Source organism: Myotis yumanensis, unplaced genomic scaffold, assembly GCF_028538775.1.
Source record: "Myotis yumanensis isolate MYYU_CA2020_CCGP unplaced genomic scaffold, mMyoYum1.0.hap1 SCAF_6, whole genome shotgun sequence".
Classification (NCBI taxonomy): domain Eukaryota; kingdom Metazoa; phylum Chordata; class Mammalia; order Chiroptera; family Vespertilionidae; genus Myotis; species Myotis yumanensis.
Window position 1 is genome coordinate 86,272,472 of NW_027223757.1, and position 65,139 is coordinate 86,337,610.

Below are 65,139 nucleotides of genomic sequence, written 5' to 3' on the forward strand. Positions count from 1 at the left end.
CAGTGCCCTCAGACAGAACTTCCTGGGGAGATGGAAATGTCCTGCATCATCCAGTCCAACACAGCAGCCACCCGCCACGGGAGGCCGTGAGCATCTGGCGAGTGGCCAGTGCGACCGAGAACCTGAATCTTTCTCAGGGGGTTTTAATAGACTCTAATGTAAATAGGTACGTGGTTAATGGCTAACCTATCAGATGACGCAGCTCTGGGTGACTGAGGTGAACTTTCACAAAAGCCCGCCCTCTCCGAGGGCGCAGATTTCTGTGTTGTGGTTGTGGATGTCAAAACTGCATGTTTGTCCATTGTCAAAAATACAATATTCAAAACATGATTGTGCTTCAGATTGGGAAGGACGCTTTAAAAACATCCCAGAACATAAGTCATAAAGGGAACATGGATGGGCTTACCTACATTGTCTAACGCTGGCTTCCCAAATATCAGAAACAGAGCTTTCTCCTAGCAACAGGTTGTGTTGGGAAGCCAGCGTTCGACAGTCCTATTTTGAATATTGTCCTTTAGCCAATGTGCAGAGATATTCTCATGCATTATCTGGTCAGCTGGCAAAGCTTTCAGTTCCTGTTATAAACTTAGATTCTCAACGCCGATGAAAACTTTTTAGAGCACACGGTACTTTTACACCTGGGTAGTTTGACTTCCCATTTATTTAAAGCAGGTTTTCCTCTTAAAGAGAGAATCACACTTCTGATTTTTAAATATTCCTTTCTCAAAGAAAGGGCCCATGCCCGGCCAGTGTGGCTCAGTGGTCAACCTATGAACCTGGATGTCACCGTTTGATTCCTGGTCAGGGCACATGCACGGTTTGCGAGCTTGTTCCCCGGTAGGAGGCGTGCAGGAGGCAGCCGATCAATGATTCTCTCTCATCATTGATGTTTCTCTCTCTCTCCCTTTTCCTTCCTCTCTGAAATCAATAAAAATATATTTTAAAAAAAGAAGAAAAAAAAGAAAGAAAGAAAGGGCTCAGTTATTTTGGTGCCTCAGTCCTTTTGCCTTTTTTCTGGAGTCTCCTCTGCTGCCGCCTTGTCCTTGGGCCTCGGCAAGGGCAAGTTCGACCCATAGGGATGGATGAGGGAGCTGGGGTGGCTGGGAGCTGCTCCGCAGTGGGCAAAGCCTGGAGGTGTGTTGAAGGCAGAATTCAAATGCTCACCTCAGCTATGGCATCTCTGTGAGACCCCGGACAAGGCCCCGGTCTTCAATGCAGCTCAGCCTCCACAAGGAGAAACGCTAGAGCTGGAGATGCACTCTGGGCCCCCTCCCCCTCAGACCAAGGAGCATGTGCAGACAGCGCTGCCGGGTGTAGGGTTGACAAGGCAGGGCTCACACCCTATAGGGCTGACAAGGCGGGGCTCACACCCTATAGGGCTGACAAGGCGGGGCTCACACCCTATAGGGTTGACAAGGCGGGGCTCACACACTGAATGAGACAGCCGGCCCGGCTCTCACAGTCTATCCGGAGAGGAACAGAGGGTCCACAATAGGGCAGTGGCAAAACAGCACCAGATCAGGGCCTTAGAGTGCAGCCAGGCGCTGTGCACCCATGACGGGGTGGTGGTGGTGGTTGTGCTGGGGAAGTGGAGCGGGGGTGGCTGCACACTCCCGTCCTCTGCACCAGCTTCTAGAGGAGCCCCCTTGTGGCTCCACACCGTGGGACTCACTGGGGAGCGGGCCCTGGAGGCATTTGAGGGGCTGGGGAAGAGACACGCTCCAGCACAGTCTGAGGCAGAACCCCAATGGCAGTCAGGGGTGGAGCCATGTGGGGACTCATTGGGTGGGTACAGATGGTGGGGTCTGGACTCAGGCCAGGGCCTCTGATGGAGCCAAGACATCTGGGTAGGTCAGGGTAGCGGAGCACTCGCCTGAGCTCCATGTCGAGCACACAGGGTCACCGACAGGCAGCAGCTGCAGACCCCTCCCCATTCCCGCTCTAACCCGGCAGCATCCTGGTGCCTAGTGACAGCTTGGGCTCCAGACCTTCTGGTCATTGGCCTCAGAAACTCCAGCTCCCCACCTCCTGTCTCCTGTGGCCACCCTCCTCCCTGGGGCTCCCAGGGCCCAGGTGTAGGGCAGGACCAGGGCAGGGAGGTTCAGGGACAGATGGGGTCCTGAGCAGAGGGGAGTGTCCATTCATTTAGGGAGGTGAAGCAATCCCTCCCGAACAGGATGCTCTGAAGACTGATCACGCGGAAGGAGAGCGAGGTTCCAACCAGCTGGGAAGCCAGCGGCTGAATCCCACACCCGCAGGGATACCCCTGTAGTCTGTGTGCAGCGCAGCAAGTGGGCCTTCGCTAACTAGGCACTTACATGGCTGCAATCAGGTTCTTTTATTGTTTTGTTTTTAATCTTCACCTGAGGTTTTGTTTTCATTGATTTCTAGAGGGAGTAGAAGAGAGAGAGGGGTGGGGGGGAGATAGAGAGAGGGAAACACCGGTTGCCTCTTGCATGCGCAGACCAGGGCTGGGGAACCTGTAACCGAGGTATGGGCCTTTGACTGGGAATCGAACCTGTGACCCTTAGGTAGGCAGGCCGATGCTCCAACCAGTGAGCCAAACTGGCCAGGGCTGCGATCAGTATCCTTTATGCCCAACCAAACTACATTCTTATACAATACTTCCTTTTTTTTGTTGTTAGTTATCGACTATTTACAAACAGGTTTTGTACAAATAGTCTGTCTACATTTTTTAAAATTTTAGAATAGGTTTAGATTTCAGAAAAGTAACGAGGTTATTAAAGGGAGTTTCCAGATACCCAGTTTCCACTCTTAGTAATATCTTACATGAACATGGCATATTGTCACAATCAATCAATCAATCAATCATGACATATACCTCATTCAGATTTCCTTAACTTTTACCTAATGTCCTTTTTCTGTCCCAGAATCCCATCCAGGATACCTGGTGACATTTGGTCGTCATCTCTCTTTAGTCCCCCCTTGGCTATCCCAGTTTCTCAGAATTTTCTATTTATTTATTTATTTATTTATTTATTTATTTATTTATTTTCAGAGAGAGGAAGGGAGAGGGATAGAAACATCAATGATGACAGAGAATCATTGATCGGCTGCCTCCTGCACGCCCCCTACTGGGGATTGAGCCCACAACCCATGCATGTGCCCTGACCAGGAATCGAACCTTGACCCCCTGGTTCCTGGTTTGAGGCTCAGCCACCAAGCCACACCAGCTGGGCGGATTTCCTTATTTTTGATGACTTTGACAGTTCTGAGGAGTACTGGTCAGGTATTTTGTAATGCACCTCATTTGTTTGATGTTTTTTTCTCTTAGGCTTAGGGGCTTGGGGGAGGAAGATCAAAGAGTAAAGTGCCATTCTCACCACATCCTAGCAAGGGTACATGCTATCAACACAATAATCACTGTTGGTCTTACCCTTGATCACCAGGCTGAACTGGTGCCAGGTTTTTCCACTGTAAGCTACTCTTACCCCACTTCCACTCCGTGTTCTTTGGAGGGAAGTCTCTAAGGACAGCCCATACTTAAGGGAGGGGGAGTTACGCTGCCCCTCTTTAAGGGCCGAGTGTCAACATAAATTATTGGGATTCTTTTGCATGGGAGATTTGTCTATTCTCCCCACTTATTTATTCAATCATTTACTTATATTCGTACAAACTCATGGGTATTTACTTCATATTTTGGGTTATAATTCAAAGCCACTTTATTTTGTTGTTCAGGCTGTTCCAATTTGGCCATTTTTTTCCCTCCATACATTTTTACACACACATTATTATTATTATCTTTTAAGAAACGGCTGTGTATTTTTTATTTCTTTAAAATATATTTTATTGATTTTTTTACAGAGAGGAAGGGAGAGGGATAGAGAGTTAGAAACATCCGTGAGAGCGAAACAGCGATCAGCTGCCTCCTGCACATCTCCTACTGGGGATGTGCCCGTAACAAAGCTACATGCCCTTGACTGCAATCGAACCTGGGACCCTTCAGTCCGCAGGCCGACGCTCTATCCACTGAGCCAAACCAGTTAGGGCTACACACACATTATTGAAACAAAAAGATGTTTCCTCTTTTCCCCCACTCACAAATGCCTTTAATCAACACCAATTGATTGAGCACCATTAGGGAGTGAGAACTGAAGATGTGGACATGACGTCGAGCCCCCTTCCCTGCCTCCTCCTCCCACAACCCAACTGACCCACTGCTTCCTGCCCTCCCCTCTGAGAATCCCCATTCAAGGTTCCCTTTCCTCCCTCCCACCTCCCCTGGACCCCACCTTTCCCAGGGACCATCCTTACAGTCCCTGGAATTGAACCCTGCCCTCCCCAACCTCCTAGAGTAAAAGCACATTACTGACCTACCTTGCCTGGGAGGGGGGTCCCTGTCTTACCCTGGGAACCAGAGGGATTCAGGACAGCGGTCAGGCAACAAGGGTCCCCAACTGTTCATAGAAAAGAGGAAGTTTCTCTTGCACCATGGTTTCTTCTTGGACACTCGCAGAGGTTCCACCAGCAACAACGAAGGAGTGTGATAGGTGGACAGTGTGGAGCGGTAAAGATGGGGAGAAGTTAGGCAAAAAGAAGCAACTGAGTCAGAGCTGAGGTCTCCAGGCCAGAGACAGACCCTCAGCTGGTGGCCCCCCGACCCAGGCCTGGCTGCTCCTCCCTCCCCTCACCCACAGAGCCTGCCTCTCCGGCCAACCACTTCCCCAGTCAAGGTGTTGGGCTTTCTCAATTCTCCCATTTCAGAGCCGCTGGGACGCTGGGGCAGAATTAGGTCCAGCGTCTGGTTCCCTCGCCCCCGGGGCCTCCCCTTTCCTTCTGTCCGCCACCTTCAGAAGCAGGTTGGGGGTGGCATGGCCTGGGGAGCCCCATGCCTCCTTCTGCCACCTGTCCTGCTGGTGTTCCTGGCCTCAGGTGAGATGCAGGAAGTAAAGGAGAGAGCGGGGACAGGGAGCAGGGTGGCTCTGTGACCACGGGGCTGGCTTTGGGGACCATTTTCTGGGTGTGGGCATCAGAAGTTGGTCCTTCTCTCCTTCCACACCCTGTGACGGGGGTGGCTGGGTCCAGCCAGGGCCCTGACACGAGGGCTTGTTCTCCAGGTTCCCAGGGACAGCAGGTTGTGTCTGAGGAGCTCCATGCCGTGGCAGGGCAGACACTCTCCGTGCGATGCCAGTACTCTCCCGCGGGAGGACCCTATAGGCAGAAAACCTGGTGTCGGCAGACATCTCCAAATCGCTGTACCAGGTTAGTCACCAGCTCTGAGCCCCGAACAGCAGTAACTCAGGATTCTCGATACACGATCTGGGACGTGCCAGATGCTGGTTTCTTCAACATCAGCATGGCTCAGCTGACTGAGAAGGACTCCGGGTTCTACTGGTGTGGACCCTACAACGCTTCTGAACACACCGTCACTGTTCTCAGAAACATCAGCCTGCTGGTGTCTCCAGGTAAGCTCCGTTCTTGAGGAAATGGCCCCTCCCTCCCAGGGCCTGGGCAAAACACCGCTCCAGATGTCCAAGGGGGTTGAGCCCCCTGTCTCCGGAGAAGCGCTGTCGCCTTTGTTCCTCTCTGCCCATTCCGGCTCCCGCTGGTGGGAACAGATGCTTAGTACTCACTGGCCAGGAGTCTCTCTAGGACTCTCTTTTTCTTACACACACACACCAACACCTCTGGTGTACAGACCTTAGTCACAAGTCACCCCTGGCCTAAGGGACCCGGAGGGATCATCTCTGGGTCGTCTACTTCCTCTCACAGCTTTGGGACCAGACCCCATTCTGTCTTCTGGCCCCGGAAAGTCATTGCCTACTTTCTTTTCTCTCTAGCCCCGACCCCTTCTCCGACGGGGACCACCACCTGGCCCTTGGAAAGGACAGGTAGGTCAAAGGTCTCAGTGGAAGGAGAGGACATGGGTGGCCAGTAGCCTGGGAAGCTCAGACTCAGGGAGGGGGGCACCATGGAGGCCTGCTGCTGGGGGCTGAGCCCCTGGGCCTGGGCTGGTGGGAAGCTGGATTCAGGGCTTAAAACCCAGGGAGGAAAATGTGCCCCATGTGATCTGACCAGGAAGACAGCCGTGGATGGGCGGGGTGTCCCAAGAGGCAAGTCTATCCTAAAAGACCCTGTACCTGCATGTCCCAGCTCCGCCCCTTGCTTACCACCAGCTCAGGGAGAAACTCCTCTCTTGGGGCCAGTGCCAGCCTGGCTTCAGTTGGTTGTAATGACCCCGAGCCCCAGTTACCCCTGGCCTACCGGGCCCTAAGGTGCTGTCTCTTCTATACAACCTTCCAAGGGTTTGGAGGTTAATCCCATGCTGTATTCTGGTCTCCTGAGCAGCCATTGTTGTGTTTTTTTTATGTCCTTCTCAGTTCTGATCACTTCTCCAGAGGGGACCTCTGGTCCATCGCCCCTCGATGGATCTGAACTCAGGTAGGTCAGGAGTCTCACCAGGAGGGAGGGTCCTGAAGGGATGGCCAGGTAGCTCATGCAGCCTCAGAATCATGAAGAGGAAACCCAAGATTCTTCCAAGATGATTGAGGCCCAGGGTGCTGCAGACAAGCCCCAGGGGCTCAGATGCAAAGTTGGGGAGAGAGAAATGGGGAGGACGATACAGGTCATGAACTTTGGAGGAACTATAGAAAGGGTAGCCATGGATTTCTGGAATGAGACCAAATGGAACCAAAACACTGTGGGAGCTGGAGGCTGTGTTGGTGTGTGTTGAATGGTGGGCATGTCTGGGGCAAACTGTGGCTGGAGCCATAGCAAGAAACAGGTGAGAGGCCACTTTTGATTTCTGCTCTTGACTCTTGCAGTCATGCACCTTGAGACTGTCATGGCCTCCCCTTCGTCACAGAAATAGGCTGCAGCAGCCCAGGTCACAGGTGGGCCAGGGGGCCATAAGGCGCAGCGAAAGCAGTGGAGCACTGATGGAAATAGATGGCCAACTGCCCATGGATATTTGCTCCCTAATTCCTTTCTTCTCCAAACTCCAAGCCAGGTGAATTATAATAAGTACTGATAAGAGGCACACCTCAATAAGGAAATAGATCCATCATAAATATATGTACCTACATGTATGGCCATAAAATATACCAAGCCACACTCTCAGAACTGCAAGGAAAAGTAAATAATTGTAGTTGAAGAGTCACATCCCTCTCAAAAGAGTATATAAGATCACTGAAGCAAAAAATAAACAGAACTGAAGTTCTAAACCAGAAGATTAATAAATTTCAGGTATCATACATATTTATATAATACATGCAAATGTTATATTTATTATAACATATATTTATAATCTATACTAATAAAAGGGTAATATGCTAATTAGACCAGACATCTTCTGGATATCCATCTGGACATCCTTCCTGACAAAGCCACAGTGCCAGAGGCAGAGGCAGAGGCAGTTAGGGCCGATCAGGCCGGCAGGGGAGGGCAGTTAGGGGGATCAGGCAGGCAGGCAAAGAGGTTAGCAGCAATCAGGCAGGCAGACAGGTGAGCGGTTAGGAGCCAGCGGTCCCAGATTACGAGAGGTCCAGATTGGAGAGGGTGTGGGCCAGGCTAAGGGACGCCCTTCCCCCAAGCACAGATTTCATGCACTGGGCCTCTAGTATATAATAAACTATATCTTAAAATAAATACTATTTTGAAATATAGAAAATATCTATTTAAATGTTTAAAATGTTTTCAACTTATAAATGTATTATGAGTATTTAATAAAATACATTATTTATAAATATACATGTGTACACACATATACAAAACACTCTGTAAATAAAAACAAATAACATACATTCTTTAATACACAGAGACCATTTACAAAAGTAGACCTTGTATGAGGAAATAAAGAAGCTTAAATAAATTCCAAAGAATTAATATGATACGGAATAAATTCTCCAAACATAATGTAATAAAATTGAGAATGTATAGAACTGAAGCTAAAATAGCATGTTTTGAAACAAAATAATAGTTATTGATATATTATCTACACTAATAAAAGAGAAACATGGTAATTAGCGTACGACCACTACCCTTCCCATTGGCTAATCAGCATATCCTTATGCAAATTAACTGTCAGCCAAGATGGCGGCCGGCAGCCAGGCAGCTGGAAGCGAACATGAGGCTTGCTTGCTCCAGTGACAGAGGAAGCCAAGGTTCCCCGCCTGACTTGCCGGCCTCTGAGCTGGCAGTTTGAAGCATTCTAACAAATATAGAAGGCCGGGATCTCAGAGCTGGAGTTATACATTGTTTCGATTATAGAACGCTCAGCAGCTGAAGCCTCAGAGCTAGAGCCAGAGCTAAAGCTGGCCCAGAATAAAATAAAAAAAAGAGAAAAAAAAAAGGAGCGGTTGGGAGCTTCAGTCAAAAACCGCCAGCCTGAAAGCAACCCTCAGCCCCTCATCCAGACTGGCCAGGCACCCCAGTAGGGACCCCCACCCTGAAGGGTGTGTGACCAGCTGCAAACAGCCCTCAGCCCCTCATCCAGGCTGGCCAGGCACCCCAGTGGGGACCCCCACCCTGATCTAGGACATCCTTCAGGGCAAACCAGCCAGCCCCCAGGCCTCTATCCTATATAGTAAAAGGTACTATGCCTCCCAGCACCGGGATCAGCGGAGCCTCAAGGCCTCCTGGCACCGGATCAGCATGACAGGGGGCAGCGCCCAAACCCCCTGATCACCCTGCGGCTCTGTGTGTGACAGGGTGCGGTGCCCCAACCTCCCTATCCGCCCTGCTCTGTGTGTGACAGGGGAAGGCGCCCCAACCCCCTGATCAGCCCTGCTCTGTGCCTGATAGGGGGGAGCTCCCCAATCCCCTGATCGCCCTGTGGCTCTATGTGTGACAGGGGAAGGTGCCCCAACCTCCTGATCAGCCCTGCTCTGTGTGTGACAGGGGAAGGCACCCCCCACCCCCAGGCCCTGCTCTGTGTGTGACAGGGCGGCGCCCCAACCCCCTGATCGGCCCTGCTTTGTGGGTGATAGAGGGCGGCACCCCAACTCCCCCCCCCCCCCCACAGGCCCTGCTCTGTGTGTGACGGGGTAGAGCCATAACCTCCCCATTGGCCCTGCCCTGAGTGTGACAGTGGCAGTGCCCCAACCCCCTGATCTGCCCTGCTCTGTGTGTGACAGGGGCCGGTGCCCTAACTCCCCTATTGGCCCTACTCTGTGCGTGACAGGGGGAGCTTCCCAACCCCCTGATGGGCCCTGCTCTGTGTGTGACAGGGGGCAGCGCCCAACCCCCTGATTGGCCCTGCTCTGTGTGTGACAGGGGGGAGCTCCCCAACCCCCTGATCGGCCCTGCTCTGTGTGTGACAGGGGGCAGCGCCCAACCCCCTGATTGGCCCTGCTCTGTGCTTGACAGGGTACAGAGCCCCAACCCCCCTGATGGTCCCTGCTCTGTGCGTGACAGGGGGTGGCACCGCAACCTCCCCATTGACCCTGCCTTGAGTGTGACAGGGGGCGGTGCCCCAACCCCCCAATCGGCCCCACCCTGAGCGTGACTGAGGGTGGCATCGTAACCTCCCAATCCGCCCTGCTCTGCGCATGACAGAGGGCGGCGCCCCAACTCCCCAATCAGCCCTGCTTTGAGCCTGACCAGGGGCTGCACCTAGGGATTGGGCCTGCCTTCTGCCACCCAGGAGCAGGCCTAAGCCAGCAGGTCGTTACCTCCTGAGGGGTCCCAGACTGGGAGAGGGCACAGGCCGGGCTGAGGGACCCCCCCCTCCGCCCCCCCCAGTGCACAAATTTTTGTGCACCAGGCCTCTAGTATATAAATAATTAAGTATATAATAATATATCATGATAGTATAAACATTACATATAAAAAATTATGAGGCAGAGCTAATATTTAGAGGGAAAATTAACACCTTTAAATACATTTGTCAGAAACATAAAAGGATATAAATAAATGAGCTAAGCACTTAATTTAAGAAGATGGAAAGTGAGCAACAGAACAAGCCTGAATAAATAGAAGAGAGAGAAATAATAATGGTGAGGGCCTAAAAACAACTAAAGCAGCGGTTCTCAACCTGTGGGTCACGACCCCTTTGGGGGTCGAATGACCTTTTCACAGGGGTCGCCTAAATACATCCTGCATATCAGATATTTACATTACAATGCATAACAGTAGGAACTGTATTAAACGGTTGCAGCATTAGGAAGGTGGAGAACCACTGAAAGGGATTTAAAACGTGGAAATGAAGAAAACTTACAACTTGTTCTTTGAAAAGTTTAATAAGGTAGGCCTACTACTGACAAGATTGATGAACATAAAATATATAAATAAAACATCAAATTGAAGAAAAAGGAGAAAATAGCCACACGTTCTACAAAGATTTTTATTTTTAATTTTTAAAAATATATTTTATTGATTTTTTTACAGAGAGGAAGGGAGAGGGATAGAGAGTTAGAAACATCGATCAGCTGCCTCCTGCACACCCCCTACTGGGGATGTGCCCACAACCAAGATACATGCCCTTGACCAGAATCGAACCTGGGACCCTTGAGTCCGCAGGCCGACGCTCTATCCACTGAGCCAAACTGGTTACGGCTACAAAGATTTTTAACTAAATCAATCCTGAATGAATACTCTTTGAAATCCCAGGAGTGGACAAATTCTAAAACAATAGAAAATGCCGGTCGACCGGGCACTTAGCATATTAGGCATTTATTATATAGGATTACAAGCCAGTAAGTCATGTACATATGCCATGAAGTTTCATTTTACACAGTATCTCTTAAGGAAAATAGTGAGATCATCAACATGCACTTAAATAATAAGTGTGGCATCCAAGTCATATGTTCTGGGTACGTAACAAACATTTCTTCAGATATGTCTCAATATTACAAGAAAAAATTTCCCCAGGACCAGAGGTGCAGTTAAGGGACGCGGCCTGATTGGGCATCACTGTGTCTGACGCACTGACTCATCCTGCTGCCTTCAGACTCTGAGGATGGAGCTTTCTCAGATTTGGGTTCACATTTTCTGGAATTTAACTGATTATTGACATCCAGCAATCACTTTTCCAACTCCTGTTTTTTCCTGGGAATGAAGTTCTTGGGCATCATTATTTCCTTATCATGAGGTTTTCGTGGTCTTTTTCTCAGACACCCAGCAACCTACTCTCCAGTTTTCTCAGCGTCGTGTTCAGGGTCTCAGAGCCTGCCTCTACCTCATCCGGGTTGGAAGGTCTCAGTGAAGGCTCTTTTGATGGTATTATATGAACGACTTTCCCAAGCTTATCTCCAGGGCGTTTGTTTATATCCAGACTTAACTGCCTTTTCTCACCGTAGCTCATAGCTCAGTATCATCTTCATCAGATTTCAGCACCAACACTGGCTATTTTCTCTTTGGCTCGTTGCTTTTCCTTTCATTTCATTTGCTTACACTTTTCCCCTTGGATTTTCTTCTCTGCCTATTAGCCTTTCCCCTTTCAGACGTCTCATTCCGTTTCTTCAGCGTCTGGAAAGGTACTTGGGGCAGAACCTGTACCTGTTGATGAACAGCTCTAAGCTGCTCCTGGAGTTTTGCAAGGTGCTGACCTCATGCATCTTCAGACTTCACACCGCCTCCCCTGCCAGGGGATTTTGTGGTGTCTGTTTTGATGTTACATACAGGCATGCTCTCAACAGGTTCATCTGGGATCTCCGCAAAATTCCTTTCAGAAACCCTCTGGAGCACTCCTGCCATTGTCACTGCTTCAGCGATTCATAAACATTAATCTGGCATCTGCAGCAAATTCACACGCATCTTACATACTTGGTTGTCCATTTTTCTCTTGATAGTTCCAAGAGCCGTTGGATTTTGCACAATGTCATGGTGGTTCTGGAGTCCCAGTGCATGAACATCAAGGGCCAGGCATGTGAAAAGTGCTTCTTTGCAAGCCCTTCTGTAAGATCTCACCGCAGTGCCTTAATGGTTCGGTTACTTAAACACTCTTTACAATTTAATTTTGTTGCTGAGAATCTTGTCACACATTCCTCAGCGGTTTCTTTTATAAGAGGTTTTTCCGGGCTCCTCCCCTCCCCACCCCCCACGAGTGCTGGGGAAGATTCACCACTTGCTTTAACTACTGAAGTTGTAGGGGTTGTACCCGATTTCCTCTGCACACCGCTTGTAGCCCCAGCCACTGTGCGAGGAAGCGGTGGGCGGGGCACCTTGTGCCATAGCTAAAGGAGAAGCAGATGTTTCCGGAAATCCAGAGGGACTCGCTTGCTGCTTAAATGTCTTTTCTAAGGCGTTGGGAGACTTTTCTTTAACAGAAGAAACAGCTGCCTTGTGCTGAGTGCCTTTCTTTATTCTTTCCTTACCACCCATAATGTGCTCTTCTCGTGGCATCTGTGATATTTCTGTGTGAACAACCTCTCTAGGGCTTGTGTCATAAGAACACTGTCATCTCCAGGCTTGTTGTATAAATAACAATTTGAGAACGACGTATTGAAGTCTTCTTGCTATACTTTCTGAAGCGCCTCTTAATTGCACTTAAATCCACTGGGCTTCTCACGATGGTATGATACCCAGGCAGCTTTGGGTCCACGGCATCCGCAGGTTGCTGAAAGGCCAGGAAAAACGATGCTTCCACTAAGACTTCGAGACAGCCTGTGGTAGACACTGAGTTGATTGGCCAATGCCTGTTTCTCTTAGTATTTATATGCTCTGCTGGCGGAGGGTTAGCAGTAGTAGTTCTTTGTCTGCTTGGCAGAGACGGTCTTAACTGCTTCAAATCCCGATTTTCCAATGTCTGCAAGATCACGTCCTTGTCCTAGACAATACTAAAAGTTGTTTCATTACGTATGCCTTAGCTTATTGCAGTCTTTCACAGTATTTCTGCTTTTCTAAAACCCAGATTGAGGTCTTAGCAGGGAAAGTCTGTAAGTTCGTTCCAAGGTTTATTCTAAAGGATGCGCTGAGGATAGGCCTAGGGAAGCGAGGGTAGGGAGACGTGGGCAGCGGGAGGGCTCAGCGTCCACGCCCTCTCCTGGCGACACCACCTCGGCACCTCCGTGTTCACCAACCAGCACGCTCCCATGTGGTTCCTGCGTTATCTGAGATGTTGCAGAAAATAACAACGAAGCAAAAGCTGCCCGGTGCATTTTAATTGGCTAATGTCCTCTTAGCCTCAAAACCAGCGAAGGAGAAGAAAAAAAATTTAAATTATGGGGTAATTTATCTGATTAGCATGGAGTAAAAGATGAAAATAAGTATCAGCTACTGAAATCAAGAGTGTGTTTAAAAAGGACATATTATGATCCTGGGGGTTTGTCCTAGGGCCAAAAGGATTCTTCCACTTCAGAAAATCTACCTATGAAAGAAACCAAATTAATCAACTACAAGAAAAACGTCAACGGATGCCGAAGTAGCATTTGGAAAAGTTTAACACACTTATCATGATAAGAAAAAACCCTTAATAAACTAAAAATAATAAGAAATAACTTGGTAAAGACTGTATAGCCATGACTACTGTAAATATTACATAGTGGAAAAAGTGTAAATTCAAATTATGTATTTTCACAGTCACCATTAATGATTAAGATAGTATTAGAGGTCCAGGCTATTGCTACAGGAAAAGGAAATTGATAAGGGGAAAGAAGATTAAAGAGGAAAAGTGTCATCTACCTAAAAAAAATAAGCAGGATTCATAAACCATTGATCTCATGAGAGAGTTCAGCAAGGCTTCCGAATATAAGATCAAATGACATAAACCAAAAGTAATTTATCTACACTAGAAATAATCACTTAGAAAATCTAATCAAAATCAGGTATGATTGCCTGGCTGGTGTTGCTCAGTGGTTACAGAATGAGCTCACACACTGAAGGACCGGGGGTTCAATTCCTGGGCAAGGGCATATACCTGAGTTGCAGGTTTGATCCCTGGCTTCGATTTGGGGGCACATGTGGGAGGCAACCAATTGATGTGTCTCTATCACACCAATGTTTCTCTCTCTCTCTCTCTCTCTCTCTCCTCACCTTCCCTCCCTTCCACTCTCTCTAAAAATCAATGGAAAAAATATACTTGGGTGAGGATTAAAAAAAAATTTAAGTATGATTCATAATAACAATAAAATCTCTATCATATCTAGAGGGAATGAATTTAACCAAGAGCTCTATGGAGAAAACTTTGAATGCCAATTGATGACATAGGTAATCTCAATAAATAGAAATAATTTATGATATTGGATGAGACAGTAATATTCTAAAGATGTCAGTTCCCCCAAAATGAAATGCCTCTAAATGGAATCCCAAACACAATTTCAGTTTAATTATTATTTGAATAACTTGATAAACGTACTGAACAATTATATGGAAAAATAAAGATGCATGAATAGCTATGTCAACCATGAAAATATAAAAATAAGAAGAGAGGACTTGTCCTACCAAATATTAAGATGTACCAATACGTAATACGACTGCTAGGAGTGGTGCTGCTGCAAGAACTGACGGCTGAACAAGGGGACAGATAAAGAGTTCCCGACAGACGCCCGGTCATACAGGAACATACTTCATGAGGAGGGAGCACCATGAACCAGAGGGCAGAGTGCCCACTATTTGGTAGACGCCCTCGAGAAACTGACAGAGCACATTAAAAACGAAAACAATTGCCCTGGCCAGTGTTGCTCAGTGGCTGGAGCATCATCCTATGTTCCTAAGGGTGTAGGGCCGTGATGGCAAACCTATGACACGCATGTCAGAGGTGACATGCAAACTCATGTTTTGGTTGATTTTTCTTGTTAAATTACATTTAAATATACAATATAAATATCAAAAATATAAATCTTTGTTTTACTATGGTTGCAAATATCAAAAAATTTCTATATGTGACACGGCACCAGAGTTAAGTTAGGGTTTTCAAAATGCTGACACACTGAGCTCAAAAGGTTTGCCATCACTGGTCTAGGGTTTGATCCCCAGTCAGGGCATGTGATGGAGGCAACCGATCGATGTTTCTCTCTCACCCTCCCCCCCCCCCCCCCGCCCGCCGTCTCTTCTTTCCTCTCTCTAAAATCAATTAAAAAATAAAATAATCAACAACAAAAAAACAAAGCAAGATCCCTACCTAACAGTAAATACAAAGATGAACTTTAAATGAATTCAAGATATACACGTAAAAAATAAAATTATTAAGTTAATAGAACAAAGAAACTGCAGATGTGACCTAGGGATAAGGAAAAAAAAGAATTTAAATGATTACATCAGGCTTGAAGGATTCTATTCAATGAACAACACTATGGGGAAAGCTCTTAAGCAGATGACAAGCCCGGAAAAATGAACTGAGAATGCTTAAAACTACCATGGTAATCCATTCTGTAATATACAAGGAACTATGCTAACCAACAGGAGAAAGACAGGCAGCCCACTGGAAATGGGTAAAGCATGTGAAAGGCAGTTTACAGAAGAGGAAACCCAAAAGGCACCCAAGTGACGTTCACACTTATTAAAGATCAAAGAAATAGCAATTAAACCACCAGTGTCAGTTTACGCCTCTCAGCCAGCATAGTGAGAACACTGCGGAGTGCCATGTCCCTGAGTGCAGAGGGCAGGCCACAGAGTGAGGAGGGGGCGTTTAGCATTCCCAAAGCATCTTAGGGACCATCCAAGACATCACAGGGCGGGTGAGGCCCCGAGGTCGCAGGAGCCATCTGGTCCCAAACTGTCCCCCCAGCGGCTCAGGAACCAGGCCCAGGCTCCCGACTGCTGGAACCCGAGAGTCCTCCCTGGGGCCCTCTGTGTGGCTCCCACACCTGGTCTGCCTCACTCTGATTCTGGAGCCTTCTCCCACACCCCATACCCCCCAAATCTGCCTTTCTTTTCTGGCCTCAGTAGCCTCCTGCTGATGGTCCAGCCTCACAGCCCAGTTTCTTCCTTCCTTTTTCTTTCTTTCTTTCTTTCTTTCTTCCTTTCTTTCTTTCTTTCTTTCTTTCTTTCTTTCTTTCTTTCTTTCTTTCTTTCTTTCTTTCTTTCTTCCTTCCTTCCTTCCTTCCTTCCTTCCTTCCTTCCTTCCTTCCTTCCTTCCTTCTTTTCCTTCCTTCCTTCCTTCCTTTCCTTTCTCTCTCTCTCTCTCTCTCTCTCTCTCTTTCTTTCTAAATATATTTTTATTGGTTTCAGAGAGAGGAATGGAGAGGGAGAGATAGAAACATCAATCATGAAAGAGAATCATGGATTGGCTGCCTCCTGCACGTCCCCCATTGGGAATCGAGCCCACAACCCAGACATGTGCCCTGACCAGTAATCGAACCTTGACCTCCTGGTTCATAGGTCGACGCTCATCCACTGAGCCACGCCGGCTGGGCCAGCCCTGTCCTTTCTGAGCTGATAGGTTTCTTCCTACTCCCCTGGTTCTATCCTTCCCACCCCACTGAGCTCAGATCCCTATCTCTGCCTGGAGCCAGGCTTTCCTCCATTCAAGACTCCCAGGTTCCCTATGACCGACCAGTCTCCTCACAGGCCCAGAGACACCCCTGGAACCCTGTCCCCATCTCCTGGGTGCATTGCCCTTGCACAGTCCGTTCAGGGGGTCCTTATACAAGTCACTCCAGCCACAAGGACCGGGCTCAGGGATGCTGGAGGAGCAGCTGACCTCCCAGCGCAGGCCCATCCTCCCTCTCCCCTCCCACCAGGAAATCAAGTTCCCCCCTGGCCCCTGGTTGGGCTGCCTGCAGCATGCTGATGGCTGTGCTGTGTGGACTCTTCGTGGCCAAGGTCCTGGCGCTGTCAGTCCTGTTTGTCCTCCTGAGCTACAGGCGCTGGGCGCAGGGTGAGTGGGCAGGGTTTGACTGGGGTGCGGGGCCAGGAGCTGGGACAGCTTCTGTCTCAGGAAAGATGGCCAGGAACCAGAAGACACGGTGGTGGGAAAATCTGTAACTGCGTCTAATCTAAATATTCATCATTTCTCACAATTTCGGCCTCACTGCTCCCATTCAAAAGGAATGGACCTTGGAGACAGACGCATTCCCAGAGCCCCCATCGAAGGCTCTGCCTCATTCTCCGTCCTGAGGCGAAGGAGGGCAGGAGGAGAAAGCAGAGAGAAGGGGACAAAGTGGCTGGGCTGGAAGTCGGTGCAAGGGCCGGGAAGATGGGAAAGGATTCACTTCCATTTGTTAATTTCCTCCTCTTCCTCCCTCCTCAGGGTCACGACAGCAGTGATGGAGGGTTCTGATTGTGCTGCCCAGCCCGGGCCCCAGATCCCTTGGGTGCATTTGGCCTCATCCATGGATCCAGGATGCACCCTCCTTCTCCTCCCCCTGCCCAGCGACCGAGAGACGCCCTAACCATGGAGCCCGCAGCCTTGTGCAGCCCAAGGCTGTTGGAGACGACCGCAGCTCCTAGGTCACCACGGTGACCCTTCATCCAGGGACTGAGTACCTGAGATCTCTTCCCCCAGCCCTGACCTTCCCACAAACTGACGCCCACGGCAGGGTTACCTGCATCTGCTCAACACCTTCACGCTGTGGGCCAAAGCCCTGCTCAGCACCTTCCCGCTCCTCTGCCCCGGCTCCTCTAAGGGTTCCCGGGCTCTCTCACCCTACCTCAGCTGCACACCTCAATTCCTCATGGTTTCTGCTTCTCGCCTCTGCACTGCCAACGAGTTCCTATGCATTTCCTCTTGTGCTCAAATCCAAGAACTTGAACTGAAATGTGTCAGGGAAACTGAGCAGGATGGCCTATGAGCCCCGGCCTGCCTCCTCCCACCCTGGACATCTTAAAGTCAGATCAAAATGACTTAAAATAAACCCTGAAATAGAAAATAAGAAAGGCTGTAACCAGCAGACCAGAAACTGAGAAATTCCTGGAAGTTGGGGAAAAATCAGATGCAATTAAAATGGCAAGAACAGATGACTCAGCAGCTCAAAACGTGAGCAGAAGACAATTACCCCAAAACTTTTTGTCCACAAAGAAGATGGGACATGGATGGACCTGGAGAGCATGAGGCTAAGGGAAATAAGCCAGTCAGAGAAAGACAAGCACCACATGATTTCACTCATGTGTGGAATCTAATGAACAAAATAAACTAGCAAACAAAATAGAAGCAGACCCACAGATGCAGAGAACAGATTGACAGTTGCCAGAGAGGTGGCGAGTTGCAGGGCTGGGTGAAAAGGTGAAAGAATTAAGCAAAAACAAAAAACCTCATAGACACAAACAACAGCAAGGTGATTACCAGAGGGAAAGGGGGATGGGGGAGGTAGAAGAAGGGGGATCAATGGTGACTTAACTTGGGGCGATGAACACACAATACAATATGCAAATGACGTATTATAGAGTTGTACACCTGAAACCTATAAAATTTTATTAACCCATCTTGCCCCAATAAACTCAATTTAAAAAAGATGGAACAACGAGCATCCATTCTGCTTACTGCTCTACATGTGAGGAAATTCATAGCCTAAAAGAGAAGAGCGAGTTGAACAAACAGAATAATTGACTGCAAGTGAAAGATAAATGTTTTAGGGAGCAGAAGAGGAACTCACATCCATGAAATAAGAAAAGGCCAGTGTCATATTCTGAACATTTAACATCCAGGAAGGCCTGGCATTGCCCACTCAGAATCGGTGCCCCCCATGAACCTCTGACTCGGTGGTCCCAGGGCAGAACGCTGAGCACCAGGCCGGAGGAAGGCCACCGCGCAGAGAGCACGGAGTTGTGGTCACACCATGTTCCGTGCCTTTCAGCTCAGCCACACGGACATCACCTGTCCATGTGAGGCACCACTTTTGCTTCATTTCTTCGCTTTATTTTTATTGCCTGTTCCTCTCCCCACTTGCCTATGGCTCTGAGGCAACCGCTCTAATGCATTTGACATTTAACCTTGAATTTGAATGTAACCTTGTAAAACCTCCGGCATTATTTCTGTGATTGTATTTTTCATTTTCGTAAAAGAAATTGTGACATGCTTTTCTCCTGCGCTTGCTTCACGCGTTGCTGGGTGCACACACCCAGCCACTGCTTCCCAGTGCGGCAGCATATTCCATTACGTGCGTCCCCCTGCAGCACCCTTTGCTTTTGGAGGTTAGTGAATCCCTATAAATTCTACTGTTTAAGGCAGCCTCAGAGGTGAATAGAGGTAACGGGTTACCAGAAACAGTCCAAGTGTGTAGATACCACATTTCGTATCTCACAAAGAGCCATCCATATCAGTGTGTTCATTGGTTTTGTTTTGTTAATTCTCACCTGAGGATATTTTTTCCATTGATTTTTAGGGAGAGTGGAAGAGAGAGAGAAGAGAGAGAGAAACATTGATGTGAAAGAAGCACATCAATTGTTTGCTTCCTGCATGAGCCCCAACTAGGTCCCAGGCCAGGGAGGAGCCTGCAACCCAGGTATATGCTCTTGACCGGAATCAAACCCGGGACCCTTTGGTCCGCAGGCCAACGCTCTATCACTGAGCCAAACCAGCTAAGGCCACATGAGTGTGTTTATTAAACAAATGGAATTGGAGCATTTTTGAGTGTTTGGAAAAAATTATATTTTACCCTCTCTTCACACTGTAATCTAAAGTAAATTCTAAATGGATTACAGAGATAAATTTTAAACGAGAACATATGAAAGAATGAATAGAACTGAATAAAATAAATATGAGGTTATCCAGATTGTAAATTTCTTTTGTGTTAGTTTTGGTAAGTTGTATGTTTCAATTAATTTCATTTAAGTTGTTAAATTAATCGGCATAAAGAACTTCACACCATTACGTTCTTTTAATAGCTGTAGGGATCTGTACAAATGTCCCTTTATCATTTTTCTTTCTTTCTTTTTTCTTAATCAGTCTACCTAGAGTTTAACAAATGTATTACTTTTTCAAAGACCTTTAGTTTGTTAGTTTTCTCTATTACTTATATTCTATTTCATTGATTTCCACTCATTTTTAACTTCCTTTTTTATATACTTTTATTTAAAATTTGTTCTGCTTTTTCAAGAGTCTTAATGTGAAAGCTTAGAGCACTGATTTTAAACCTTTCTATTCTCCTTCCCCCCAGCTTTATTGAGATATACTTAGCATATAACATGGTGTAGGTTTAAGGTGTACAACGTGCTGATTTCATACACTTAAACATTGCAATATGATTACCACAACATTAGCTAGCCCTTCATCCCACCACATACAACCATTTTTTTTTTTGCTGTGAGAACATTTAAGATGTATGCTCTTAGCAACTTTCATTTATGACACAGTATTATTAGCTATAGTAAGCATGCTGTATATTATATCTTCAGAACTTGTTAATCTTATAACTGAAAGTTTGTACCTTTTGACCAGTATCTCCCCATTCCCCTCCACCCCCTGGTGACTGCCACTCTCTGCTTCTCTGAGTTTGGCTTTTTAAAATTTCATATATAAGTGTTAGCATACTATATTTGTCTTTCTCTTTCTGACTGATTTCACTTAGCATACTACCCAAAAGAATACCTTTCTGTTTTTCTAATATAAGCATTTAAACCTCATGTTTCTGTAGGACAGCTTTATCTAGATCCTGACAATTTTTATATAGTGTTTTTAAGTTCAAAATACATTCTAGTTGCTCCCATGATTTCTTCTTTGACCCCTGACTTTATTTGGAAATAAATGTGTTGATTAATTCCTAGTGATTTAAGTATTTAGATATTGTATCCCTTTTTATTTGTAATTTAATTCCAGTATGGTCATAGAAAACACTCTATATAACTTCACTATTTTTCAATTTATTGAGTTGTATAGTGTGGTCCAGCGTATGTTATAAAATATGTACTTGAAAAGAATGTGTATTTTTCAGTTATTAACTGTATAAATGTCAATGAAGTCAAGTTGATTAATGGTTTTGTTCAAATATTTTATATCTCTACTGATTTTTTTTGGTTTATATGTTTTGCCCATTATCAATAAAGGAGTGTTAAATAATTCCAGCTATGCTTGGGAATTTGTTATTCCAGCAGGAAGAGACTGTAAGCTAAGGATTATATGGTTAAAAATTATTCATGAAATTAAAAGAGAGCTGAGGGAATTCTGTTCCAGCAGACTTGCCCTTAGGAAATACTAAAGGGAATCAACTGGGCTGAAATGAAAGGGCGGTAACTCAAATCCATATGAAGAAATAAGGGACACTAGAAATGCAACCACACAGGCAGATATAATAGACACTCTAAATATACGATTTGTTTATAACTCCTCTCCCATTTGATTAAAAGACAACTGCATGGAGCAATAACTACAAAACTGTGTGGGCTTATAATGTTTAACGATGCAACTTACATGTCAATAATAGCAAAAATAAGCGGGGGAGGAAATGAAGCTATAGTGGAACATAGACGAAATCCTCAAGACAACCATTAAAAATTGTTTTGTGTTTTTATTTGTTTTGTTAATCTTCACTTGAGGATATTTTTCAATTGATTCTTAAAGAGAGTGAAAGGGAGTGGGAGAGACAGAACATCAATGTGAGAGAGACACATTGATTGGTTGCCTCCTCAACACGCCCCAACTGAGGTACGTGCCCTTGGTCGGAATCGAACTTAGGACCCTGCAGTCCATGGGCCAATGCTCTATCTAATAAGTCAAACCAGCTAGGGCTAAAAAATGGTTTTTAATACCCTAGCCAGTTTGGCTCAATGGATAGAGCTTCCACTTGCGGACTGAAGGGTCCCGGATTCTATTTGGGTCAAGGGTTCATACCTCAATCCCTGGCCCTGGTTGGGGCAGGAGGCAACCAGTTGATGTGTCTCGCTCACATCAATGTTTCTCTCTCTCTCTCTGTCTCTTCCCCTCCCTTCCACTGTCTCTAAAAATCAATGGAAAAATATCCTTGGGTGAGGAGTAACAAAAATATAAAAATAAAAAATATTTGTTTTTAATAAGGGGATAAAAACAATAAGGGCATCAACATAGTACACAATAAGTGGCTACTTAACACAGGAGAGGACAGTCATGGAAGAACACAGGAACAGAAATTACATAAGACAAGGAGAAAAGAAATAGCAAAATGAAAGACATAGAGCCTAATTTATCAGTAATTACATTAAATGTAAGTGTATTGAACACTCCAAAAAGTAGAGATTGGAAGAATGGAAAAAAGGACATGAACCAACTCTATACTGTTTACAAGAGACACGTTTAGATTCAAAGATGTGTACAGTGCTCCAAAAAAAAAACATGAAGTAAAAGCTAACAAAAATGAAAGGGGAAATAGACAAACAATATTGATTGGAGAATTAATACCTCACTTTTAATAACTGATAGAACACCTAGACAGAAGATCAGCAATGAGATAGAAGACTTTAACAACACGATAAGCCAACTAGACCACTTACAGTTTACATTCAATATGATTCTATATTAGTTTCAGATGTGGAGCAAAGTGGTTAGAAAATCATGCACTGTACAGAGTGGTCCCTGCTATGCTTCAAGTACCCACCTGGCCCCAACCATAGTTATCACCGTATTATTGACTATATTCCCTATGCTGTAATTATATCTCTCTGATTCTGTAACTACCAAATTGTACTGCTTAATCCCTTCACCTTTTCCACCCAAGCTCCTCAACTCCCGCTCCCCCAAAAGGGTCAGTCTATTCTCTGTGTCTATGAGTCTGTTTCTATTTTGTTTATTTTGTTCTTTAGATTCCACTCTAGTGAAATAAAGATTGGATCTTTGTAGCCCGGCTGGTGTTGCTCAGTGGTAGAGCACTGGCCTATGAACCAGGAGGTCACATGCCCAGGTTGCAAGCTGGATCCCCATAGGGGGCATGCAGGAGGCAGCCAATCAATGATTCTTTCTCATCATTGATGTTTCTATCTCTCTCTCCCCCTTTCCCTTCCTCTCTGAAATCAATAAAAAAATATTTTAAAAATTTATTTTGTAGTAAAATCAATAGAAACATATTTTTTTAAAAAGGGTCTTTGCAGATGAGACTAAGTTAAGGATTTTGAGATGGGGAGATTATCTTGTTTTGTGAGCCTGGGCACGAATGCAATCACGTGTACCCTTATAAGACAAAGGCTGAGGGGATTGAACGCACAGAGGAGATGGTGATCTGAAGATGGAGCAGAGAGAGTTTGGAGATGTTGCCTTGAAGGCTGGAGTGACAAAGCCACAAGCCAAGGAATGTTGTCCCCTCCGTGAGCTGGAAGAGGCAAAGGGTGGGTTCTTCCCTAGAGTCTCCAGAGGAACCACAGCTCCGACAACACTTTGATGCTGACCCAGTGATACTATTTCAAACATCTGGCCTCAAAATTGTGAAAAAATGAATGTAAGTTGTTTTAAGCCCCTAAGTGTGCAGTAATGGGAAACTAATATAGGGTGCGACTGCTACTGGATATGGAGTTTCATTTTGGTGTTGAAAATGTTGTAAAATTGTTTTTTAAATATAGTTTTATTTATTTCAGAAAGGAAGGGAGGAGGAGAAAGAGATAGAAACATCAACGATGAGATAGAATCATTGATTGGCTGCACTGGGATTGATCCTGCAACCTGGGCATGTGTCCTGACCAGGAATTGAACCATGACCTCCTGGTTCATAGGTCAATGCTCAACCACTGAGCCACGCCAGCTGGGCAAAATGTTCTAAATTTGGATTGTGGTGATAGTTGTGCAACTCAGTGACTATACTAAAAATGACGAAATTGTACACTTTAAATGAATCAATTTTATATTATGCTAATTACATCTTAGTAAGGCTGTTAAATAAATATTTATAACCTTGGGTTAAGCAACGACTTATTAGATACTAGAGGCTCGGTGCACAAATTCGTGCAGGGGCAGGGGAAGGAACCTTGGGAGGTTGGCCACCCACCCCAAGGAGGGAGCCAGCCCTTGGCCCCCTGGGAAAGGGGCCGAGTCCACTGCCACCCACCCCCGGTTCCCTGTCCCAGCCCAGGCCCAAAGGCCCTAGTGGGGTGGGCAGAGGAGGCTAGGGTCTCCGGGCTAGGAGTGGCAGGAACTGCCTCCACCCATCCTCCTTCCCTCGCCACCACTGCAGCAGGCAGGTTGCCCCTGGGGAAGGGAGAGGACAGGAGTGAGACAAACCCTTGTGTCACAGGCTGACTTTCAATAGATCACAGTGAGGGAGCTGCTCTGCTATGTATGAAACCCCGACCCAGAAGCAGGTCTCTGCAAATGGTTTAGCACCAGGGGCCAATGGGTGCTGCTGGCTGGGGGAGGGTCCTTGGGAGGTTGGCGGTGGGAGTGCACTGACCACCAGGGGGCAGCTCCTGCCTTGAGCGTCTGCCCCCTGGTGGTCAGTGTGCATCATAGCGACTGGTCGACCGGTCACTGTCATTCCGGTAGTTCTGGTTGTAATGGTCTCTTAGGCTTTTATATATATATAAAAGTATGAGTCAAAAAATGATATATTGAACTTCATTAAAATTAAAAGCCTTTGCTCCTGAAGTATACTAAGTATAATAAAAAAAATAAAAGGACAAACAATAAATTTGGAAAAATATTTGCAAAAAACATATTCAATTAAAGAATACATCAGAATATGCAAAGAGCACTCAAACTTTAATAATGAGAACGTAATCTTGCCATACAACCCAATAAGTCCACTCTAGCTATTTACCCAAGTGAAATGTAAATCTGTGAAGACCTGTGTACAAATATTTATAGTGGTTTATCCTGGAATAATCCAAAGCTAGACACCAACCTGAATGTCCCTCAACTGGGGTATGGATAAACAAATGTGGTACAGCCATACAATGGGATCCTATCTCATAATATAAGGAACCAACTACTAAAACACCCAACGCACATCTCAAATGCATTATACTAAGTGAAAGAAGCCATATGGTATCATTCTTTTTTTAAAAAAATTAAGCTTCACTCAAGGAGTTAGAATATTTTTTCCATTGATTTTAGAGAGAGTGGAAGGGAGGGGAGAGGGGGAGGAAGGTGGGGGGAGGGAGGTGATAGATAGATAGATAGATAGATAGATAGAGAGTCACCGATGTGACAGAGGCACATTGACTGCTTGCTTCCCACTCGCACCCCTGCTGGGGGCGGGGATTGGACCTGCAACCCAGGCACTTGCCTTTGCCCATGCCCTTGACGGATATTCGAATCCCCCACCCTCCAGTATACAGGGCAATGATCTAACCATGAGCATTGCCGTCCAGAGCATTCCTTCTTTTAAAATCCTCACCTGAAGATGTGCTTTTACTGATTTTAGAGAGGAGAGAGGAGGAGAGAGAGAGAGAGAGAGAAAGAGAGAGAGACATTGGTGTGATAGAGATACATCATTGGTTACGTCTTGGAAAGGGTGTCCCAAAATTCACGCAAGATTTGAATTTTGCGTGAGCATTAACAACAACAAAAAATAAGAGCCCAATTTTACTTGGTTTATTGAATCAGATTCTAATATCTGTTGCCCTTTGATTTCAATCCCTTCAATTTGATAAGCATTACCAAGTACCAATTATGGCCCAGGAGCAGGGACAATGAAGACTAATGAACACCACGGCTTTGCATTTGTGCCAGAAAAGCTGTGGAGGCCATTTACCCGATGTGCTATTCCATACATAATCCTATACTGTATACTTTATGAATCAATAAAAAATTTACAATTTTTAATTATAAACCTGTGTTTTCTTTCAAAATTACTTCTTACGTGAATTTTGGGACACCCCTTACATGCCCCAACCTAAGGGGATGGAACCTGCACACTAGGTATGTGCCCTGACTGGGAACAGAACCCACAAACTTTTAGTGCCTGGGATGACACTCCCACCAACTGGGCAGGGCTGGTATCACCCATTTTTACAACATTCTGAAAAGGGAAACTATAGAGGGGACAAAAAGCAAAGCAGGTCAGTGTTTTCTAGGAACTGAGGGTGGGGTGATGGGATGACTACCAAGGGACCCAGGAAACTTTAGGGGGTGCAGAATGTTTCTATATCTTGATTATGGTGGTGGTTACACATCCCTGCAGATATGCCAATCTCCCAGCACTTCCAACTGAAAGAGTGAATTTTACTCTATGTAAATGAGATTTCTTTTTTAATGGAAATACAGGGTGGGGCAAAAGTAGGTTTACAGCTGTTAGTAAGGAAAACAATACAATAATTAATACATCTATAATAATAAAAGTGTAATATGCTAATTAGACCGAGGGTCCTTCCGGACGAAGCTGAGGCTGCGAGGGAAGCCTGGGTCCCGGGTGCTGGATAGAAGCCGGTGCTGGCAGCCAGGGAAGGAAGGCCTACTCTTGCATGAATTTTGTGCATCGGGCCTCTAGTAATAATATAAAAATAAACTCTGTGTTTCATGTACTCACAACTGTAAACCTACTTTTGCCCCACCTTATAGAAAGAAACAGGAAAATATCATGCTGTACAAAATTATTTTGTATGACCAGCTGGTGTGACTCAGTGGTTGAGCATCAACTATGAACCAGGAGGCCACGGTTGGAGTCCAGGTCAGGGCACATGCCCTGGTTGCAGGATTGATGCCCAGTTGGGGGCATATAGGAGGCAGCCAATCAATGCTTCTCTCTCTTTTTGTTGTTTCTATCTCTCCCTCTCCCTTCCTCTCTGAAATCAATAAAAAAAAATTTAAAAATTTTATTTTGTAGTAAAAGCCTGAATGAAGTATACACATTTTTAGAGATTTTGATAAATTCTTCCAAATTTCCACCAAAGAACATATAATCCGGTTTACACCAGCTCTGTAGAGGAATGAGAGTGTCTGGGTTCTTACACCTTCCTCAACCCCACTGTGTTGGCACTTCTCACAGTGCCTCACTCTGGGCGGGCGCAGGGGGCACATGGCAGGGGTCTAGTAGCAATGCCGACTGCAGGCTGAGGTTCCCAGCAGGGATAAATGAGATCCCACCCCTGAGGTGTTCACTGCTGATGGGAGGAAGGAAGGAAGGAAGGAAGGAAGGAAGGAAGGAAGGAAGGAAGGAAGGAAGGAAGGAAGGAAGGGAGGGAGACAGCGTGTGTGTTGGGAGGTGAGATAGCCTCCCAGTGGGGATCCGAGGCTTGGGGTAGAATGTTGAAAGGAAGGGCGGCTGAGGGAAGCATGACAGGTCTTCTGGGAGCTGAGAGGTCTGAAGTGGCAACGGGGTCTCCTTCCTCTACCCCACGCCTGGCACCACCATTGCACGTAAGGCTGTAAGAACAGACAAATGAAGGGATGAACCGACGAGTAAGTTAAGAGACTGAAAGTTTGAGGTCAGCAAAGATAAGAAATTCCTTGGTTTGGGACTTGGAGGCCCAAACTCAGTTCCAGACTGTGGCTGGCCATGCAACCTGGAGGCTTCTTGCTCTGATCCCTTCAAAAGGGAAGGAAGCTGGCCCAGGTGAGTGGGGGAGCACGCATCGTCCTGGGCTCACACCCGAAGGAGCAGATGACACAGCGCCTGGCTGTCGTAGTGTGGCCTTTGATTCTCAGCCCTGGGGACTAGGTGAAGGGCGGGGTCTTGGCCAAATGCTGGGTCATTATAGCTGGAGCTGGTGGCTGTACCGGTGAGATAGGGTTGAGCGGAGGAAGTGGAGCGGGCTTGCCTGTGTGCTGGCTGGGGCCAGAGATGGGGGAGAAGGGGCTGGGGGTGTGGCTTCTGGGGAGGCGGTGGGGGAGGGTAGCTTTAGGAGGCCTGCGAGAGGGAGCAGGAGTCTCCTGAGAGCTGGTGGGTGAGTAGGCGGGGCGGCAGGACAGGTAGAGAGAAGGGTAGGGCTAGGGAGACATAGCGAAAAGGAAAGGCAGCTTGTTTGTGTGCTCCTGTTGTGTGTGTGAGAGTGTGTATATGTGAGTGTGTGTATGGTTGTGAGTGTGTGTATGGTTGTGAGTGTGTATATGTGTGAATGTGTGTGTGTGTGTGTATATGTGTGAGTGTGTGTATGTGTGTGTGTATGTGTGTATGTGTGAATGTGTGTATGTGTGAGAGTGTGTATGTGTGAGTGTGTATGTGTGAGTGTGTGTATGTGTGAGTGTGTGTGCACGCGCATGTGCCCCCACGTGTGAGAGCACAGAGGCCCCTCCCTGAAACCAAAGCTTAGGCTCTGAGTTTTAGAATTTTTTTCCTGTCACTCTAACTGTGACAAAAATAAGACTGCATTTGAGCATGTAGGTTATTTGTAAGTGTAAGTAGGAGTGACAGTTCTGATCTGACCAGCGAGGAGAGAGGGAGAGAGAGGGAGAGAGAGAGAGAGAGAGAGAGAGAGAGAGAGAGAGAGAGAGAGATCCGGAATAAATGCATCCAGCAGGGATGAATGAATGAATGAATGTGAGTTTAGAAGAACCTCCTTTGAATGTGTGTTTGTGAAAAGTGCAATGTCCAAGATGCCTGGCCCTGGTCACATGACCCCTACCCCCGGGTGTTAGCCCAGAGCATTCCAGAGAAGTCTGTACCTGAGGTTCTCTAGAACTTCACTCCAGCCTCTAGTCTCAGAATAGGAAGCACGACTATTGGACCAGTTTCCAGGAGGGAATCCAGAGAGCGTGAGCCCTCCCTGGGCTGGGGGCCCAGACTGGGTGGTGCAGCCACAGCTGCCTGAAGTTTCGAGGAAGAGGGCGGAAACAGCCGCGGCACCGCCCTCCCAGGCGCTGCGGGCTCCTGGGGCTCCTGCGGTCGGCTGGTCACAGCGGTCCCGTGACTTCCTCACTTCCCTAAATGGGCAACTTCACTTTGAGAAGCCCAGGTTCTCCCCTGGCTGACCCCAGGGGTCCATCCTGCACCGGCCGGGGGCCCTGACCTTGGGCCCCAGGTGTCGGCCCCTCTGGCCTGTGACTGTCCGCAGCTGGATGGAGCCATGGCTCCCACGCTGCTCCTGCTGCTGCTCCTGCTGTGGCTCCAGGGCTGCGTCTCAGGTGAGAAGGTGGGGGTGCCAGGTGTGGGGGGGCAGGAGGGACTGCCTTTTGCTGGACCCTCCCACCTGGCTGTTTCTTGCCCAATGACCTTGTTTAATATTCTGTGGAGTTGGAGGAGGCGAGGGGGAGGTTGGGCTGCTAGCCTAAGTAGCTCCTTACTAGAGACCAAGAAGAAGGTTCCATCCTAATACCTGGCTTCAGGCAAAGCTGCCCCAGGTCTCTTGAGCTCAGACCAGCTCTGCAGGACTCCCTTGGGGCCTCTGACCGGGGACACTGGGGACACTCAAGTTCCTCACTCAGAAAGCCGCCACCCCCGGCCTCGGTCAGGAAAGCCTTGTTGGCTGTTACGGGAATCATTGCATCATGCGTGTGTGCTTTGAACTCGCTTTTTCTCAGAATGCTGATGCCACTGCCCCCTGTCCCAAGGGAAAGCCATCCCTGAGGGCTTCCCCACCCACAGGCACCAATGTTCCTTAAGGTGGGCGTTCACCCAATCCTGCCTCCCTCGTTGCCATGGCGACCAAGTTACCACTTCCTGCTCTGTCTGGGCATGGAGGGGATTGGCAAAACCCACTCCTCACCGTGTGTGAGAGGGGTGGAAGGTGGACACGAATGAACCCAGTACCCTGGAGACCCTTCCCAAGGTCACCCCATCCAGGCACCTCCCCCAGGTAGGCCCCCCTTCTTCCAGGGCAGAAGAGTGTCTCTTGTGCTGAGCCATCCTGGGGCCCCCCAACTTCCCACCTACCACATACCTGAGTTGGGTCACAGTGTTAATTTGCGTGGGACAAAGTGATGCTCAAAGATGGTGTGTGTTACCTTACTCCAAGCCTTCACTACTGTGGCAGCTGGGTGGGAAACTGAGGCAGATGTCCTCTTGGGTGCCAGGCCCTTGGTTATCATAGCTCTAGAGAAGTCTGGAGCAACTCAAGGAAAAGCATTCATTGAGCACCTACTGTATTCAAGGCACTATCCTAGGGCATAGTTCTCATAACCAACCTGATCTGCTCGGGTGGTAGAATCAGAGTTTTCACCATGTTTATTTAGACTCCAAATGTGTGCTCTGTTCTGTCCTACTGGGAGTAACTTGTGTATTTGTGCTTGTTTGCAGAAGGCTCTGGGGTGTTAAGGGGCAAGTGCTGGGCTTACGGCAGGCAGAGGGGTGGAGGGACCCCACCCCAGCTCACTCTCTTCCTTGTCCCCTGTCTTGACACATCTGACTTAGTCCTATTCTCTCCCCACTGACCGTGGATCATAAAGTGTACAGACCATATCTCATCCCTAGGCACAGTGTGCGACATGCTGGAAGTGAACAGTGGATAACTGTAGAATTCTCTGGCTTGCACTCTGGTGGGAGTTTCTATGCATTATTTATTTATTTATTTTTACCTGAGAGGGAGAGAGAGAGGAAGGGAGAGGGAGAGAGAGATAAAAACATCAATGAGAGAGAACATTGATCAATTGCCTCCTGTACGTCCCCTACTGGGGATGGAGCCCATAACACTGGTACCTGCCCTGACCAGGAATCGAACCTGCGGCCACTTGTTGCATGGACAATGCTCAACCAACTGAGCTACACTGGCCAGGGCTCTATGCATTTTGAGGCATATTTAATCTATGGGTTTTATGTAGCTAGGATATTTTAAAATTAAACACCACCTAGAATGAACCAAGACACCTTGCTATTTAAAAGATGTCTATAGTGAACCTATCTATATATGTAAAAGGCTAATATGCTAAGTGTCCCTCTGACCATCCGTCTGGTCACTATGATGCACACTGACCACCAGGGGCCAGACGCTCAATGCAGGAGCTGCTGTGACGTGCACTGGCCATTTACAAAGAAATGGCACCGTGGACCTGGCGCCCGCAAAGTAACACTCAGCTTCCCCCAAGTGGACACAGGCCCCAACACCACCTCAGAGCGACAGCCCAGCAAATCACAGCCAATGCTGCTGAGACCACATGGCGCAAAATGCAGCCCACAGCCCAGCCCAAAAATGGCTGTGGGCGCCGGGTAATGACATCATGTAGCAACACCCGGCTTCCTCTCCCTAGTGACTAGCCTCCTTGCAGTTTCTTCGGCCCAGGAACATGACTTGCTTTATAGCCAGTTGGAAACATTTTACACTTTAACCAAATGTCATCTCATTTGATCCTCACAGAAGTCCTGGAGTAGGTAGATAGGAGACTTGGTAGAATCCTATTATCTCTTTATTAGCCAGAAAACGGAGATTTAGAAAGTTTAGAAACTTGACCTGACTGAAAAGAAGTAAAAAATGGTGGAACTTGAAAATGAAGGTTTTCTCACTGTGCAGAATATAGTCAAACGCTGCTGCAGTTAAATATTTTACCCTTTGTTCTCCCTGCATGACCTACAATAATAATCTGCTTTGTGTTGATATTTACTGCTGTGTTGCTGATAGTTACTGAAAGAGAAGTTGGGGGGCTTCACTGGGCTGGAAAAAGTTTAGCTAAATCAGAAAGCAGGTCTAATTAAGCAAGTTTATCTATATATATAAAACTCTCACTGGTGCCAATTGCATGCTTGTGTTTCTATCTGTCATTGTCAATCATGACTTTGGTTGACACTTCTATTATAGATAAAGGGCGAATAACGATATTAAAATATTTCTTCTAATTAATTTCCTTTCAATGTGCACGAATTTGTGCACCGGACCTCTAGTTTATAAAATAAATAACTACTCTTAATGTTTTCAAAACTTAAGGTTGGATCTTCTTTCTACTGAAGCTATTGTGCTCTGGAATGTCATAAGCTGATGACTTGCGCTTGCATCTATGTGTCTGTCTTATTGAGGACACGTCCTGGGTCTTTCCCACAAGACTCTGGACATGGGGCTTGTCATGTTTCCCTCAGACTGGAAAATACCATGAAGAAGGGGCTCTGTCTGTTGGGGGCTCCCTGAAGGCAGGGCCTGCCTCTGCCCCCTCAGACTGGGAAGCTCCCTTAGAGAAGGGCTGCTTCTCCCTGGGACCATGAGTCCCACGTCGGCAGGGCAATACCCATCTCCTCTCCCTCCAAGTTTCACGATGCCACCCCCACCTCTCTTGCTGGGCCTTGCTCAACACACCATGTCTCCCCAGGTGTCCCCGCTGAGAGCGTGTACTCCAAAGTGCAGCATTTTGAAGGGGAGACTCTGTCTGTGCAGTGCTCCTACAAGAACCGCAAAAAACACGTGGAGGGCAAGGTTTGGTGCAAAATCAGGAGGAAGAAGTGTGAGCCTGGGTTTACCCGGGTCTGGGCGCCGGGGCCGCGCTACCTGCTACAGGACGATGCCCAGGCCAAGGTGGTCAACATCACCATGGTGGCCCTCAGGCGCCAGGACTCGGGCCGGTACTGGTGCATGCGCAACAGCTCCGGGATCCTCTACCCTCTGATGGGCTTCCAGCTGGAAGTGTCTCCAGGTGAGCAGGCCTTCTGGGGCACCGGGAGGGTGGGGTGTCCCCCTTGCTCTGCCCTGCACTAATATCGGATGTACCAAGAGTAATACTCCATCAGTGGGCACGCTGCACAGTAGGCCTCTCACATTTCTTCACACATCTTCATGAACATTATTGGCACCATTTTATAGACAAAGAAAATGAAATCTAAAAGCTCCACTGTGGCGCTGACCTCATCTAAGACAACAGAGCCAGCTAGGGACAGAGATTCGAACTCAGGACTCTCTGTGCTTTGTTTTCTTCAGTTTAGTATATATTCATTGAGTCCTAATTATATGCTGGCCACTATTCTAGGCTCTGAGTATCCAATGGTGAGCAAAACCAGACACAATTCACTCAGCAGGCATCACTCAATGGTTGAGCATTGAACTATGAACGAGATCACTGTGCGATTCCCAGTCAGGGCACATGCCCAAGTTTCGGACTCAGTCCCCAATAGGGAGCATGCAGGAGGCAGGTGATCAATGACTCTCTCATCATTGATGATTCTACCTCTCTCTTCATTCCCCTTTCTCTCTGAAATCAATAACAAAATATTTTTAAAAAATTCTGTCCTGTGGGAGATGACAGGCAATAGTACATCATCAGACAATAATTGCAGATAATAATAAATGTTCTTAAGAAAATAAAAGAATGTGATAAACCGGAAAGTAACTCAGTGGTGAGGGGAGCTGCTGAAGTCCCAGCCTTGACCTCCTTGAGCAGGTGACATCAAGAAGAGCCCTAAATGATGAGAGATTTCTAGCTCTGTTGAAATGGGGGTGCTCCAAGGTCATTCCTGGCAGCAGGGCGGGGGGGGGGGGGGGGAGAATGCATATGCAAAGGTCCCGGGGTGAGAAGGAGTGAGGGCTGTATAAGGCAGGCCTGCCTTATAGACAGGTCCATATTGATGTGGGGAAGAACAATAAGAGATGAGAATCAAACAGAAGCCCTGAAGTCCATGATGAAGGAGTTTTTTATTCTAAGTATGATAGCTACTGGAGAGCTTAGTGGCATGTGTTGTGTGTGTCTTTAAGACAATACTGGCTGCCGTGTGGAGGATGGACTGTGGAAGGGTAAGAGCATGTGGGTGTCCTGGCTGGAAATGACAGTGTCTTGGAGTAGGATGTGGTCCCTGGAGATGGACAAAAGAGGAGGGGCTCAAATCGACGATGGTCAGACTCCTGCCCACCCTGTATGGTTTTTGAGGCAAGACAGGATTTGCTCATGTGGGAGGTGAGCAAAAGTGAAAAATCAAGAATGACTCCAAGGTGTTGCATTTTATCAGCAAGGTGGATGGCGGGACTACGCACTGGGTAGGGGAGCTAGATTGGAGGAGAAAAGTGAAGATCTCTATTGTGTCACGTTACCATTAAGATACCTCCTGGAACCTCACATGGAGAAATGAAGCAGGCAGTTGATGTATCTGCCTGAAGCTCAGGTGAGAGGCTGGGAAGTGTCTCTGTAAAGACAGTTTAAAGCCAAGGGGATTAGAGAAATCTATAGAGACAGGAAGTAAGTTGGTGGATGCTTAGGGCTGAGGGATAACGGCTACAGGGTGGGGGGTTTCTTTTTGAGATGATGAAACTTCTAAAACTGACTGTGGTTATACTAAAAATATGACCACATGCATGACTGTGAGCATACTAAAAATCGTTGAAATTGACACCATAAATGGATGTGTTACATGAGATGTAAATTATCTATAATAATCTATAATAATAAAAACATAATATGCTAATTAGACTGGACAGCTGAATGACCTTCTGGACATGATTCTGGACAAAGCTGCAGCAGCAGGGGCCAAGGCAGAGGCAGTTAGGGGTGATCAAGCAGGCAGGCAGGCAGAGTGGTAAGGGGTGATCAGGCAGGCAGGCAGGCAGGCTAGCAGTTAGGAGCCAGTGGTCCCGGATTGCGAGAGTGATGTCTGACTGCTGGTTTAGGCCCGATCCCACAACTGGCAGTCGGACATCCCCTGAGAGGTCCTGGATTGCAATAGGGTGTAAGGATTTTGTGCATCCAGCCTCTAGTATCTCAATAAAGTTCTTAGAAACTCAAGGAGATATAAAAGCTCTCCCTTGAGTGTAGAAAACCAAGAGAGGAGGGCCAATGACCTAGTCCCAAGATCCTTCCACATTTGTACATAGGAGAGGGTGAGGGGCCAGTGAAAGAGTCTGAAAAAGTAGCCAACGATGATGGAATTCATTACCAACCCTTCGCTGTTCCCTGACCCACCTGCGTCCCCATCTTCTGTTGGGGACCCTACTGTCTCTCAGATGTGGATCCCCATCTCACTCCTCCTCTCTCTAGTTCTGACTTAGACCCAGGGAAGTAGCTGAAACCAGTTTACTGAAGTCTCAATTTATAGGAATACAAACATGAAATAGTTTTATTTTTCTCAGCATATCCCCCACCCCACCATTGTACTATGTCAAATCTCAACTTGCATCTCTTAATGACAATTTCAGGAGATTCCAGCTATGCATTTCTTTTCAGTCATTAGCAAATAAAAAATCCTCAGCCCAATTAAAACTAGAATCTTCTAGCAATATATGCGCTCTTCTACTCCCCGGTGAAGACAGGTTTCATGGGCCAGGGCACCTGAAATGGGGGCAGGGGAGTAGCTTGCTGCCTAAGTCGTTCTCCTTCCTCTCTGGAGGTGGGGAAGGGGGGTTCCTCTTAGTCACCTTTTCCTGGTCTTCCCCCTGCCAACTCCTTGGGGCAGGAACGAAGGCTGTGACTTCACTGACCCTGTTAGAGTGTTGGATGCCATCCTTTTCTGCCCAACCGTTGAGAGCCTCTATGAAGTGAGTGTCCACATGCTGGCTCTCCCAGGGCACCCACATGTGAGTCCTTTGCAAGGCCCTTTGAGGGTCTGCCCACTGCTGAGCAGGATGATGTGGGAGAGCTGGCTCCAGGTCAGCCCTTCCTCTATGCCCACCCTCACCAATGCCACCTGCTCTGGGTTCCCTTGCCCAGAAAAAAGGGCATCTTCTGTGCCAACCACCTGGCCCTCAGGAACCTTGTCAAGCACAATTGTGGGATGCAGCAGCCCTCTCTACCCTCTGCCATCTCTCTCCAAGTTTCTTGCTCCCTGCAGAGGAAGACCCAACACTGCCCCCTAGAATTGCACTCCAGCATTACAAGTCCCTCCTCCCCACCATCCAAATGCCAACCTTCCTGCCAACCTTCCTCTAGAAAATGGGAGGGTAAGGGGCTGGGTTGATGGATGAGGGTAGCGTGACTGGTGTCCTTAGAAAGCCCCCAAGGAAGGTGTCTGACCCGCCTCTTGCGTCACCCTTTGGAATCTAGGCCTCCGATGCTTCCTGTCCTCGCCTCTGGATCCCAGCCACCCATGATGGAGCAGCTGGACAGACCCTGTCCAAGGTCATAGCAGAGGAATCTCTTTGACCCACAGAAACGAGGAGGGTCTAGAAGTGACATGCAGAGGGGCGTGGGGAGAGGCGAGTCCTCTGGGCCCCAGAGGCCTGGCGGGGAGGCTGAAGAAACTGAAAGTCTCTTCCTTCTCTACTGGGCCTACTTCCTCCTCACATCACCCTCCGAGGAAACACACCTGGTCACTCAGCAGAGCAGATCCTAGGCCCCAGGTCAGGAGGGGAGACAGGACAGGCCTCACCCCGGCATCCAGGCAGCCAAGTGGGCTGCTGGGACCTGCTCCCAGCACCCGGCCCCTAACTCGTGTAACGTTCCTCCCTGTCTGGTCTTCAGTCCCCACAGCCGAGAGCAGCACTCCTCTCACCCAGCTGGCCGACATCCTCAAGAGTGGAGTTGTCGTCACAACGGGCCACGCCCCGACCTCAGGCCCGGGGACCCCCTTCACCACCAGCGTGACGATGCTCACGCCCGGAGTCCTCACCTTGGCCAGACTCGTGCCCTCCCCTGCCTCGGGGACCATCAGGCTGAGCTCCGTGACAGGCTACAGCTTCACCAGCCCCTCCACCCCGGGGCCCACGAGGAACAAGGCCCAGACGGCGACTGCGTCTCCCAGCAATACCAGAGCCTCCTCGGCGACCCCCGCATCCGTCTCCACCGAGGCCGGGCCACTGCGCACCACATCGCCCACCATGAGAACGTGTCGCACCAGCAGGTCGCTCCTCAACAAATTGTCGCCCATCAGGTACCCTGGCCAGGGGCTGAGTGACATGCTGCCAGGCATGGCAACAGTTCTTGGTGCCTGAACACCTCACAGTGCACAGGTCACAGCCGGCCTCCACTCCTTGCTGAAGTTCGGGCTGGCTTGTTGGATGGGAGGTGGGAGCCTGGGAGCTGATATGGAGAGTGACACACAGGACAGAGACCAGGGCCGTGGGGAATGAGGGCAGGGGAGGGGTCAGCAGGAGGCTCTGTGGATGCAGAAGGTGGGGACAGGGCAAGGAGGTGGCTCGGGGAGTGGGGAATGGGGATGCTTTCATCTGGGTTCCCTGGAAGCGGACTCTGAGACCAGGACGTGGGGAGAGCACGGGGAAGTGAGATGGAGGGGACGGCGGTTACAGAGGCTGAGCCAGGGCGGCCTCTGTGGGCAGCAGAGCTGGGTTCCACTGGGGACTCTGGGCGCCAGGGTCCAGCAGCCACCTGAGGCGCCAGGGAGCTGGCATGTTTATATTCCTGCTCCTGTTGGTCATCGGTAGAGGGCTGCCGGCCATGTGTGGCATGGAGGGCGCCAGTGGCAAGAGAAAGTCCTACAGCTAAAAAAAAAAAAAAAAAAAAAAAAGTAAATGGAGATGCTGCGGGAGGTGTGCATGGAAGTGACATGGCCAGGAACACAGGCCAGACACCTCCCGCCTCTGACACAGAGGGGGTGGGGGTGGGAGTGGGGGGTGGGGTGGGACCAGCACCTCTGTCACCATGAGGAGAGTAAGAGCCTTGGTCTCTTCTGTCACCAGTGTGGTCTCTGAGAGTCCTGCCCTCACCATGAGCAGATTTGGGGAGAAGTGGAGGGGGAGTGCTAAAGTGGAGAGATGCTCCTCCACCTGGGACGTCCTCCCCTGCCCCCCGGTGTCTCACTGCCTTCTCCTGCAGCTGGGTCCCCAAGGAAGGGAGGCCACCACTTCCTGAGGGCTGTCAGGGTTCCCCTCTGCTGACTCCTCTCGTGTGTGTGTGTGTGTGTGTGTGTGCGTGTGCATGTGTGTGTGTGAGTGTGTGGTGTGTGTGTAAAGATGTGGCTGGGGGGCTGAGGAAGGGGGTGGGGGACCTGGTGCTCACATCCTGCTCCCTCCCATCCCCTCAGGCCCCGGGATGCTAACCCCACTGTGCTGGCGGGGGTGCTGTCCTTGCTCTCGGTGCCTGTGATGATGATCGCGGTCTATGGCTTCTGGAAGAAGAGACACGTGGGCAGTGAGTAGAGCCCCTCCTCCCGGCCTCCCAGGGCAGTGGGTCCCCAGGCAGTGCGTCCTAGCCTGTGTCACAGGGGGGCTGCGGGGCACCAGGTGAGGGAGGAGGGTGGGCAGGCAGGGACAGTGCAGCATCCCCTCTGGCTGACCTGGTGGCAGTGGGGGCAGGGCCAGGAGAGGGGGGGTTCAGCCCAGGAGCCCACCCCTCATCCCTCTCCGTCCTCACAGGCTACAGCATCTGCAGGAGCCCTGCCAGGCCCTGGAGGGCCCCCCCTGGAAGGCCGGAGCCTCCGTGGAAGCCTGCGTGGTTTAAGGCCACTTACGGAGTGGGGGAGCTCTTGCCCGAGGGACCCCAGGGGGTCACAGAAGTGAAGATGGGGACCTGTCTGGATTGGAGCCAGGTTGGGGGGTGAGGACTTGTGCACGGATGGGCTCAAGCCTCCTAACCCGAGGCTGCTCCTCACCCGCCCAGTCCCTGGCTGCCAGGAGCTGGGGGAAGGGCCCCCAAGAGGGTATCCCACAGGAAGCCAGGAAGACCCTGACGAAATCTGCTCAGACCCGGCCCCAGCTGCCTGGTGCTGTTTACAGACAAAGCCTCAGCTCCCACAGCCTCCAGACCCCTGCCGTCCAGCGGAGGGGAGCAGGGCAGGATGGACAGCAGCCCTCTCCCCACCGGGACCCTGTGTCCTCAGCTGCCCTCTGCTCCTCTCCAGCTTCCCCATGAACGTGGGGAAGAAAGTTCCAGAGGCAGTGAGGTCCCAGCGGCCCCCCTGGAAGAGGAGGAGAAAGTTACTAAGAGCTGGGGGTCCCAGAGGCATTGGCAGCAGGGGCCCCAGAGCTGTCCAGCCCGGCCCTGTGGCCATGTACCTTCCGACTGACCTTCCATGTGCCCTGGCCAGGCTGCTGGTCCCTCAAGTCCTGGGAGCCAACAGAGCCCACCCTCTCACTGCTGCCACCTGCTGGCCATCCCTCCTGGGACAGGTGTGTTGGGGAACTGACAGCCCCCCTCAGCGGAAGGACCAGCCTGAACCCAGACTGGGGTGCAGAGGCTGAAGTCAGGACTGTATCACCAGTCCCACCTGGGCTCCAGGTCAGAGCTCTTGGAGGGAACTGAAGGCCCTTCAGAGTCCCCTGAAGGGGGGCACAGCTCAGTGAGGGGGGATTGCCACCCCCCACACCCTCCCTCCCAGGGTGTCCTCCCTGGGAAGAGAGGTGCCACTGTGACACAGGGAGACAGATCAGAGCTCCCACAGCCCAGGACTGCCTGGTGGGGGTGGGCGGGGCCAATGGGGCAGATGCAGCCCAGGAGCCTGGCCCAGTGGCCTGCCATGTCCCAGGAGGGTCTGGCTGGCAGGTGGCAGACGGCAAGTGCCCCTGCTTCACAGGCTACTGGCTCTGACCTGGCCCCTCCTGCAGGGAAGGCTGGAGAATCCGGGCTGCATTTCTTCCCTGAAGAGGGGTCTGCAGCCTGGAGGGACTGAAGAACACGTGGGTCTAGACATGGCATCTCTACTAGGCCCTGGAACAGGACCTACCAGAGGGGAGAGCAAAGGTCATGGTCAGGAGACCTACACAGCCAGGGCCTTAGTGGGGCCACTCCAAGATGGATATGGGGAGAGAAGGGGGACTGGGGTAATCCTATGGGACCATCGGGAAAAGGCACCTCTTCCCTGTGTCCAGGAGAGGGTGCCAGATGGGAGACTCAACTTGAACTGACTGGCCTGGTGTACACACACACACACACACACACACACACACACTCTGACATCTGTCGTCCCCACCAGGAAGGTGTGGCTACCAGCTGCTATGCAACTTGGAGGGAGTTGAACTCCCCTGGGGAAAACGGGTCCCCAGCAGCTCCCCTCCATGGACCCTGACAGCAGCCAGACTGCCCTGTCTCCTTGGAGGGCAGGCTGTCCCGTGGAGAGCGCTGCATAGGGCTCAGGACCGGGACCAGGGACCAGGGCTGCCACCTGTCCTGTGTGACCCTGTGCAAGTCACTAACACTCCCGGGCCTCAGTTTTCCTCTCCTGTGAAGGGGACACTCATTCCTACCTCAAGCCTTTTCAGAATAAAACGAAACAACACGAACTTTGTGCAACTGAGCACGTGCGTTGTGGTTGCTGGCCCTCAAGTTCTTTTTAAGTTATACTATTGTGTGTCATATTCTATGTTTTCAAAGACTTCTGGACCCCATTTCTCTGTATTGTCCTGGATTGTAAAAGGAAAGGGAGGGCAGAGGGGGACATGGTCCCCAGGTGGCGGGTGCAGGAACCAGGCAGAGGCCAGGGTGTGCCCTACTGTCAGGCAGGGTGGCCACCATCCCTGCTTGCCTAGGCTCAAGGGCTCCTAGGCCAGGTAGACCCCCACACACTGCCCATCCATAGAGCCTGCTCCCACAGGACCCCGTGGCAAGGAAGGACCCAGCACCTAGAGGAGGTTCACACCCGGCTCTGGGTCCCCAGCTGCCAGGGGCCTGGTGGCCTCATTGGAGCTCCAGGCCTCTGGGCCATCCTCCCCCACGTCCCAGCATCTCACTTCCGTTTCCATCTCCCACCCTTGTCCCCGAGCTCCAGAGGTCCAGGTCCCAGCAGACCCAGGGCAGGGGTGCAGGCAGGGGCGGGTCTCAGGCAGCCCAAGGCCGCGGCTGCCTAAGGTGGTAAGAACCGAGCTTCCTGAGCCAGGGGCTGAGACAGGGTACCCTGCGGGGGTGACTGTGGTGGCCAGGGGAAGGATGGACAAGGAAGCCCCGGCACCCCTGGTATGTTCAGATGATTGAACTGAGGAGTCGGCGGGCAAGCTCGAGGCTCCCAGCTCTTACAACTGCTGCGCACCATGGCTTCCCTCTGGGTCAGGCAGTCGGTGGGTGGTTAGCCGCCCCCCCTCCTGCAGGGCTGATGGACTCGCCCCAGTGCTGGGAGCAGGGAGGGTGGAAGGCTCTCCCAGGTGACCCCTCCCAGGGCAGCCCATGCCCTTGAATGGGAAGCAGGGGACTAAGGTCCCGAGGGGCAGCCTGTCCTCAGAGGGTGGCCAGAGCTTCCTGGTGGCCGAGGGCTGCTCCCGCCCTTGCCTCCCAGCCTGATCCCAGCACTGTGCTCCGCCCCCCCTCCCCCCCCCCCCCCCCCCGCCAGTCTCTGCCTCCGGAGTCTGCCCCTGCCAGCCCCACCGGCCACACTACGTGTGTGCAATGCTCTCTGACCTGGTTGTCTGTCTAGTGACTATAAGCAGCCATGAACATTGTTTCCCTGTTGCTCCTCTAATGACAGATTCTTTTCTTTTATATTTTAACTAGTGGCCTGGTGCATGAAATTTGTGCAGGGAGGAGGGGGTTCCCTCAGCCCACTCTGCACCCTTTGGAATCGGGGACCCCTTGGGGGATGTCTGACTTTCAGTTTAGGCCCGGTCCCTAAACTGGCAGTCGGACATCTCTCTTGCAATCTGGGATCGCTGGCTCCTAACCACTCACTTGCCTACCTGCCTGATTGCACCTAACTGCCTCTGCCTGTCTGCCTGATTGCCCCTAACCTCTCTTCCTACCTGCTTGATTGCCCTTAACTGCCTCTGCCTACCTGCCTGATTGCCCCTAATGCCTTTTCCTGCTGGCCTGATCTGGCCTCCAACTGCCTCTGCCAGCCTGATCTCACCCCCAACTGCCTTCCCCTGCAGGCCCGATCTGGCCCCCAACTGCCTTCCCCTGCAGGCCCGATCTGGCCCCCAACTGCCCTCCTCTGCTGGCCAATTTGGTTCTGATTGGTCAATTTCAATCTCTGCCTACTTGTATGATTGCCCCTAACTGCCCTCCCTTGCCGTCCTGATCTCACCCCCAACTGCCCTCCCCTGCAGGTACAATGGGTACCTGGGGGAGGTGTGTGCTATTACTGGCTAATGGGTCAAGGGTTAAACATTTGGGGAGGAGATCAGGCCGGCAGGGGAGAGCAGGTGGGGGCTGCACCTTGTCCTGCTAGTGTTCCTGGCCTCTGGTGAGGGCAGAGGGGAGGGAAGAGCCAGTCAGCATCAAAAACTCTGCCTCCTGGCAGCCATTGGCTCCTCACAGTTCACCCAGATTTGGTTCTAATTGGTCAGTTTCTATGCAGTCAGCATCTTTGGGCCTATCAATGGGGCCTGATCAGAAAGGCGGGGCTGATCAGCAGCCCCAGTGGAGGCTTTCAGAGAAATGGAGGCGCAGCTGCTGGCCCTGCTGGGAGAGAAAGAGAGAGGCAAGTGCTGATCAACAGCTGCCACAAAGGCTACAGATCAGACCCTGTTTCTCTCTCCAGGCCTCTCTCCAGGCCTGATTAGCAGCCCCCTCAGCAGTCAGTGCTGGGTCGCCATGGCAACCCAGGCTGACTGCAGGACTGACTTCTGGTTGGTGGAGCCTCCGGTTGTGATGGACCCAGGGTTTTTATATATTACAATTTTTATTTTTCAGTTACAGTTTGCATTCCGTGTGATTTTGTGTTGCTTTCAGGTGTATAGCATAGAGGGGGACAGTCACATACTTTACAAAGTGGTACCCCAGCATTTCAGTGCCCCCCTGGCACCACACCTAGTTATTGCTATATTATTGGTGAGGTGCCCTGTTAGTCACAGAGATGTAAAGTACAAATTATTTTCTAAAAGCGCTTGGTTAGTATGGTCTTTCAGCAAAGGCTTAAGGAGTGATGATAGCGGCAGCTGGGAGTTGAGGACACAGAGGGCAGAGACCCCCTTTCTGCCCCCTCCTCCTCTCCTCCCGAACCCATCTCCTGCCTCCCCCCCCCCCCAGGTCTGCTTTGCTCTCCCACCCTTGCCAGGGACCTGCCCTGCACCTCCTCCCCTGGAAATGACTCCCCACCTCCTCCTGCCCCTCCAGTCCCCACAGGACACCCCAATTCCCAGCAGCCTGGGCAGGAGGCCTCTGAGCACTGGGGCCTCCAGAGGGTCCCCTGCCTCCATCACTCCCCTCAGCCCTGCTTTTCTTTGTGGCAAGGAGAACATTGAGGCGAAGAAGGAAGTGGTGGGACAGAGAGTACTAGGGAGGAGGAATGGTTTCTTATTTCACCATAGTTTCCTCTGGGGCTTTCACCCATTTCCCCACACCCACCCCAGGGGAGGGAGCAGTAGTCAGGGCTGGCCCAGAAGCCCCCAGCCAGGCCCAGAGGCAGCAGGACAGGGGCAAGTCCTGCATAGGCCCAGGTCTCCCTCCTCCCTGCCCCCTCCCCCCCTGCAGTCTTTGCCTTCCTCAGCTCTTCTTCCCAGACAGGCTGGGCGGCTGCTGACCCTGCCAGCTCTGGCGCCCTCTCCTCAGGGCAGCCGCTGCCACTCCAGCTTAGACAGAAGGCCATGGCCTGGAAGGCCCCGCACCTGCTGCCCCTTGTCCTGGTGCTCCTGGCCTCAGGTGAGGGCAGAGGAGTGGAAGAGGAGGAGGGATGCTAGTGAGGTGGCCTGAGGGGCGTGGGGAGGAGGGTAGAGGCGGGAGGGGCGGCGGCGGGGGTGGGGGAGGTGGGGGGGGACACTGAGTGGAGCAGAGGAACTTCCTGAGGAGGGGGCCCCTCTCAGCTCTGAGGCAGGCAGTGGGGCTCCCTGACCTGAGGGTTTATTCTCAGGCTCCTGGGAACAGCAGCCAGACACGCTGCAGAAACTGGAAGGTCAGGAAGTCTTCGTAAGGTGCAATTATCCAGTCCAGAGAGGTGTAAGGACGAAAACCTGGTGCAGGGCAACATCAGCAGATATTTGTACCATATTAGTCACCAAACCCAGGCTTGGCCTGGAGCCTGGAAACCCACGATACGTCATCAGGGATAACCCCCGACAGGGGTACTTCACCGTCACCATGACTGCGCTCAGAGTGACGGACTCAGGCTTGTATTGGTGTGGACTCTATGAATCTTCCAGGATCAACATTCTCAGAGCCATCCGTCTGGTGGTATCTCGGGGTGAGTCCTTCCCTCTGTGTGTGCTTCTCAGGTTCCCTGAACCACAGGAAGCTGATGCTGGAAAGGACCTAGTCAGGTCCCCCAGCCCCCGTGGCTGAACCCCGAGCCCCTTCCCGAGGTCACCTCTGGTTACAGGCAGAACCAGCGCCAGAACTCAGACTGCCATCTTAGTTCGGTTCTCCCTTCCCCAGCGCACACACTTCTCCAAACACTTGTTGTTGCTCACAGGGCTCCCCGCTGACTCCTACCGATCACCAAGCTGCCTCAGGCTTGCGCAAGCCTGGCTTATGGGTCCATTCCGGGCACCCCTCCCCCTGACCCTAATCTCAGGATTCTCTCCAAGGGCTGTGCTTGAGGCGGGTCACAGGTCACTGTGAGGGCTCAGGGATGGCGGACAGGCAGGGGACACACACAGTGAGCAGATGTGGGATTCGGGGTGAGGCTGGAAGCTGCAGGGGCCAAGGGCTCAGAGGGCCTGGGTCTCACCCTGCACCCGCCTCTGATACATGAGTGATCTTCAGCCTCAGCTTGGGAGGCTTGAGGCTCCTAACCTTGAGTCCCTTCCCCATATGCCTCCTGAAAGCTTCAGAGGTGCACAGCCCCCCTGCATTTCCCTGTGATGGTCAAGGGTTAAACAGTACCTTCGAAGACCCCCGCCCGGCTGCCAAGCCTGCCCAGTTGTTCGGTCAGCTGGGGGCCTGGCGCACACACATCAGCTGCTCGGTCATTGTCTGCCTAAGCCTGGGCTCATTGCCCACTGCATGCAGGGCACGGAGCTAGGCCCTGGAAGGGGAATGGGGACCCTGAGACATATAAATAAAAGGTTCTGATGCAGGGTGGTGGGTGGCATAATGGAGGCATGTTGGATGGAGGCCCAGAGGAGAGAGGGGGCCAGGTTGCTGGTGAGGCCAGGAGTATGGACTTGCCTGTAGGACTCCCCAGAGGAGGTGACACTTCAGGGGCCTGGTTGGGTGAGCAGGAATTTATCCAGAGGAGGCAAAAGGGTTTGAAGGGTAGGAGGGCGGTATTACAGGTTGAACATGCACGACACGCTAAAAAACAATGGAAACAGAGGAGACCATAGAATACAGCCAGCATACAAGCGACAGCATGATGTCTCCTCTACAGCTGCTTCCCTGAGGGCACTGCCCCCCTCCATGCCTTCGCAGGGCATGCGGTGCTTCTCAGGCCTCACTTGGTCCAGGCTATGCGTGGGCTCCTCCCGCCCAGGGCTGGGGCTGGAAGGCCGAGCCCTGGAGTGTGGGGCAAACAGAGAGGAGTGCTCCCCTCACTGTCGTCTCTCACAGCTTCAACCTCACCCACCACCCCTACTACCAGGACCACCACGACCACCGGGACCACAGCCGGGACCTTAGCCATCAGCCCTGTCATTGACAGGTACTGTCCCCCCTCCCTGTCCTCTTACACCTCCATTCCCTCCCATCCATTGCCAGCCGTGCCAGATACCTCCAACTACACGTTCCCATGGACACCTGGCTCTCAGGGGGATGAAATGGGGCCCTTTTCAGGTCACTTTACCTCTTCAAGCCTCAGTTTTCTCACCTGCAAAATGGAGTCAGTAACTTTCCCACCTTAGGACAGGGTTTGCTACCTTTGCCACTATTGACATTTGGGGCCAGACAATTCTTTGTTGGGAGGGGCTGTCGTGTGCATCCCTGGCCTCTACCCACTAGCCACTAATAGCACACACCTCCCCCAGGTACCCACTGTACCAGGTACCCAGGCAACCGAAAATGTCTCCAGACATTGGCAAGTTAGCCTCCGGGGTCACAAAGGACCCAGTGCCGGGCCTGTTCCTTTTCCCTCTACCCTGCTCCAGCCCATCTCCTCCTTTCAGGGGAGTCACAGCGTTCAGGCAAAGGCTCATCGCAGTGACCACAGCCCACGGCCCGACTCCTCTACCTCCGCCCCATAGTTCCCAGGCCCCCAGGCCCTGAAACTGGCCTGAGGGCTGGTTTTCTTCCCACCTCTGTCCGCCCACCCTCTCTCCACCCTCTGTCATGCAAATCCTGAGCCCCTGCAAACTCCAGTTTCTTCTCCAAGGCATTGCACCAGACACTAAGGGTGCTGGTCAGTGTAGCTGAGTAGTCGGTGTCCCCAGAGCTGCTGCCTCCCCCCACGACACCTGACACACCAGGCACCTTTGCTAGGAGCCTGCTGTGTTGTGAGAAAGTCTACCTTTTCTTTCTTTGACTGAAGACAGGGCCTATGAGAATGTATTTATTGTGTACAGAGCTCTTTGTCAAAGGACACCCGTATTCTCCGAGATCTGACTGCATCTCTCAGCCAAGGGCTGAGGGTGAGGGACTGGGACCAAGAGCAGTTAAGGGAAGATGCCGGAGAGGTGAGCACAGATCCCAAAACAGGGGCCTTGAAGGCCAGATAGGGGACAGCACGCAGTCAGAGCAAACCTGCTTACAGAGGGGGAAGGAAACACGCCCAGAAGCGACCTTGGCCTGGGGCTGTCTCCTGGCCAGCTCAGCAGGAGCATCCAGACCACAGGCTTGGGGAGGGATGATTTCCCCACAGAAGCCTGGCGCCTTCTCGCCTCACCTGGCTGCTCCTTGTTCCCAAGCCCCCCAGGCCACGGGAATGTCATCCTCAGCGTGATGGTGGTGCTCCTGCTGCTGCTGGTGCTGGCCCTCCTGGTGATCCTGTACTTCTGGCAACGGCGACGAGCCAGGGCAGGTAAACCCGCTGGGGCTGAGCACACCGCCCAGTGCTCGCCCATGTGAGGTGCCCGCGAGCCGGGAGACAGGCTCATGCCCCGTTACCAACGAGGAAACAGGCTGAGAAGCCAGTGCCAACTTGCCTACCGCTGGGTATTCTAGTGTCCATTTGAGACCAGATATTTTATCATCATTTTGTAGTTCAGGATTTTAAAACAAATTGATCTGAAGGCCTTTCTGGTTTGTGGCATTGTGTTTTTCATCGTTGCTATCACATTTAAACATCGCCTTCCTAAAAGCACTTGGAGCGCTTTTTAATCTCCAAGTTCTAAGTTTCAGCACTGAGCACGTGTAAAATCTACAGCATTTTGTGCAAGAAGATTGTCCCCGTGCCCTTTGATGATTCCTACCTTGCTTTTTGTTGGTTTGTTCAGCACATTCGCGCTGTGTTTAGTAACCACATACCCAGTGACGTGTCTGTGGACCTAGAATTGATCAAGTTTACTGGTTTGATGCAAATTAGACGCAGACAGCCAATCGGACTTGCTCCCTAGTTTAGCACTAACGTCTGCTTTCTGGCACTGATCTGTGCTGGCCGCCCGGGACCTCCCGCAGGATGGCACTTCCCAGCCAAGCCCAGGCTCTCGCCCATCAGGCAGGGTCCCTTCTACCCAGCCAGGTCCTCCAGCGTCACCCGAATTGCCAGGAGAGAGGTAGAGAGAGGTCTCTCCTTTAAACCTGTTTTTTCACAGGTGAGGGCAAAGCCCATCACATCCATGGCATTTCCCCCCATGAGGATGAGACTGTGCATCGGACGGATCTCCCCGCACGTCAGAGGGACTCTCAGCTTTCCTGGGTATCTTTGTTTACATTATTGTTCTTTTTTAATTTTTATTGATCTTAGAGAGAGAGGAAGGGAGAAGGATAGAGAGATAGAAACATCGACGAGAGAAAAACATCTATCGGCTGCCTCCTGCACGCCCTCTACTGGGGATCGAGCCCACAACCCGGGCATGTGCCCTGACCAGGAATAGAACTGGTGACCTCTTGGTTCATGGGTTGACGTTCAACCACTGAGCCACACCGGCTGAGCTGCTGCCACTCCTTCTCTTCCTCTTCCTCCTCCTCCGCCTCCTCCTCCTCCTCCTTTTTTTTTCTTTTTCTTCTTCCAACTTCCTGGCTTCTGTTTACTTACAGTTTCTGGACTCACTTGTGACTGGTCATGCCCCTAATGCCTTGTCTATGCATGTTCTTTCCCCAAATTTCCCAATTCAAACTCCTCAGAGAGGGGGGAGAAGCTGACTGACCAAGCTTCCCTCTGTGGGAGACAGCTTTTAATGCCAACTTATCTGCTGGGTCATGATGGCCAGTGGCTCAGCCACTCTGGGTCCCACCCCCGGAGACTTTGGGTTAATAGATCTGGGTGGAGACTGAGATGGCGCTGCTGGCCCTCTGACTGGACTGCACTCTGTGTAGCCTTCCTTATTTCTTTCTTTTCTTTTCTTTTTTCTCTTCTTTTCTTTTCTTTTTTCTTTTATATCTATATTGTTGAGAGTACTACAGATGTCCCCCCTTTTCCACCCATTGCCCCCCTCCACCTGTTCCCACCCTGCCCCAGGCCTTTGCCACCCTATTGTCTGTGTCCATAGGTAAATAATATCTGCATGTAAATTTTTTGGTTAATCTCTCCCCACACCCACCCGCTTCCCTCTGAGATTTGTCAGACTATTCCATGTTTCATGGCTCTGGTTCTATCTTATTCCTCAGTTTATTTTGTTTATTAGATTACTTGTTTGTTTTGATTTTTAGATTCAGTTGTTGACAGGTATGTAGTTATTACCATTTTTGTTCATATTTCTTCTTCTTCTTCCTTCTCCTCCTCTTCCTTCTCCTCCTCTTCTTAAAGAATACCCATTCACAATTCATGTAATACTGGTTTGTTGGTGATGAATTCCTTTAGCTTTTTCTTGTCTGTGAAGCTCTTTACCTGACCCTCAATTCTAAATGACAGCTTTGCTGGGTAGAGTAATCTTGATTGTAAGTCCTTACTATTCATCACTTTGAATTTTTCTTGTCTGCAAAGTTTCTGTTGAGAAATAAGCTGACAGTCAAATGGACACTCCCTTGTAGGTAACTGTCTGCTTTTAGAATTCTCTCTTTGTCTTTAATCTTTACATTTTAATTATGACGTATCTTGGTGTGGGCCTCTTTTGGGTTCCTCTTGTTTGGGACTCTTGGCACTTCCTGGACTTGCAAGACTATTTATTTCACCAGATAGGGGAAGTTTTTTGTCATTATTTCTTCAGACAATTTTTCAATAGCTTGCTCTCTCTCTTCTCCTTCTGGCATTCACCATAATGAGAACATTGGTATGCTGAAGTTGTCCCAAAGGCTCCTTATACTATCTTCATATTTTTGGGTTCTTTTTTCTTTTTGCTCGTCTGACTGGGTATTTTTTTGCTTCCTGATATTCCAAGTCACTGATTTGATTCTCAGTGTCCTCTACTGTATTGTTGAATTCCTGTAAATTATTATTTATTTCAGTTAGTGTAGGCTTAATTTCTGAGTGGTCCTTTTTCATTTTTTTTTTTTTTATGTTCTCACTAAGGTTCTTGAAATTCTCATTTAGATTCTTGAAATTATCAAGTTTCTTGAAGCTCTCATTAAGATCCTTGAGCATCTTTATAACCATTGTTTTGAACTCTGTATCTAGTAGTTTGTTTGCTTCCATTTCATTTAGTGTTTGTTTGTTTGTTTCTGGAGATTTTTGTTCTTTTATTTGTGACATGTTTCTTTGTTTCTGCATTTTGGCAGCTTCTCTGTGTTTGTCCTATGTATTAGGTAGAGCTACTATGTCTCTTGGAATTGGTAGAGTGGCCTTGTGAAGTAGGTGTCCTGTAGGGCCCAGTGGCTCAGCCTCCCCAGTCATCTGAGCTAGGCACTCTAGGTGCACCCCTGTGTGGGCTGTATGCATAGTCTTGTTGTAGTTGAGCTTTGATTGCTGTTGGCATCACTGAGAGGAGTTGGCTTCCAGGCCAATTGGCTGTGAGGGCCCGCTGTGGCTACAGCAGAAGAGCTGCTGTGCAGGAGACACCCCTGTGGAGCAGGACTTGCTTCAGTGGGGCTTTGGTGCTCACTGAGTTTGCTCCTTAGTGTGTCACTCTTGGGTGTGTAGAGTTGTAATCTGGTGTGGTCTGAAGCTGTCCACTGGGTGCACTGGCTCTGGAGCCTCACAGGAGGTGCGAAATCAGCCACTGCCTCCTGCCCCCTGGTCAGGAACTATAGAGTGATCTGCAGGTGGGTGCTACTTGTGTTGGGCTTGGAAGTAGCCAGGAGAGGCCAAGCTGTGAAGCAAGCTAGGCTGCTGCTAGTGCCTGGTCTCGGGCCTCTTACTGATAAATATGGGGCATGTTGACACCAACTGCTGATTGTTTGAGAGATTTTAGGAAAGCCTGAGCCAGGACAGGCCAATCATATGGAAAAGAAGCTGCAAACAGCTTGAGTAGGGTGGCAAATTGGATGAGGCAGGGTCTCAGGGAATCACCAGGGTGGAGCAAACAGTGTGAACCAGGTTGATGGAGACTCAGATGTGGTTGCTAGTCAGCTCTGTGACCGTGGAGGTCTCAGCATAGGAACAATGAACCTTATGAGCATTCCTATCTTGGAGAAAGCCTCCCCCAAGTTCTTGCTCCCATGCCAGACAATCCAGTTCCTCTCTGTATGTCCCTCGATCCCCCTAAGCCAGTGGTCGGCAAACCACAGCTCGCGAGCCACATGCGGCTCTTTGGTCCCTTGAGTGTGGCTCTTCCACAAAATACCATGTGCGGGCATGCATGTACAGTGCGATTGAAACTTCGTGGCCCATGTGCAGAAGTCGTGCCTAAAATTAAAAACAACAACATACAAACCTGACTTACCCAAGCTTTCCAAGGCCATTGTTCACATTAGTGTTTGTCAGTCATTGTCATGATTTAATTTTATGGATATTGTAAGGTAAATTGTAAGGAATTTTATTTTATCAATAAATAATATAGTTATTAAGTATGATATCAAGTTTTATTCAACGTACTACAGTTTAACTAAGACTTAAAACTTTAAAGTTTATTAAGTTAATTTTAGGGAACGTTGTGGAATGAAGGAAGATGTAGTGTCGAGGATTGAGAAAGGTATGTTGAGATGGTTTGGACATATAGAGAGGATGAACGAAAGGAGATAGACGAAACAAGTATACAAGACCAGTGTGGATGGGAGAGTTGGAAGGGGTCGACCTCAATCAGATTGAGGATGTTTTTAGCAAAGGCCAGCTTAGGAGTACTCTAATTAAGTTAATAACAATGTACCTACCTATATAGTTTAAGTTTAAAAAATTTGGCTCTCAAAAGAAATTCCAATCATTGTACTGTTGATATTTGGCTCTGTTGACTACTGAGTTTGCCGACCACTGCCCTAAGCCATTACCCGAGCACTGGAGCGCAGAGGGAGCAAGTCCAAGTAAGTTCATGCACTGGCCCTTTAAGAGGGACTCCAGCAGCTTCCGCGTCACTCAGCCACAATCCCCACTGGTTTTTATAGCCCAAAGTTCAGGAGACTTCCCCTCCCGGCACTGGGAACCTGAGCTGAAGGGTTTGGTGTGAAGCTTCTCACAAGAGGCCTCCACAGCCAAGATATCACTCCCGATTAAAAACACGCTACGCGTGTCTGTTGAACCAGCCTGTTCCACACCTCCGCCCCTCCTACCAGTCTCAGTGTACTTTATTCTTTATTCTCTAATTGTAGGACTTCCAACACCCAGCTTTCTGGCGGTTCTGAATGATGGTCGCTCTGTATTTTAGTTATAATTGTGATGTGGTTGTGGGAGGCTGCGAGTACCATGCTTACCTACACCGGCATCTTGGTTCTTCACCTTCCTTATTCTAATCATGTTCAGTGACGGTGCCCTTGCTGCCTTCTGCCATCCCCAGAGTTCCTGCAGGACCCACACCCTGTCCCATACCTTATCCCTGTCCCTATCCTCGGCACAGCTCTGGACACCCGGGGGCCCCTGTCCACTCCCAGCTGTGATCCATACAGTGGACATCTGTCTGTCTTTGATTCCCAGGGCTCCGACAAGCAGCTAGGCTCTGGCAAGGACACTGGGGACATCCACTATGCCTCATTTACCCACCTGGACCCCTTCGGCCTCGAGGACCCCATCTACATCAACACCTGCCCCGGCCTGAGGCCCACACCTGACCCATTTCTGACTGTGGAATATGCCAGCATCACTAAAAACTGAGCCCTGCGCCCCAGCCGGCTGCCCAGGAGGAGCCCAGGATCAGAAGGCAGAAGGCACTTCGCAGTGAGCACCTGTGGGAGGCACAGGGCTGCTCTCCCAGGGACGGGTGACTTCTTGTGGCCGAGATGGTCCCAAACCATCAAGGGCCATCCCTTCCTGCGGAGGAGATGAGGAAGGGGGGGCAAAGGAAGAAAAGCCTTATCACCCAGAGGAGAGAAGCTTTGAGTCTGAGGGCTGCGGGGCAGATGGGGACCAAGGGGTTTCTGGATACCTGCCCACTCCTCTCTGACTGGAGAGGGCCTGGGACCTAGTGCTTCTGAGTAACCCAATCTTCACCCCCCTCTCTGGTCTCACTTCCTTCCTGACCTGGCTGTGAAATCCTAACGGTTAGGAAAGTTCCTCTGCTGATGACTGTCCCCGTGAGAGCCCCTTCCTTAACTGTCCCCTCAGGGCCTCCAGGCCCAGCTGGAAAGTTCTATCTGCCACCCCAGCTCCTCTCCTCCTTCTTGGCCTCCTGATTCTAATCCATCCTCTGGCAGGGCCCACACAGCTTCATCAGAACTGCCCGGGGCTCCTCTGCCTTCCCCGGAAACCGCGACCCCTCCACCCACTGCGTCTCAGGCAGACAGAGCGGTGAGCGAGGTGCCTGCTTCCCCTAAGTTCACGCCCACAGGGCCCTCTGGAGACAGGCCCTGAAGGGGGACCCTGAGCCCCTGGAACCCCAGGCCCTGTGGGCAGAAAGGCTGTGTCCTGCCACATTAGGGGGAGGATGACTTGGAATCGCAGATTCATCTCTTCTCAAGAGTGACATTAAAGGTCATCGAATCCAACAGCCAACGGGGACCCCAGACCCCTCTGTGAGATTCCAGTGTCAGGCGGTCTCTGCTCCCGTCTCTCCCTGGACTGGGAGTTCACTGCCTCCTGCTCAGGTGGCTGGTTTGGGACTTTTCCATCAGGACCTTGCTCACCTTCAGTCATGATGGGACCTCAGCCTTGCCCACAGGTGGAACCTGAGGACCAGAGAGGGAGGGAAGGGAGGGAGAGAAGGGTGGGGGCTTGAGGTCCACAGGCTGGTGTGGGAGGATGAGGTCTGTTCTTGGATGACTGTTGCTTGTGACATCACCTTCTCCCAGGTTCCCGGCCTGGAGGACACGGTCTGTCCCCAGTCTGAGGCTCCAGGGGAGTGTGATCACGCAGACCTGAAGGGCCAGGCACAGGGGTGAGGGAGGCGGGGAGCATGGTGGGCTCAAATACTCTGAGCATCACCTTGGCTCCTCTGCACTTAGTGCTGCTCTTCCCACCGAGTCCTCCTCCTGCAACCAGGTCTGACTGCGGGAGGCAGAGCCATTGCTGTACCCGACCTCCCACCTGACCGGGCGTTGACAAGGTCATTGGCATTAATTACACCTCATTGACCTCTGCTCCTTCATAGTTCCGGGTCCTGGTAGCGCTCTGTCTGGGTCTGTATTGCAGTCTACAAACCCATGAGGAAGCCCCTCTTCACCACCATCTCCCCGACATGGGCTTCTTGCTGTCATTGCTCTGGCCTCAGCCTCAGTAGCCATCCAGGGGTCATGTTCCTCACAAATGAACAAAACCCAAAGGGTGTGCTCAGACTAGAGCTCCTATAATTACATTCACTGGACAAGTTCTCATGGGTGCCTGCCAACTGCCAGACACTGCTCAGGATCAGGGATACAGAGAATCACTCTGGTAAGCCAGCATTTATGGAGTTCTTCTTATGGGCCTCATCCCTTCGCATGGGTTAGCGGCTTAAACATCCCTCTTAGAGCAGTACTTCCCCCCACTCTACAGAGGGAGAAGTTGAGACACAGAGAGATTAGGTAACTTCCCAAAGTCACCCGGCTAGTCAATGGTAGATCCTGAAGTTTTAACCACAATGCTTCTGGGTCTCTGGTCCCGTAAGAATTCACTGCAGTGTGTGTGTGTTCACACACATGTACACAGTAGATAGATGAAAAAAATGACAATACAAAGTAATCATGGCTACAGCTGGAGGAATGTTAAAGGTGCTGGGAGGGGAGGGGGCATCATAGCTTTTTCTGATAGGCGCTTCCAGGAGCCAAGAGGGGATGGAGGGGTGTGGTTGACTCAGCTGGGAGTCAAGAGGTGAGATTCCCAATGAACCAGTGGCCTCAGATAAGAGAGTTTGGGTTTCTCCTGCTCCCCCGCCCCAGGGGGAGGGCGCAACTATCTATCTACATGAGATAGGAAAAGAACATGAGATTCCTCCCTATGGCTTACACAAAGACCAATTCTAAACCCAAATGTCATTCGCCAAACAATAAAATGCTTAGACAAAAATATAAGAGTTTTTATGACTTCAGGATGCAGGAAGACTTCTTCAGCAAGACATCACTGTAAAGGGGTGAGGGTGGGGAATGTAATGTACTTGACTAGGTTCATATGAAAAGCTTGAGTACAAAGGAAGACACCAGGAATAAAAGGAAGGATGAGGCACAAAGAGATGGCATTGGCAATGCATATAACTGGTAAAGAGTTAGTAGCCAGAATTTATTAATCATTAAAAGGCCAAACCATTTTTAATTGGCAAATTATAGGTAAGAAATTCACAAACAAGAAAATTTAAAAACCAATGGCATATAAGTAATGTTTAACTTCACTAGTGTTCAAAGAAATGCAAATCTCAACTAAATACATTCATACCTGGTATACTGGTAAGGGGCTTCAGATATATCTGCAATGTTTTATTTAAACTAGAGGCCCGGTGCACGGATTAGTGCACAGGTGGGGTCCCTCAGCCTGGCCTGCAGGGATTGGGCTGAAACTAGCTCTCCGACATCCCCTGAGGGGTCCCAGATTGCGACAGGGTGACACCCCCCAGAATTGGGCTCTCTCCTCTCTGGTTCCAGGTGTGTCACCCGAGAACCACAGCTGCCAAGTCACTGCAGCTCAGCAGCTCCTGTGTTGAGTGTCTGCCCCTTGGTGGTCAGTGGATGTCATAGCTACTGGTTGGATGGTTGAACGGTTGGACGGTTGGTTAGGCTTTTATATACATATAAATATGGTATTCATAGATAGATAACCTAACATTTTCTAATTTTGAGAATCCGTAATAATAATCACAGAGCCGTGACCAGTGTGGCTCAGTTGGTTGGGCATTGTCCCATGCACCAAAAGGTTTCCAGTTGGATTCCTGGTCAGGGCACGAGCAGAGGTGGCAGACTTGATCTCTGGTAAGGACATGCAGGTGGCAGCCAATTGATGTTCTTCTCTCACATTGATGTTTCTCTCTTACTCTCCCTCTCCCTTCCTCTTTCTCTAAAAATCAATAAACTATTTTTTTAAAAAATAATCACAAAAAAATCTAGCTCTATATATGAATTTAAGCACTTCAAATGCCCCCCCGCCCCCCCGCCAAAATGCATATAAAAACACTAGGTTTCTATCACTTAGAGATTTATGTAACATAGAAGGACCAACAGAAGAAAACTAACACATGGCATTAGATATAAATTTTGCTGTTACATAAGTATGCTTTACTAGTAAACTTCCATCTAACAGAATGTAAGAGATAACAAGCTCCTCCCACCCCCATCTGAACTATTTTTTCCTTTTTTTCTTTTCTTCGTTTTCAAATACAGCAAAAATATTTAGATTTGACAAAGCTGATGGATGGGCACATTTTCAAAGTCCCCATGTATCTTGCTGTCAACATCTGGTAGCTATCTCCTCACATCTCCTTGAGCCAATTTTCCTGGCTCATCAATCCTTTGCCCACCCACTGAAGTCTTGTCCCCTCGGGCCAAAAATGTAGAGATCAACACGCTGGGCCTGAGGCTGGAGAAAGTGTGGGTCCTCTGCCTCTCTGCTGCCTGATATCTTAGTCTTGTCTTTCAGGAGTTGCGATGTTTGAGTGTGTGGGGATGGGCTGGTGATGTGGGGCAGGAGACTGGCTACAGGTGGTTCTGCTGCATGACCGCGGCCTTGTGACACAAAAGGAGGAACTCACAAACTGAAGTTATTACAGCTTTTGAAGTATTTCAATTTGCTTCCCAATGCTCCACAAAACATTAGCATTTTAAGAGATACTAGTAAGTGTCATGTGAAAATAACCCATGCCAGCCCTGGCCAGTGTGGCTTAGTTGGTTGAGCATTGCCCCCTGCACCAGGAGGTTACCAGTTCGATTCATGGTCAGGTCACATGCCCGGGTTGCAGGTTCAGTCCCCGATGGGGGGCGTGCAAAAGGTAGCCTATCGATGTCTCACATGGATGTTTCTCTCTCTCCCTCTCCTTTCCTCTTTCTCTAAAAATCAATAAGCCAGTCTTTAAAAAAAGGAAGAAAATAACCAATGCTAGTAATATATTTTCTCCAAATATTTGAACGTAAGGAAATATAAGTTATGCTTATCACAATTTGCAAGAGTCAACTCTCTTAATATCTATGAACTAGAGGCCCGATTCATGCACCGGTGGGGTCCCTTGGCTTGGCCTATGCCCTCTCACAATCTGGGACCCCTGGGAGATGTCAGAGAGCCGGTTTCAGCCCAATTCCTGCAGGCCAGACCGAGGGACCCCACCAGTGTACGAATCCATGCACCGGGCCTCTAGTATGCATATAAGATATTTGGTTAATCTCTTCCCACCCTCCCCACTTCCCCCTTCTCTCTGAGATTCATCAGTCTGTTTTATGTTTCCATGCCTGTGGTTTCCACTCCTGCATTGAGCGTCTGCCTCCTGGTGTCAGTGCGCGTCATAGCTACCAAATGGTCAGCGGGTCGCTTACTAGAGGCCCGGTGCATGGATTTGTGCACCACTGGGGTCCCTTGTGTGGCCTGTGGGGATCAGGTGGAAACCAGCTGTCCAACGCTGCCTGCTGCTCCTGCCTGCCACTTCCACTCATCCCAGCCCCGCTGCAACTGCTGCGGGCTTGCGCCCAGTCACTCCCAATCAGGAGAGGCTCACACCGCCTCAGTGGCGCTCGCCAGCCATGAGCCCTACCTCTGGTGCCTGTTGGTTAGCTGAGTGGTGCTCCCACTATGGGAGTGAACTGACCACCAGGGGGCAGATGCTCAACACAGGAGCTGCCCCCTGGTGGTCAGTGCGCATCATAGCAACCAGACGACTGGTCATTTGGTCGTTCAGTCATTCAGTCACATAGGCTTTTATATATAGAGATAGAGATAGGAGGCTGATTAAATATATTAGGCAATATCCACACTAAGGAATATTATGTAGACATTACAAAAGTGAAATAAAACTAATTCTGTTGAAATGGAAAGATGACCCGGATATATTACATGGAAAAAAAAATGCAAGCCACAAAATAATATATCTAGTGTGAGCTTGTTTGTGTTTGTGTCTCTGTGTGTGACCATAGAAAAAAGACTAAATGAACATACTGCAAAACAGTACTAGTAATTATCTCTGGGGAAGAAATTTCGCTCAGAGAAATTGTTGACAGGACTTGCTCTGGAGCCAGACTACTCAGATCTAAATCTAACTTCCACCTTGTACTAGCTGTTTGATCCTGGGCAAGGGATTTCATTTCTCTGGATCTTAGTCACAATATTACCTAATACACATGATGTAACACATTTAAAGTGTGTAGGATAAGGTCTAGCACATAGTAAGCACTCAATAAATGCTCATGTGTTTAAGTGGTTGGCTTATGGACGACTTTCACCTTCTAAAAGGAAACTTTTATATGTTTTTCACATAAAAATGAATTCAATGTAGTTTTTAAAAGATTTTTAAAATGCTGAACACATTTAACATAGTTATTCTTACCATAGACATCCTCTCCCTCTCAGGGTGCCTCCCCTCAGGGTGGCAGGTGATTGACTGCCTGTGGCTTGAAGGTAGAGTGTCAGCTGCCGAGTGACTGCTGGTGACCCTGATGTATGCCATCTACTTAACGAAGCGCTGGTAGAGCTTGATATTTACAATGTCAACACTAAGTCTGCAAAAACTGTCTAATGTTTCTAAATTGTAATTTTTAAGTCTCTACTTAAACTTTTTGGGGAACTTGATTCAATTTTGAAGCCAATGATTTGTCTCTAGGACTATTTTGCTTTCTACTCCAATCCGGGCAGAAGTGATGACCCTGCGCTCCTGCTGACGTCTCGGAAACTTAATTTTAAAAGGGTTTTGTGGTCAGAGGCTGTTCAGGAGGGTGGGGCCTGACGCACATTGGCCTCAGGATTCACTTCCTGGTGGATGGGGTGCCGGGAAGGGACTGGTGACATCACTCAGACACGGGCATTGTGGGGAAACAGTGCCACCAGGTGGGGTCCACATGGTGCTGGCGGGGGAACCAGCCTCTCCCCGGAGAAAATTGTTTTTCTCTTCAGAAAGGCTGCGATTCTCTGACGACCCTCTTTCATTTTTAAGACACTGTGCTCCCAGCCATGGCAAGAACAATCTTCAGGATGCAACCTCTGGGGTCAAAGCCAGGGGTTCCAGTTCCACCCTGGTGTGCATCCTGACTCCTGAGCTCATGCTCAGACTAGATGCCCGAATGTGCCTTTTTGTCCAAGGTGGCCAGGTATGTGTCAGACTCTCTGACGATGCATTTGAGGGCGTCACTTTACTTCCTAAAACCCACGGTATTGACTTCCGAGAATCCAGCTGCTACAGATTTACAATCACAGAACCGCTGCCAGGGCCAATGACAAGAGGAAGTGCCTCTCCTGTTTACTGACCTCTCCAGGACCCTGCGTGATGCCTAGGTGTGGTGAGTGTTTGGCAAAGATGTGTGGAAGAAGTGAATGTGCCCCTCGGAAGAGTGCTCCGGACTGTCCATTCCTCTAGAAAAGTAGAATAAATACCAAAAAGGAGAGGGTATGGGAGGCCAGGTCCCCTTCCGGGAGCAGGTGCACACACAGAAGGGTCCAAGTGCCCATCAGTTTTGACCAGGTCTTTACAGAGCATGGGCAGGACAGAGAGCCAGCAGGGGGTGGTGATGCCTAAAGACAGGGAGCTGCTAACACCCAGACCTGGAAGAACAGGGAGAGAACAGTGTCGCTGAAACTGTGGAAAAGAGGCACCTGCAGGAGCTGTGGCTCCAGAGGAGCAGCCCTGTCTAAACTCGCCAGTCTCCCCCTCTGCTTAGACCGAGCGGTAAGTCAATGGGCTGGGAGCCTGGGTCATGGGGTCCAGAGGAGAGTCTCGGGGGGGGGGGGGCGCAGAGCAGGACTGAGCAGGCAGAGCATGGGTCGGGGGTAGGACAGGAGTTGAGGATGACGAGCACAGTGTCAAGAATGCCCCAGGCAGCAGGAGAGCCAAGGAGAGGAGGGCTGGAAGGAGGCCATGGGTAACTTCTAGGGGTCAGACTCAAAGGAGCAGGTGAAGAGCATGAATAGCAAAACATGGTACCTGGCAATGAAAGCACAACAATGGAAGGAGACTCCGAGACAGGCGAGGGTTCTTCAGAGCAGGTGAGACTGTGCCCTGTGAATATGGGGGAAAGGTGTTGGGGGGTGTTGTTGAAGAGGACGAGAGAGGCTGTAGGTGAGAAAGCAAGTTCCTAGGGAGAGAGAGAGAGAGAGAGAGAGAGAGAGAGGTCATCTTGGAAAAGGAAATGAAATTTGGGGATGAAGATAGGTAAGAGGAAGATAGATTTTTGAAAAAAAAAATATATTAAGAGGAAAAGAAGTAATATCAGCTACTTTTCCGAGCATTTAACAATGTGCCCTCAGTTTACATACCCAGAGACTGAGAGTTAGGAAACTTGCCCGAGGCCACCTAGCTAGTGAACAGCAGAATAACCCAAAGCCTCAGTGCCTAACCCCTACTCTGTAGCTCCAGTTTCTGTCCCATTCAGCCTTCCAGTCCCCACACGGTGACCCCGGGTTAGACATTTTCTCCAGCCAGAATCTGGACCGGTCCTGACCCAAGCAGGCAGCAGGTGAGAGGCCCTACGCTGTGTCCAGCCCTATGGTGCCTGTGATGCCTTGTACCGGGTTCAGTGCCTGGGTCCCTGCCTCTACCACTCACCTCCTCAGAGATGCCCGGCCCTGAAAAGAGGATTCATTGGCCTTGGACAAGAGCTGAGGTCCTCAATTAGAATGAGGAGTAGCCTCAACTGGAAGTGCCAGACACTGATGGTACAAATACAGAGAGGGGGTGAGAGAAGGTCAAGTCTGCAAGGGGTCCGAGTTAAGAGCGAGGTTGGGGCTTGAAGGCAGGGATTTGGATCCAGGAAGGTGTGATCAAGGTAAATCAAGACAAGACCGAAGAGGGAACTGGGAAAGTCTTAAAGGGCTGCTCATCAGAAAATGACATCTGTGGGCTCTGCGATCTGAGGTTGGTGGCCAAGGCTGGGTGGACACCACCAATTACTCTCTCAAGCCCACTTCTTAGCAGGGCTTGAGGGGTTTTCCCAGGTTGGCCTGATGGCTGCCCTGATAGTTTGAGTGGTCCCAGGCCAGGGGTTCCAGCTGCACCTTTCCTGAGGCCCCTGCAGGCTGGGCGCTGGCCATGGTCCTGACCAGACTGTGGTTCTTCTCTAGCTGCTGAGGTTGGCTAGATTGGGGGTGAGAGGATAATGGAGGACCTGAAAGAGGGTGAGGACACTCACCTATGACGGACTTGATTCATTCTTAGGGACGAAGGAGGGGTGTGGATAGAAGTGTGTGCTTAGGAGGGTGACAATTTGGGACAGCTGTCATCGGGGTTGACCGGGCAATCTCCAAGCATTATGAAAAGGCAGCTGTGAAGTTTCAGCCAGTTAGACATGAGGACCACTTCATGTGTGCAGTTGAACTCCTGGTTCTGAGGCTTCCGCAATGGTCACCATCATATCTGGGAATACTGGGTCTCCAAGAGAGAGTTCCTTAGTACCATGACTGGCACACTCACGGCGGTTAAATGCATGCATTGGTGAATGATGACGTTCAGATATAATGACCGAGGGGAAGAGGTGGCGGGTATTTTGGAACTCAGATTTAGCAAAGAGAAAGGAGGGACCCTTGCTTGGGATGGGGTGGTGCACAAATATTCTTGTGCTTGGATATGAGGAACAGTGTGGGGAAGCGTGGGACTTGGTTGGAAAGTCTGTAAGGAGGATTCTCCGAAAGGTCGGGGCCGCTGAGGGGACCTTGCCGTAGGCGGCAGCCCCTGCCTTGACTTTTCCAAACAAGTCCGAGCCCCCGGGGTGTTTTGCTGGAATCTCTACGTTTAGTCTTTAAAGACCCGACCTTGTAGAAGCATGTGCTTTCTCAAGAATACTTACCCTGGGGATTGTATCTAGAGGTTAATTTTAGTTCAAGCTGTTGTGACAATAAAAGCCTAAGAAGGCAGATGAACAGGACTGCTTTTTACTTCTAAAGTAGAACAGTCCCTTAGCCCTCTCTTTCACAGAAATGCTTGTCAGAGCAATCTGTTCATCTGTCACTCAGGGTCTGCTGGTCAGCCCCGGCAGAACAGGAACTTGAACCACACAATAGTGCAAGCTAAAAGATGAGGCATTTGATATGCATGTGCTGAGAAGAATTAGTAAGGATTTCTTGGTGCCTGCCCTTTGATATAAGGTTTAAAGAAAGAAAAAGAACCCTTTCTTCAGGTAGAAAGGAAGTGAGAAGAAGGGGTCAAAATGGAGCATAAATGGGCCAGAAAGTAAAATGAAGATTCATGGGACTTAAAAAAAATCCTCATCTGAGAATATATTTTTTAAATTGGTTTAGAGACAGGAGGGAGGGAGAGAGAGAGGGAGAGAGAGGGAAAGAGAGAGAGATATATCAAAGCAAGTGAAATATTGAAGCAAGAGAAAGATTGATCAGTTGCTTCTCGTATGTGCTCTGACTGGAGATCAAACCCACAACCTAGGTATGTTCCCTGACCATACCTTTTGGTGTACAGAACAATACTCCAACCAACTGAGCCACACCAGCCTGGGCAAGATTTATGGGAGTTTTGAGTTCTGCTTCTGACTAAGATGTAGGAAGCTAGAAACATTTAAAATAACAGCAAAGTCATGAAATACTTAGGTAGAAATTTAACAAAATATATGCAAGATTTGTATGCTGAAAACTATAGAACATTGGTGAGAGAAAGCAGAGAATAAATGAATACATGAAGAGCTAAGCTGTGTGCATGGATTGGAAGACTCAGTGGTGTCAAGATGTCTAGTCTCCCCCTCCCCCAAAACTGTGCTGCAGACCCAACAATCCCAAGCAAAATTCCAGCAGGCTCTCTTTTTGGTGTGTGTGTAGGAGTGGGGAGGGAGGTGTGAGAAAGAAATTGACAAGCTGGTTCTATTTACATGGCAAGGCAATGTATAGGACATTCAAAACCATTTTGAAAAAGAACAATGTAGTTGGGTTAGCCACACCACATGATTTAAAGATTTGTCATAAAACTACAGTGAGTAGTCCAGATGGTGATATATTGGTGAAAAAATAGACACTTAGATCAATGGAACAGAATGGATAATCAGGAAATAGACCTACACACCAGTCGATTTGTGACAAAGATACTAAGGCAATTCAAGGGAGAAAGGATAGCCTTCTCAGCAAATGACACTGGTAAATTGGACATCTATAGGCAACAAACAAACAAACAAAAACAAACAACCCCCCAACCATATTTTGTACCACGTGCAAAATTAACTTGAAATGGATCACAGACCAAAATATAAAACCTAAAACTATAACTTCTAGCAGGAAACAGGAGAAAACGTGACTTTCAGGTAGGCAAAATTTTCTTAGTAGGACACAAAAGGCACAAATTCTAAACAAAAAAAATCAATAAATTGGACTTTATCAACATCAAATTTTCTACCCTTTGGAAGTGATCCAACATGCTAAAGGCTGGAAAAATATTGGCAAATCACAAATCTGATAAAGGACTTATATACAGAATATATAAAGAATTCTCACAACTTAATAATAATGATCACTAAAAATGGACATAAGATTTGAACTAAAACTTTGCCAAAGAAAGATGTTCAACATCATTAGGCATTAGGAAAATACAGATTAAACCATGATGAGCTATCACCGTAAACCTATTAAAATGACTTAAAAAGCAACCTGACAATGTCAAGTCTTGACCAGGATACAAAAATGGTGCAACCACTTTGCAAAAATAGTGCAATGCTTCCATAAAGTTAAACACACACTCACCACATGACCTAGCACTCCCACTGCTAGGATTTTATCCAAGGGAAATGAAAACAAATGTCCACATCAAATATCCTATATAATAAAAGGCTAATATGCAAATTGTCCCCTCAGGAGTTCGACCGACCATGAGTTCGACAGTTCGCTATGACGTTTGCTGACTACCAGGGAGTGGTGTGGAACAAAGGAAGGTCCCAGTCAGCAGCCAGCAGTTGGGGGAAGGAAGGCCCTGGTCACTGGCCAAGCCCAGGGACCCTACCTGTGCATGAATTTCATGCACTGGGCCTCTAGTATGTACATAAATGTGTCTGGTGGCTTTATTCAGTTGCCCCAAACTGGAAACAACTCAAATGCTCATCAGCTGGTGAATGGATAAAGCACCTGTGGGTCAGCCACACAGTGAGATGTTATTCAACAACAAAATGAATGAACTCCTGAGAAGTGCGACTTCATGCATGTTGAATGCATTACGATAAGTGAAAAAAGCCAGACTCAAAGGCAATATGTGGTGTCATTTTGTGTGTGTGTGTGACTTTCTAGAAGGGGCAGGATGCTCTAGGGACAGAAGTCAGATCAGTAGCTGCCAGGCCTGGATTGGAGAGGAAGGAGCTGGCTGAAGGGCCACGAGGGAATGTTTTTTGGCTGACAGACACCTTCAACATTTAGATTATGGGAGTTGATATGTAGATGCATGAGGTTGTCAGAATTTATAAAACTGGACACCCCAATGTGGTGAATTTTTGTGTATTAAGTTATATGCCAATAATGCTGAAGGGCCTTATACAGTGATCTTCAGGTGACCTCAGGCCCTCATCCCCTAGGCCAGCCTTGGGAAAACTACGGCCCGAGGGCCAGATCAGGCCCATTTGAAATGAATAAAACTAAAAAAAAAAAAAAGACCGTACCCTTTTATGTAATGATGTTTACTTTGAATTTATATTAGTTCACACAAACACTCCATCCATGCTTTTGTTCCGGCCCTCCGGTCCAGTTTAAGAACCCATTGTGGCCCTCGAGTCAAAAAGTTTGCCCACCCCTGCCCTAGGCCCTTAGGTCAAGGCTGGGCAGTTGGCTGTCTAAGTGAAGGACTACCTTATGTTCACCATTAACTACCCATCTCCACACACATTCCCTGTCCATATGCTATATGCACAGTAAATATGGGCAAATCAATGAATGAAAGAACAAATCAGAGTGCTTGCAGGAAACCAAAGTAGACCCTGAGGATGGAAGGCAGCACTGGGCTCCCAGCCTCTCCTGCGCCTGCGCCAGCACCACTCAGCTTCCTGCCGCTGGGAGATGCTTTGCCTCCCTCCCACCCCACCCCGTCCTGACTCACACGGCCATCTCGCCTGGATCACCCTTCATAGGACCCGAACCCGTGGAAAAAGCACACCTCACAGCCAGATCTCCAGAAAATGTCATGTCCCGTCTTCTCCCATAGGATGGTGGGGAGTTCAAGGTGTGTGTGTGCACAAAATACTGGTCATGTGAGCATGTGCCCCCAGGAGGCGCTGCTGTGCTAAGGAGGCCAAACTTGGGCAGGAGAGTCCAGGTGGCAGAGAAAACTCTTCCTCTCGAAGACAGCCCATTGTTTCTTCCCCTGACACCTAGAATAATGATACTAGTTAATTGTGCTGAGTGCTTGCTGTGTGTCCTACTAACTAGGATAATGGTACTAGTTAATGTGTTGAGTGCTTGCTGTGTGTCCTGCTAACTAGGATAAGGTACTAGTTAATTGTACTGAGTGCTTGCTGTGTGTCCTACTAACTAGGATAATGGTACTAGTTAATGTGTTGAGTGCTTGCTGTGTGTCCTGCTAACTAGGATAAGGTACTAACTAGTTAATTGTACTGAGTGCTTGCTGTGTGTCCTGCTAACTAGGATAATGGTACTAGTTAATTATGCTGAGTGCTTGCTGTATGTCCTACTAACTAGGATAATGGTACTAGTTAATGTGTTGAGTGCTTGCTGTGTATCTTGCTAACTAGGATAACAGTACTAGTTAATTGTGTTGAGTGCTTGAAGTGTGTCCTGCTAACTAGAATAATGGTACTAGTTAATTGTGTTGAGTGCTTGCTGTGTGTCCTGCTAACTAGGATAATGGTACTAGTTAATTATGCTGAGTGCTTGCTGTGTGTCCTACTAACTAGGATAATGGTACTAGTTAATTGTGCTGAGTGCTTGCTGTGTATCTTGCTAACTAGGATAATGGTACTAGTTAATTGTGCTGAGTGCTTGCTGTGTATCTTGCTAACTAGGATAACAGTACTAGTTAATTGTGTTGAGTGCTTGAAGTGTGTCCTGCTAACTAGAATAATGGTACTAGTTAATTGTGTTGAGTGCTTGCTGTGTGTCCTACTAACTAGGATAATGGTACTAGTTAATGTGTTGAGTGCTTGCTGTGTGTCCTGCTAACTAGGATAATGGTACTAGTTAATGTGTTGAGTGCTTGAAGTGTGTCCTGCTAACTAGGGTAACAGTACTAGTTAATTGTGCTGCATGTTTGTTGTGTGCCAGGCCCTGTTCTGAAGCACTTTGCCTGTGGAAGTCCATGTGATGCTCCCAGTAACCCTGTACGCGGTTATTATTCTCATTTCACAGGTACAGGAATGGAGACAGAGAGGCT

The 65,139-nt window shown here is 49.3% G+C and overlaps 3 protein-coding genes and 1 pseudogene across 3 annotated transcripts in view; 3 read left to right on the forward strand and 1 right to left on the reverse strand.

The window, feature by feature from the left end:
* Positions 1-10,844: 10,844 nt before the first annotated feature.
* LOC139012928 (bromodomain testis-specific protein-like) lies at positions 10,845-12,994 on the reverse strand (annotated as a pseudogene).
* Positions 12,995-28,659: 15,665 nt separating this feature from the next.
* On the forward strand, positions 28,660-37,937 carry TREML2 (triggering receptor expressed on myeloid cells like 2). The gene is made up of 5 exons (XM_070419399.1): positions 28,660-28,732; positions 31,838-32,158; positions 35,903-36,311; positions 37,422-37,528; positions 37,753-37,937. Exons 1-5 carry the CDS (start codon positions 28,675-28,677, stop codon positions 37,935-37,937), a joined length of 1,080 nt encoding a protein of 359 aa, XP_070275500.1. The 5' UTR covers positions 28,660-28,674.
* Positions 37,938-42,846: 4,909 nt separating this feature from the next.
* Positions 42,847-52,413, forward strand: LOC139012929 (CMRF35-like molecule 1). Its single transcript, XM_070419127.1, has 7 exons — positions 42,847-42,901; positions 43,110-43,165; positions 43,319-43,439; positions 44,747-44,837; positions 46,036-46,148; positions 46,882-46,985; positions 51,228-52,413. The coding sequence occupies exons 1-7, from the start codon at positions 42,847-42,849 to the stop codon at positions 51,402-51,404; spliced, it is 717 nt and encodes a 238-aa protein (XP_070275228.1). The 3' UTR covers positions 51,405-52,413.
* A 12,535-nt stretch (positions 52,414-64,948) lies between these two features.
* The window catches only part of TREM2 (triggering receptor expressed on myeloid cells 2), a 5,223-nt gene continuing 5,032 nt past the window's right edge, over positions 64,949-65,139 (forward strand). Inside the window, exon 1 of the mRNA XM_070419400.1 lies at positions 64,949-65,139. This exon is cut by the window's right edge and continues 19 nt beyond it. Within this exon, the coding sequence (XP_070275501.1) occupies positions 65,070-65,139 (70 nt within the window). The 5' untranslated portion in view covers positions 64,949-65,069.

Bases quoted from the DNA above. Each gene is read 5' to 3' on its own strand.
- TREML2 (XM_070419399.1), top strand. From the start codon at position 28,675: ATGGCTCCCACGCTGCTCCTGCTGCTGCTCCTGCTGTGGCTCCAGGGC. The intron at 28,733-31,837 runs GTGAGAAGGTGG...ATGTCTCCCCAG, and splicing joins GCTCCAGGGCTGCGTCTCAG to GTGTCCCCGCTGAGAGCGTG. The intron at 32,159-35,902 runs GTGAGCAGGCCT...TCTGGTCTTCAG, and splicing joins CCAGCTGGAAGTGTCTCCAG to TCCCCACAGCCGAGAGCAGC.
- LOC139012929 (XM_070419127.1), top strand. From the start codon at position 42,847: ATGGCCTGGAAGGCCCCGCACCTGCTGCCCCTTGTCCTGGTGCTCCTG. The intron at 42,902-43,109 runs GTGAGGGCAGAG...GTTTATTCTCAG, and splicing joins CCTGGTGCTCCTGGCCTCAG to GCTCCTGGGAACAGCAGCCA. The intron at 46,986-51,227 runs GTATCTTTGTTT...TTTGATTCCCAG, and splicing joins GGGACTCTCAGCTTTCCTGG to GGCTCCGACAAGCAGCTAGG.